Raw genomic sequence first — 71,384 nt, 5'->3', positions numbered from 1 at the left:
CAAGAAGAACCATATGAGCCCCTTGTAGAGGTAAGAAATGATTCTGGTGAATCCCCTCTGTTCAGGGCTGCTAAGCTTGGAAAGCTGAAGATGCTCAAGTATATGGCAAAACATGTGGTTGGTGACATAAGAAGTCATTTTGTAAGATTTGATAGATGTTCCATTCTTCACGCTTGCATTCTTGGTCAATTCTTTGGTAGGTCTCTCCCTAATTTCATGGTTGTCATTGAATAGTATGCTTATGTTAATAAGTATGATATATAGTATAGTAATTTGTCCATTCCATAATATCTATCACTCTATAAGTTTGGCATATTCATAACTTAATGTATCTCTATACTATAATAAAACGAAGAGTGTCACTTTATGGTGCAGATGTTGCTATTTGGTTATTGAAATTGGATGGAAATTTGGCTCAACACAAGGATATGGATGGGTTGACATGTCTTCAACTTCTTGCCAACATGCCTCTTGTTTTTCGGAGCCAAACCCCCTCAATGGGAGCAGTGAAGAACCTTATGTATTATTGTACAGTCCTATTTCCCCATTTCTACATTCAATTTTCCAACATTGGCATAATTGTTTACCTTTATTATAATTTGGTTGACGCAGTGCTTCCAGACGAAGGATATGAAATTGATGATGATTATGATGAGAAGGGAGAGGAGGAGGAAGAGAGTGTTGTGTTCAGACAGAAAACAGATCTAGAAAGTGGTCCACTGGATGAGGCAAAGCAACCCGGTACTCCCCCGGGCAGCAGCATTCTTTTGTTTTTTTGTTTACATTACTAAGCACATGGATTTTCTAATGAAATTGTTTTCCGGCCTTTTTTCATGCGAGTAAAGTTCATCAATTTGCTGCTTTTTCAAGGATCAACTATTCTATATGGAAAATTCTGGCCAAAGGTATATACCATACAAGTTAAAATATAAACAAAGCTTTCTTAGCAACAGATTATCTTTTATCTTCAGGCATCTGATTTAATGTTAGTAACTCTATGTTATCCTTAGAAAATAGTTGAATTACTAATTGAACTAACTAGATTTTGTTGTAGGATTGTTTTCTTTTTGATCAATTTTATGGTTGATCATGTGCAGAGTTCAATGGGATTGGACATATTTGGCAAAAGAAGAAACAACACAAGTTAGCAGAGTGTCTGGCCGAGTTGTTAGTGCAGAAGGACTTCTCATGGCAGATTTCTTTTCATTCAAATTTTCAACCATTGATTGTGTTGCCAATTCTTTCCTCCAAACTAGACAGAATAAAAGAAATTCAGCTGATGAAGGAGAAACGCCAGTTAGTTGAAATAGCTCATTCTAGAATCAGCAAACCTTTGCTCAAGGAATCCATTTCCGAAGCATCCCATTTTAAAAACTACACACCTCTTCTCATGGCAGCCGGTTCGGGAATCGTAGAAATTGTTGAAAAAATCATTGACATGAATCCTGAGGCTATTAGTCATGTTAGCCAGGATGAACACAATGTTCTACACATGGCTGTGAAGCACCGGCAGCTTAAAATCTTCAATCTGATAAAGAGAAATTCTGCATTCAAATCATTGATACACAGGATAACCGGGGAAGGTCGCACTCTCTTGCACCAAGTTGCTAGAATGGAGTTTTACAAAGAGCAACGGCTCCCTGGTGTGGCGTTCCAACTGCAAGACGAGTTGCGTTGGTACGAAGTAAGCAGCTCTATGACCCTTTCTTACATCTATCTATGTCTGAATTGTGATTTGCTTTTGTCCTATATTCAAATTGATTAAAATTAACTGGTTCATAACAAATCATTAATAAACTGATCATTACTTCACCGTTATTGGTACAGAGAGTGAGAAGGATTGTTCCTCCTCACTACTTAATGCATTGTGACAAAGACGGCCTAACTGCAAAAGATGTTTTGGAAATGGAGCATCAGGATATGCACAAAGAGGCAAAGTCCTGGATAAAGGAGACAGCTCAATCATGCTCCACCGTAGCAGTTCTCGTTGCCACAGTTGTCTTTGCCGCAGCCTATACAATCCCAGGTGGGAGCCAAAACGGCACGCCAGTGTTCTTCGGCTCACGAGTCTTCCTCTTCTTCACTATCACTGATGTTGTGGCCCTTGTGAGCTCACTTGCCTCAGTGGTGATGTTCCTTTCAATCCTGACATCGCCGTTCGAGCTATGGGATTTCTACAAGTCCCTCCCAAGAAAGCTCAGCCTGGGATTTGCATTGCTGTTCTTCTCATTGGTGTGCACAATGCTGGCATTCAGCGCAACCGTTTTGCTGACGATTCGGTTGGATAACAAGGAATGGACTTCTATTTTGTTCTATTGTGCTGGATTCCTTCCTGTGGCTATATTTGCATGGATGCAATTCCCACTCTATAAGACTCTTCAAAAATTAGTTAGGAGGCTTTGCAACGGTGTTAAGCAGTTGGTGCCAACTACATTGATCAATTGTTTCAAAAGACACAAAAGATATTAATTCATTCACCAATGGCTAGATAGATGGTGTTTTTTCCTGATATAAACTAACATTACTTGTAAGGTGTAAATACTGTGACAGCATATATATATACATTTGGGGGATCTTTCTGTAAGCTTCTTGATCACTGAAACACACACACTTTTCATGTATTTAAATAAGTCAAAAAGAATATTTCAAGCCTTATTAGACTTTAGGAAAGCTGAGATTTTAGAGTATATTGTTATGAACTTCACAATTACCATATCATAAGATCCTAGCTTCCTACACTTATTTTATAGTTTTTTTCATTCTTATTCTTATTACCTTTTAATGTGTCTTCTGTATTATTTTTAGAAATAAATAATTTTGTGTCCTTTTAACTTATTATTTATTTTTTTATCCTTACAAATATTTCCTAAATATAATGTTAGTTTCTATAATATTACAACTTAACATTAAATTCAAATGATAGAGACAAAAGACAGATAAAAGGTGAAAACTCAGGTGAAGGCGACTTCACGTGAAGTTGATATCTGAGAGACGTTGGATAAAAATTTAGTTAAATCAGTCAAATCATCTAACGGCTCTCAGGTATCAACTTCACGTGAAGTCGACTGCACCTGAGTTTTCACCCAGATAAAAACTCTCTTTCCCCCGAGTCATGGTAGCGTTTCAATTTTTTGGGAACCCTTTAGAATTGGGCCTACTTTTTCATATGGGCCGAACGTATAAAGCCCAATGACGAATAGCCGATATTACCCTATGTTCTACCCTCTTACACAGTTACACTCCGAATCCAATGTCTACTTCCGGGTCTGAGTAGCGCTTAGCTACTTGCCTACTTCGCTACTTAGCTTCCTAATTCTTACAAACAAAAAATGCAAGCGTTTCGAAGAATCGCAACCTCTATCTCACTATCAAAACCCAAGCAATTAAAGGCACCGTCGTTCACCGTTGCCGCCAAACCCTATCTCAAAATTTCCGACCAAGTTCCCGCGACGAGGTTCTGGTCGTCGGGGCGCAATTCCGGCAACGGCGAAGATGAATGGAACGAGGCGTGGGAGTCAGCGTGGCTTCCGGAGGATCTCACGCCCAAGTCTCGGGCGCCATGGGAGACCGACGTTAACTTTGGTTCCCCCTCCACGTCCTTGCCGGAGTCTTCCTCCACCGCCATTTCTGCCGGCGTTGCGGTGGCGGAAACCGAAGCTCATGCTGACGCGGAGACGAAGGCGTTCGTGGAGGAGATGAACGAGAATTGGGAGGTTAGGAGAAAGAAGGGATCGAAGGAGAAAGAGAAGGTGCAAAATGGTGCCGTTTATAGCGTGGAGAATATGAAGAAGGATTACCGGTTGAGGAAGCAAAGGGTGCACGCTGGGCTGTGGGTTAAGGAGATTGAGAAGCTCGAGGAGGCTAAGTTGGGGGATTCCAATGGCAGCGGCGGCGGCGGCGATGACATTCAGAGATTGCTTGATAGCTGCTCGGAGTATGCCTCTCTCTCTTGTAATTTCGGTGTTGAAAATTGGAACTGCATTTCTATTTTTACTTTTATTTTATTATTTTCAAATAAGAATAAAGGGACAATTAGGTCCCAAAGATTTTGACTTCGGACTATTTAGTCCTAAAGAAAAAAAAAAAAAAAAAAAAGAAAAGAAAAGTATCAATTTGGTTCTTCAGATACCAAATGGTGGATACATGATGTCCTTCTATCAATTTATCAACTAAAATTTAACAGTGATATTTATATGTATTGGTAATTATCTGGGTATCCATTTATGAAAGATAGGCATATAGATAACAACTTTTGGAGTAAAACTTAACTTGTTTGTTTTGATAGGATTTGTGATAAATAAAGATATAAAAAAATATATAAAAACTCAAAAGATAATAAATGTTTCATTGTTCAAAACTATGTCGTTTTCATGTTCATGTGATGTGATAGTAACGAGACATGCACTACCGTAAATATCGTTTTGTTTTGTTTCGCACTATTCATTGACAGAAGGAAATACATGTCCACCGTTTGCTATCTCGGGGAACTTAATTGGTATTTTTTTTCTTCAAGGACTAATTAGTCCAAGTTTAACATCTTCAAAGATCTAATTGTTACTTTTCTCTTCAAATAATGAAGGTTTTGTAATATTAATGCATGGTGTGGATGGTCCCTTAATTGGATTGAGTAAGTATTCAGAGTTGGTCAGTTGAAGTTGCCTCATACTGATGAGTGAGGAGAATTTTAGATGTGATTGGACCATGTTAGTGAAGTTTAGGGTTCCTAGTTTTATGAGATAAACATAAATTTTATGTTGCAGGGTAGAGTTGTCTTAGTGTAGGGCTTTGAGATCAATGAGGTACTTACTATAATTTACATTTTGAGAAATGTGAGAGGCCAACACTTTTTATCAATATTAGGTAACACTTTATTTTTATACTATTAAGATTTAGGGTGTAGGGTTTTGAATTTAGTATAAAAATACTTTTATTGGCCAAGTGTTGGTAAAATATGATAAATTTGTTGGTCATATAGTATTGCTCTTACATTTTTATAATAATCCATCAATGAGAAATCTCAAGAATTGAACTCAAGTCGGCTTTGTTAGGCACTGAGGCCTTAATGTCTTTATGTTATTGGTGACTGCACACCATCTTATGAGGCATTATAGCTATTTTAATAGAGTAGGGCATGTCAAATTTGTGTTGAATGTGGTCTCGTCAATGGGAATGTTAATGTATATGTTGCTTTGACAAGTTGCCATTCAACAAGGATTCAGGAGTGTTTGATAATATCTCATTTCATCAATTAATCCTAGTTTATTCCATTTTCTACTGTTAATGACCAGCTCTCCTGATAACTTAATCTTTTTGCTAATGCCCGTGATTCATTTCTAATTATTCTATGACACACCCCATGTTATAAATAGATAATTAGGCTTGAAGTTTGGACAAAGTATAGCTCAGTGTAGTGCTTTTCTATGTGATGAAATTCCATTTTTTATTTAGCTAAATGGTGTTGTAATCCTCCTCCTTTCCTAATTTATGTATGCTACAGCAACTTCAATAATTTCCAAATACATATACAATAGTGCTATACTATTTCTGTGTGTTGCACTTAATGCTCTAAACACTTGTAGCATCTTCGACTCCGGCAACAATGATCTGAACAACACAGAAGTTCCAACTTCTGAGTTCAAAAACATGCCTGATGGGTGGGAAACAATATCTAAATCTCAAGATGGAAACATATGGGAGATGTCCCAGAGAGAAGAGGATATACTTCTCCAGGAATTTGAGCGTCGAATTGCTTATAGCAAGTTTCAGGTTTGTCTACAAATATATTCAAATTATGCATTTCTAGTGCCAAAACAAGGCACTAACACCATTTTCACAAACAATAAAGTTTATGGATACATTCTGGTTTTCTATAATGTCAGTCAGTTATATCTTCAAATTTCTTCCTCAGTCCTTATTTGCAGCACTTATTATTCACAATCTTGTGAATCTGGAATGCAGATCGCTAGTTTTATCAAGACTCATATATTTAGTCGGAGGAGACCAATTGATGGGTGGAAATATATGATAGAGGTGGTGGGACCAAATGCTAAGAAAGGGAAGGGTAGTGTCTCTAGGGTTCCCAGTCTAGCTGATCCCTCTACTCAACCGTTCAAGGAGAAGACCCTTGTTGACAAGAGTTACATTCCCCTTGAGAGAAGGTAGCATCATGTATTCTCTTTCACTGTCTATAGGAATTATCATTTAAATATTGGCAGATAAGAGGACAGTTATAGCAACTTATCTATGCTGACAACAGATATGCTTCATGAGTACATGGTTAAATGCTCAAAACCCTTCATGAAGTTATGCATTTTCGGTGTAAGTTGCCCTACTCTGCGGATTATTTGTAATGCATCCAATCTATTGCATGTTTGTCTGGCAATGTTTGCGTCCTATCCTTGTGTTGGTAAAGTTAGCTTATTATCCGTCAGTAGATAAATGTTTAATATAATAAGTTAATAAACTTGCAAGGAAAAAGTTTGTTTGTTTTAGAAAATGCTTTGCAGATTAAGGTATTTGAATTGAATAAGATATTTATAAACTACCAAATGGGATTTTATGGAGTGATATTCATGAGAAATGGCATATTAGTATATTACTGCTGTTTTTTGAGATGGGAATTGACAAAAGAAAGGGTTTTCAAGTAAGTAGTTGGATATCCTTTGTGAGAATCATTGATACTAGTAAAAACGATAAAAAGTATATGGGCAACAGAGAAGTGAAAAAAGAAGGAAAGGAATAGAGATTAGAGAACTGCACTCACAAGCAGTTGAAATTTTTAAAGTGACACGATTTACAGACGAATTTACGTAGCAATCACCATTTAAGCAAAAGGAGTAATCATCCATATTGAAACCTTGAATGTATATAAAATAATAATTCCAATTTACTAGACATTTATCTTTTAGTGATGAACTTGACATGAGTATCTGACTGCTTTATCTACATTTTCCGTTTGAAAAATTTAATAGTAACCAGCCACGACTGATCGTGCTGCCATGATTTCTCATCAGTGTGACAGATATTAAGAATCGAGTCTTTTTTCCATTGAGTTAGATGAATCCAATGATATCATGTGGTCCAATGTCATGGATTCTTTTCCGAAAAATAAAAAACAATTTGTTCATCGCTACTCAGTACTCACGGTTGGCAAAATCATTGAATGGAATTTTGAGGCTATTTCAAATGTAAATGCATGTTCTATCATCTATGTGGCATCGACCACTCAGCAAATGAGTAAAGACCCAATCCAGGATATGTCTATTTTTACGAAAGAGAGAGAGATCGAGTTGGATATTTACTCTTCAACAAAATATGCAGACGCAGAAGCTTTCAAAAGATCTTGAATCTCACACTTGGGAGCCTATAACAGTTGAGACTTGAGAGTTGATATGCATAGTAACATATTGTTCATTGCTCAGAACGTGATGATGACTGGTGATTGTTCCGTGATCCCAAAAGCACCAACACATATAAAATAATCCAAAATGCTAATTCAACACCGGGTGAATGAGATTGATAGCCACAAGTCACAACTATGCTCAAATAGTAAGAAATATGTAGAGTATAAAATATGGGAAACGTGTCGGGTGAAGTAATGTACTTTCATGGCATTTTAGTACGCCATGGTTTGTAACCATTAAGATTTAAATTAAAATATTTTAATGGTTAAGATGATGTGGAGTTTTTATGCTGTGAACACAAGTTATGCAACGCATCGTTATCAAAACCGGACCAGACTGATCGAAAAACTGATAAACCGTTAATATTAATCAAATCAGCTATATTAACGGTTCATCAGTTAACCGTTCTCAGTTATCAACTTCACGTGAAGTCGACTGTGTCTGAATTTTCACCACCATTTTTCTTTAATATTTACTCATGACATAGGAGTTAATTAATAAATTTTGTCTTTCTAGTTAGGAAGTAGTATCATGATGTTAACGAACTATAATTCAAATGACATAGTCTTTGTTTTTTTTAAAATAGAGGTCTCGAATTTTATTCTTATTTCTAACTTACAAAAAAAAAATTTGGATTTGTTAAATTTTTGTATAGATTTTATTTTTTATTTTTTAATTTATGTTATATTTTTTATATATTATGTCTTAAAACCACTCATTTAAAATTGATAGGAGGAGGTAAGAAGTACATGTATTCCTTAGCTCCAGAAACCAATTATTAAATTCAAGAAAGCTAGAAATACACGTTAAAATAAAATGTAAAAAATGAAGACTAAAATGTAAGTCAAAGTTCATGCTTCTTGTGTGAGTGAATCATTCTCTTTCTGCAAATATTGGTTCTTTTTTCATGATAGTACTGTGTTTGAGTGTTATGCTATTGAAGTGATGGCAAGAACAGTTGCAGCTTCTGAAATAAAGACTAATAAAAACTATGAAGTTTTCTTGAGTTTCAGGGGTAAAGACACGCGTGAAACATTCACAGGGTATCTCTATGAAGCTTTGTGCCGCGAGGGAATCATCACCTTCATGGATGATGAATATCTAACAGAAGGAGAAACAATTCGACCTCAACTCTTCAAAGCCATTGAAGACTCAAAGGTTTCAATCGTTGTTTTCTCTGAAAATTACGCAACCTCAGCATGGTGTCTTGATGAGCTTGTCAAGATCCTCCAATGTCACAAGGAGAAGAACCAGCTCGTTTTTCCAATCTTCTACAAAGTAGAGCCCTCTGATGTAAGGCATCAGAATAATAGTTACAAGCAAGCCATGGATGCTCATGAAATTAGGTATTGTTATGAGTCTCACAAGGTTCAGAAGTGGAAGGAAGCTTTGGCTGAAATCTCCAACATGAAAGGGTTTCATTTGACACAAGGGTGAGTAAATTAACTAATACTACTTACTTTGATCCTGATCCTTTTGGTACTAACAAGTCATTTTGGTTTCCAAGTATGAATGATAACAAATCTACGAGGATAAAAATGGCTAACAATGCATATATTTTGTAGCTCTTAAAATGATAACAAATTCAGGGTACTAACTATATGGTATATGCAGGAATACCTTTTTCTTTGTTTATATAATTGAAATGAAAGAATTTAGAGCTGTAGAAATGTTAGTTGCTAAATGAGAATTCTAGTCTATTTGTTTTGAAGAAATAATTACCTACTTCTGAAAAAAATTGCATTAAACCATTTCATTTCTACATTTGCAGCTATGAATTTGAGTTTATTCAAGATATTGTGAACAAGATCAGTACTAAAGTATCTGCTAAGCAACTGCCCATTGAGGAGCATGTAGTTGGATTGCAATACCAAGTTGCAAGACTGAAGTCCATTCTAGATATTGAGTCTAATGACAACACATTCATGTTAGGGATTCTTGGAATCGGCGGAATTGGCAAAACAACACTTGCAAAAGCTTTGTATAACTCTCTCTGCAATCAGTTTGAAGGTGCTTGTTTTCTTTTCAATGTGAGAGAAACTTCAAGTCAAGAAAAGGGTAAAGTATGCCTACAACAAATGCTACTGTCAAAAATTCTTCAGAAGGGAAAAGTCAAGTTGGGCAGTGTTGATGAAGGAATCTCCACATTAAAAGAGAGACTTTGCACAAAAAGAGTTCTTATGGTTCTTGATGATGTTGATAAAATTGAACAGTTACAAGCACTAGCAGGAGGATGTGCTTGGTTTGGTTCTGGAAGTAGGATTATCATAACGACAAGGGATAAATATTTGCTAGCAGTTCATCAGGTCAAAAGGATTTATAATATGCCAATGCTAAATGAACATGATTCTCTCCAGCTGTTTTGTCAGAATGCATTCAAAACTAGTAGCCCGCCCACAAACTATGTAGACATGTGCAATCGAGCAATTCGATATGCCAAAGGCCTTGCATTAGCTTTAAAAGTTATAGGCTCGAATTTGATTGACAAAGATTTGAAAGAGGGGAAGTCTGCACTGGACAAATATGAAAAGAATCCTCATATAGATATTCAAAGTATTCTTAGAATAAGCTATGACAGTCTGCAGCACAATGAAAAGGAGATTTTCCTTGACATAGCATGCTTCTTTAATGGAATGAGATTGGATTATGTTAAAAGAATACTAGATGGGTGTGGATTCTACTCAGAAGATGGTATCAGAATATTAATTGATAAATCTCTCATAGCTATTGAACATGGTTACTTGAGGATGCATGACTTAATAAAGGACATGGGTAGAGACATTGTTAAGCAGGAGGCACCAAAAGAAGCCGGCGAACGAAGCAGATTATGGTTTCGAGAAGATGTTCTTGAAGTACTAACAAAAAATACAGTAAGTACACCAATAAATTGCTATCTTTAATCAAAATATTGAATCCCCTTCTTACTAGGAATTAATGCCATGTAAATAACTTTTGATGTTTTTTCCCTCGTGTTAAAGGGAAGTGCTAAAATTGAAGGTATAAAGCTTGATTTGCCAGAAGGGGTTAATTGGAGTGATACTGTCTTTAAGAAGATGAAGAAACTTAGGATTCTTATCGTTCGAAACACGAGTTTCCCATCTTGGCCTATTTATCTGCCGAATCAATTAAAGCTGCTTGATTGGAAGGGATATCCTTCAAAATCCCTTCCACCTGGCTTTTATCCCGAGCAAATTGCTGCCTTCAATTTACGCTTTAGTCTTCTTGTATTGAAAAGGCCATTTCAGGTACAATTGATTCTCTTCTTCTCATTCCTCTAATGGGAAAGTTAGATATGATGATGGTTCCTTTCTTCTCAAAATTGGCATAATGTTATTAACTAACTGATAATTGTTTTTCAGAAATTTGATCATTTGACCTACATGAATTTCTCTTGCTGTCAGTCCATCACTAAATTCCCTGATGTGTCTGGAGCAAAAAGTTTAAGAGAATTGATACTTGATCGTTGTAAGAAACTGGTTAAGGTTGATGACTCAATTGGTTTTCTTCCTAACCTTGTTTATTTGAGTGCTTCAGAATGCACTCAACTGAGGAGTTTTCTGCCTCAAATCTCTTTGCCATCTCTTGAATATCTTAGCTTTGACTTGTGTAGTAGACTTGCACATTTCCCAGATATACTGGGAAAGAATGATAAGCCATTAAAAATTTCTCTGAGACATACTGCTTTAAGAGAGCTTTCAGATTCTTTTGCTGAACTTAGTGGACTTGGCTATTTAGATATGACAGGTTGTAAGGAACTAAAATATCTACCAAGTAGCTTGTTTATGTTGCCAAATTTTGTCACCTTAAAAATTGGAGGATGTTCCCAACTTCGAGAATTATTAACAAGTTTCAAAGGAAGGCTTTCTGAAGCAGAGCACCGGCCAAAGTTAGAGACCTTGGATTTTAGCAATGCATGTTTGTCAAATGAAGATCTTCATGTAATTATGCAGAGTTTTCCAAACTTGAAAGACTTAAACGTATTGTCAAACTATTTTGTGTCATGCCCAGAAAGCATTAAAAAGTCTATTTGCTTGAGAAGTCTTGATGTGAGCTACTGCCTTAAGCTTCAAGAAATTCCAGAACTTCCCTCTAACGTTCAAAAATTAAATGCAAGACATTGCAATTCCTTGACAGCAGATACGTCAAGCATGCTATGGTCACAGGTTTAATCTTATTTCTTTCCATTTGAGCATGCATAAAAGAATTGATGAAAGAAGAATGAAAATCAGCACTAAACAAGTTTATTATGTATTATTGGATGTGACAGGTGTGTAAAGAGATAAACAAATTACAAGTCTTGATGCCACAGACAGATATTCCAGATTGGTTCGACTATCGTGATCAAGGCGGAATTCCCATCTTCTGGGCACGTTGCAAGTTCCCTGCTGTGGCTCTAGCATTCATGTTTGGCAAAATGAACTACCAAGAAGTTGAGCTTCACTTGTTTATCGACAGCGAGCATGTAAATGTCCAGCGCCAACACAAGCATACTTTAAATATTGCAGAAAATCATGTTCTTCTGTGTGACCTTCGAGCTTTCTTCAACGATGAGGAATGGGAGAGGCTTGATGCACGCATTGGACATGATAATAACTGGAAGCAAGTTCAGGTGGTGTGTGAACCAGACACAAGCCTAAGAGAATGGGGAGTGTATGTGTACAAAAAAGAAACAAACATGAATGATATCCAATTCACATGTCCATATCCTGAGTCCTCAAAGCTACAATCCTTGCTAGTTATTACAAATACTAAAACCATATCAAGAGAGGATGATATGGAAATAGAAAGTGCAAGGGCTTCTTCAAGCTCAGTTGAAGAGACATCAGCTAGTATTGTACAAGCTTTAGAAGCATCATACTCAAAACATGGTGTGCTACATGTTAATTCAAATAGTTGTGCTCAAACTTGTAGCCTCTGTTGCTCAGCATTACTTTCAAGTTACAGGAGACTGCTTTGCTGTACCTGCAGATGTAGGATTGATGATGATGAGCCTTGTGGAGAAGCACGGATGACAAAGGCGCAGCCAGCGCGACTCATGCTAGATGATAATTTAAATTGTTGTGCTCAATCCTGTAGCCTCTGCTTCTCAGCATTACTTTCAAGTTTCAGGAGACTGCTTTGTGGTATCTGTAGTAGGCTTGATAATGATGAGCCTTATGGAGAAGTAAAGATGACAAAGGCACAGCCAGGGCCAATGATTTCAAGACCACAAGAAGAATCAACTGAAAATGTTGATGAGGAGCGTGTTCCTTCTTCCTTCTCACACAGCCTACAAACTGTGGTGGAAAACTTGAAGAGGCTTACAGCTCCAAGAGAAGACAAAGGTTGGAGCCATGGAGAAGACTGTTATAACTCAGAATTGAGTGATGTTGATTTTGAGGACGATGGGGAAGGAGACTTGGACATGGAAGCATAGGACTACAGGAAGATTTTAAATTCGGACTAATTAGTCTCCGAAGAAAAAATAGTACCAACTTGGTCCTCCACAATAACAAACAGTGGATACGTAATATCCTTCTAACAATTCATCACGTAAAACTTAAAGGTGGTATTTATATGTACCGTTACCTATTCTAATGAGTTTATTTATGAAAGATCATCATGGAGATAACAACTTTTGGAACAAAACTTTATCTATTTTAATAGGATTTGTTATAAATAAAGAGCAGTTACTAAAGATTATATAAAAACTCACTCCATTTCGTTTTACACTATCCTTTGACGGAAGGATATAGATGTTCACCGTTTATTATCGTAAAAGATCTAATTGGTATTTTTTTTAATAACTAATTAGTTTGAAGTCAAAATGCTCGAAGATTTAATTGACATTTTACTCTTAATTAAGGAAAGGAGGGGAGAGGAGTAAAACTAAGTTACTTTGTCATAAGATTGTGTTGCACCGCTGTGTTGTTGAATTCCCTCTCCAATCTGTGAAGTGTATGTGTTCAAGAAAGAAACAAACATTGATGATGATCATTCTAGTTGCAAAAAGACTGGGCTAGTACTGTGGACGAAGTATCGTGCTTAGAAGACACTGAGTTAAATATGGAAAGTAGAGTCAAATATGGAAGCATAAAAGATGTCATGAAATGAACTCAAGACAGTTAACGTTAGATCATGCTATGATTAATGCGATAAAGCGTTGGTGGAGGTAAGATAAGAACTCAAGTTCAAATATTAAGGTAATGATTTAATAAAGTAAAGGTTGAAATGGAACTTAATTTGAATATATACATTGGATTCCTACAACAAAAAGAGTGACAAAATATATAGTTTTAAAAAATGTGTTGAATTTGATAAAGTTTAGGATATGGGTCACGTGTGAAGAAGAAGTCATATTCTTAATTGGATGAAAAGACCATAGAAGAGGAGGCACAAGAATAGTCTTGAATTATATCCTTAATTATACCCTTCTTTATTAATCATAATTTAATACACTTTTATTAGACACAATCATAAAAAAAAATATTTTTATTAGACACATCTACAAAGACACTTCTATTAAATATCATTATAAATAAGGGTTAGCAGAAGTTGACAGAAATACTGTTGAGTTGATAACATAGTGGGATTGTAATTTAGATAGACGGGTTACATGCATAGATTAAATGAACCAATATGAATACGAGACACTGAGAAGCATATATAGATTCTCCACTGAAAATAAGAAAGCTGGCATGCTCTGGTTACTATTATCTGCCAGCTAATTGTTATGACAAGAATAGAAGAGGTGACCAATTCTCTTTAGCCACCAGGCCACCAAATAATTTTTAGATTTGTTCAAAATTTTGTTCCTACTTTTTGAATTTTTGATTGGTTCGTTGGATTAGTTGCATTTATTGATAAAGAAAAGTTGCCTTTCTTTTATTTATTTTTCTTTCTAAGCGTTCAATACGTGTTTGTTTATACTTTATAATTGGTCCGTTTGATTAATCAATATCTCTTAACGGTGTTTAATGGTGTTTTTTCCTATATATTTTATCATCATCATCATCATCATGATCATCCTACTAACAACAGTAGTGTGCTTATCTTTGCAAATTGAAATTGCATTTACGTTCGTGGTTTAACTAAATTTACCAAAAGAAATTTCGGAACGGTTAATAATACTTCCTCAATTTGAAGTTCGATTCGAACTAGTATAGGGCAGCCAGCAAGTATATCATAGATTCATAGTTGATGTGTTTGACCAGTCTATTATATTTTTCTGATAATATAGCCAAAGCCAAGGAATAATTAGTTTTATATATAGACTTACAATATTTGTCCCAGCGGAAAATTGCATGGTGTGCTAATCATTTTTGCTTATTATTGTCTCGCCGAATATTATGAAAGGGATATATAGTCATAGTCATTACTCATTTCAACACGAGAACTAACTAACTAAATTATGTAAATTAAATTGAGATCATTTCATCACTTGTTTATATTTCATATACGAAACAATCACACATTTTAGACATGATACTATAATTGTTCAACGTCTGTATCTTTCATATTCAGTTATATCTTAATGAAAAAACAAAAAACCTTTTTACACACTTGAATACAGTCATATATGTCCAACTTATTATTAATACAAGAAATTATTCAAAATACTTTATATACAGATACTATAAATTTAAATCAATTTAAATTGGTCAAGTAGTTAATTCATTAATCCACTTAAACAAATATTGAAGATTCGAATTCCATTTTATGTATACAACAATCTAAACCTAATTGAGAAGAGACCTTGAGGCATTAGAATTCTTTAATTTGTGATTGGTTTGATCTAATTTTATAAACTTATCATGTTAACCACCAATTAAAACTATTAGATGTGTGTTGTAATATCACTTAAAAATAATAGAAAAACTAACTTGACTAATTTAAAATTTGATAATTTTTAGGAATTAATTTAATCATTTACTCTTTATAAATATGTATACTAATTAAATAATATACCCTATTAGTTTCGTTGATTAGGTTCAGTCTTTTTTGTTTTTTTTTTTTTTTTTTCTAGGTAAACAATGATTTTTATAAACAATATGAACAATAGGCTTTAAAATTGACCCAATAAACTAAAAAAACTCTCCACTCCAAAATTACCTCTTAAACTTTAATATTAGATAACTATCTACACTTCTAGTGAATTGAACATGCCGCTATTGTTAACTGTGCATGAGTAAATCGAATGAAAAAAATAACTATCCAATTAAAAATAATGAACATAATCATCTGCATATCTATTGAATTAAACATCTGACATATTTATTATTCGCATTATTTAGTATTCTCATCGTCTACTTATAGGGCTTGTTTGGGTGAGCTTTTAAGAAAATATTTTTTTTTCGAGTTATCTTTTTTTAAAAGATCTTATAGAGAAGTAAAAGTAATTTTATGTTTGGATATCTCATGTAAAAAAGTCTTTTTATCTATCAATTATGTTTGGGTATAATAATATAAAAGTACTTTTTTGTTTATTTATTACATGAAAAACATCTTTTTTTTAAGGAAAAAACATCTTTTAAAAAAAGATGTAAATTACAACTTCTCAAAAAAAATCTTTTTTTGATTTTACTAGTGTTTTTATTTTTACTATTAGAAATTTGCCAAACACATTAAAAAATAAAAAAAAATCTTTTTTTTATTAAAAAAAATATTTTTTTAACAAAATAATGGCGTCCAAACATGCACGAATTTTTTTTTTTTTTTTAATCTTATAATTTCCTATGAAAATTAAGCCAAATCAGAACGTAGGCCATGAATCCACATACGTGTTGTGGGAGCATTTTTTATTTCAAAATGCTCTTAGCTTCTGCTGCATGCGCGTTATTATAGTCAGGAATCAATTTTGAGTTTTTGACACTCGCGTGCATTATTTATGGTGAAAATTCAGGTGAAGCCAACTTCACGTGAAGTTAATATCTGAGAAATTGAATGAAAATTTAGTCAAATCAGTTAAATCATCTAACGGCTCTCAGATATCAATTTCACGTGAAATCGACTGCACCTGAGTTTCCACCATTATTTATTTATTTACAATAATATACATTATTAAAAATTAACTATTAATTAATTATCGATATAAAAATGTATATTTGATATCTTATCATTTTTATTATATTATTATAAATAAATTTATTTATTTATTATAAATTTAATTATTTAAATAACTAATTATTTAACTAGAAAAATATGTAAAACAATATGTATGTATAAATACAGACAATATATAATATATGGAATTATTTATTTATTTATTACGATAAATAAAAGAAATTTCTTTATTGATAAAGTCTTCCTCGTGATATTAATTAACGCTCCTATGAAGGCATAAAGTGGCATTTAGTTGCCATTTGGAAACAAAAGAAATTTGAAATTTCTCAACTCGCCATTAAGGAACCTTTGCTACGCGTTTTAGCGGACATTAGTGACTATGACAATTTCTCACATAACCAAAGTATGTAACTATAAATACATCACCACTTACACCCACTCCTCCATCATCTCTTCATTCTCATCACTAATAATTATTCTACATCTTGTTGCCCATTCTTCATTCTTTAATTTCTCAATTGTTTTAACTAAGCCAAATCTAAACATATTCATTATCATCTTCAATTATTTGTTCAAAAATAAAAATTATGGGCGGCAGAATTCAAAGTGTCACTACTACTTTTGCTATCATATTGGTTCTCTTAGGCACAGCATGTGATGCACAGTTATCTTCAACATTTTATGATACAACATGCCCCAATGCCCTTTCCACCATTCGAACCTCCATTCGCACGGCGGTTTCTAAGGAGCGCCGCATGGCGGCTTCTCTTGTTCGCCTTCATTTCCATGACTGCTTTGTTCAGGTATACTTAATTACATTATTCAGCTTCCTTATTGACTACCATGTTAGAGATATAATCATTAATGTCGCCTTCTCTCGTTAGCTTAAACTTTTAGGATGAATGGTTTCATAACATGGTATCAGAGTTTTATATCTAAAAAATCCATAATTCGATCTTTGGTGAATCCCGAAAGTAACAAAAAAATAGCATAAAGCAAATAAAAGAGAAAAAAATGCCTATACAAACAATAAAACAAACTTAAAAGAGACTCTTATTCAAAGGAGAGTATTAGAGATATAACTATTAATGTTATCTTCTCTCACTAGCATAATAGAATCTTAAACATTTAAATGTTTATTGATATGCAGGGTTGTGATGCATCAATTTTGCTAGATGATAGCCCCCCCATAATTGTGAGTGAGAAAGGTGCATTACCTAATAATAACTCAGTTAGAGGATTTGAAGTCATAGATCAAGCTAAAGCTGCTGTAGAGAAAGTATGCCCTGGAGTCGTTTCATGCGCTGACATTGTTGCTGTAGCTGCTCGTGATGCATCATTCGCTGTAAGTATATTATGAAATCATTTATCCTAAAAGTTTAAGTTAATTAATAAAATTATGCACATAAATAATTATATTTTTAACACGTCTCTTTTAAATTTTAGATAACAATTCATATAACTTGGCTTTTTAATATAGATGTATATAGTAAGACTCAAATTAAAGGATGCATTTTTTTATTCTTTCTCTAACAAATTCTTGATCAGGTGGGTGGTCCATCATGGGTTGTGAAGCTTGGACGCAGAGATTCTACTACCGCAAGTATAGCTTTGGCTAATAGTGACCTTCCACTTGCCTCAGATGATCTTAACACTCTCATCTCTCGTTTCAGTAACAAAGGATTTAGTGCAAAAGAAATGGTCACTTTATCTGGTAATTCAATATTCATTGCTAATAATATGTAACATACTCTTCACACTAAATTTAATATAGAGATAAAATGTTAATTATAAATTATATGGCAATCATTAATTAATAAATCTAATTTTTAATTTGTAGGTGCCCATACAATTGGCCAAGCTCGATGTGTCACATTCAGAAATAGAATATATGGTAATACAAGTGACATTGATGCTGGTTTTGCTAGCACTCGCCAACGTGGTTGTCCATCTTTGATTAACAACGACAACAATAAAAAGTTGTCGCCATTAGACTTGGTCACACCCAATTCGTTTGATAACAATTACTTCAAAAACCTGATTCAGAAAAAAGGTCTTCTTCAATCGGATCAAGTTTTGTTTAGTGGAGGATCTACAGATTCATTTGTTTCTGAGTATAGTAAAAATCCTACAACTTTTAAATCGGACTTTGCAGCTGCTATGATAAAAATGGGAGATATTTCTCCTTTGACTGGATCAGCTGGAATCATAAGAAAAATTTGCAGTGCTATCAACTAATGGCTCTTGAATCTTGGCTTCAATTTGTACTCCTATTGTTTTGTTTTATACATGTTTCATAAATTCTTGTTGTTCTTGTTGTCAATAAGGTGTTCTCTAAATTCATATTGATTCATTTAATTGTAATTTGTAACTATTTTTCTTTATTCAATGATAAAAGGAATTGTAAGTTTGGTTTTCTTTATCTAAATTTATTTGTTACTAGCAGTGTCATACTATCCAAATGACAATTTATTTGGTGATTATTTAATTATTTCACTAATATGAATCTATGATACACTTTCGTTAATCTTGAGAAAGGAATGATTTAATTGAATTGAAATTTAAGAAGTTCAATTTTATTCACAATAAATTTAAGTGACCAATAATTCATGGATTTATTTGCTACAGAAATATATGCCTTAATTTATTACTCAACAATAAATTCTTCAATAGAACTGCGATTCATGACGGATTATCTTTGAGGTGTCGGTCCAAAGAATATGATGAAAAACTAAAAATCAGATACTAAGTTAGTTACTATATATTTTTATATAAATATATATTATTTTATTATTTTAATATATATTTTATATTGGTTTAATTACTCTATAAATTCTTACCATTTTATCGAATTTTTAATTAGGCCTCGATATTTTTTTTTTTAATTGAGTTCTTATACTATTTAATTTTTTTAATTAAGTTTTTACCGTCTAAAAAAAAAGTTTAAGATAACAAATTATTGTATTAAAAAAGAATATTCTAAAATTAAAAATAAAAAACCTAATCTAGACTACCTCAATATTTTTTAAATTCCAAATATACCCTTAACATTTTTTTATATTCAGAAATTCCATGCCCTCCCTCTCTAAACCCGCTCTCTCATCCCCGCTCTCACCCCCTTCGCATCTGAATAGAATGAACTGAAAAAAGAAAATTTATGGAAAGCGTATACAAGCGGTGGACTAGCGGAGGCGGCAGCGAGTATGAAACTGGCAGTAATTCAATGGCGAAGATGGAGGAACAGCCGTCGTGAGGGTGGCTGGGTGCCTCTCTCTCTCCCCTTGCTATTGCCACACACCCCAGCCATCTTGCACACCTTCGTCTTTATCTTTCCCTTCACGATGGCACGGCCCTCAGCGCCCTTTTTGGCTCTGCATCGCGCGCCGTCGTCACGTTGGGCAATTCTTCCGATATGGATGTCGTCGTCTTCGTCAACTATTTTGGGTGATTCAGGTAGGTTGGTTCCTAAATCAGCATGAATGAGGGATCTTTGGGCGGCGGGAAGTTTCAGCGAGAATGTAATTTTGATTTGAATGTCGAGGTGTGCGAAGATGTAAGGAAACCTGCGGCAATGTTGCCAATGGGAATGATATTTATGAGGCAAATGTCATATCGGGTAAGATGGGTCAACTCCAAAGAGACATGACAAATCTTAATCAAAGATCTATGGAAGTTGATGATGTTCGTAGTGATTTGAATGAGGTTTTCAAAGATTCCACACCAAAGGATGTTCCTGTAATATCTGGTCATGAGGAGTCCAAAATTTTTCAAGCAAAGTTGCAATTACCCTCTTCTTCCCAAGATTTAAATTCAGATGATGTTTCTGTTCTTGAAGTCTTTTCTATTTATGCTTGTTTAAGGTTATTCAATACTTTATTATTTTTGAGTCCATTTAAGTTGGAGGATCTTGTAGTTGCTTTGAAGTCCAAAATCCTAAGTATATTATTTGATAGCATTCATGTTTCTATTTTGAAAACTCTGAAAAAGCATTTGGAATACCTTTCCAACGAGGATATTCAATCTGCATCTGATTGTCTGAGGTATATATAATTTGAATTTTTCTATTATCATACTTGTCAATATGCTTTAATTGTGTTATCTGCATAAGTTCTTCATTTTTTCTATTTTTAATTTTTTGTGTAGAAATCTTAATTGAGATTTTCTGGACATTGTCACATGACTTATTTTCATGGCCGAGTATCTTTTGATTCATGGTTCAGGATTTAAAACTAGCTTTAATCTTAACTACTCAAATTTCACAGCTGAGACTACTACAACCAACATGTGAATGGAAGGTTGGGATTCTTCAGTCTCTTTACTTTTGTCTATATTTTATTGTTATTTTTATTTTTTTTTTATTTTTTATGTTTTTTTTTACAGATTTGGAGTGTCGAGAGCAGAAGTCTTGTTTGTTTTTTAGAATGGGAATCCAACATTGCTATTTTCTCTGTCATTAGTGGCTCTCACTAATTAATGTGTTATCATTATTATTTACTTTTATTATTATTATTTTTCCTCCATAGTTATAAGAGAGAAGATTTTAAAAAGTGGCTATGTGGTCTCTGGTGGATTTGGTGTTCGAGAAATAACGAGATCTTTCATCCTCACGAGCATTGGACCACAGACAAGGTGATTGGTATGGCTTTGTCCTTAGAAAAGGAGCTCTGAAATATTTTTGAGTTGCAACGACTATCTATCCCCTCAACCATTAGTGGCTCTTGGATTTCCCCTCAGTGGGTACCTTTAAGATTAATTGTGATGCTAGCTATCCTGGCAGTGGTGCTCGAGTTGGTTTTGCTTGTGTTAGCAGAGATTGGAAGGGAAGGTGGCAACGAGGCTGTCTGGGAACAATTGAGAGTCGTAGCATTTTGCAAGGAGAGTTGTTTGCTATTTGGAGAGGCTTTCTTTTAGCATGGGACTCGGGACAAAGAGACATTATATGTGAGACAGACTGTGTGGAAGCTTTTACTATTGTCAATAATTTACAAGATTGCTTGATCCTTTGGTGTTAAAAATCCGAGATATCATGTCTTGGAAATGGCGTGCTGATCTTCGGTTGATCTTGAGAGATGCAAATACAGTAGCAGACATCATGGCAAAGACTGCAATGAGGACTATTTCTCCCCAAGTGGAGCTTCCATTGCCTTGGAAGGAGTTTGAGAGTAGCATTCAGCGGGACTGTCTTTCTTAAGCAGTTTCTTGTTTTTTTTTTCTTTCTTAGTTTTTGTTTATTTTCTTTTAAGTCACCAAAAAAAAAAAGGTGACGAAGATGGTGGAAGATATGGGATATATAAGTAATTTTACAATTTACCAACATTTTTTTAATGTTAATAGAGATTAAATTGAAAAAAAAAATTGACGTATAGAAACCAAATTAAAAAAAAATAGGGATCTAATTGAAAATTGGTAAAATTATAGGGACTTACAGAGTAATTAAATTTTTTATATTTTAATATATATTATTTTATAATAAATGTTTAATTTTATATTTTAATATATGGGAGACACTTAGATAAAGATGTCTAAAACGTCTTTTTTAAAGATGTTTTTTAGTAATTAAAATTTAACACATATAATCGATTAAACCGTGTTATTTTTGTTAAAATTAGGCTAAACAAATTAATTTGATCGAAAAAATGGTAAATCAAATCTTGAATTGGTCTAAATTAATATTATTTTTATAGAAGATAACTACAATACCCTTATTATAGAAAATGACTAGAATACTCGTATTATATATATTAATTTTGAGAATCTTAAATTCTAACTCTTTATTTCTCTGCCGTCATAGGGTTAGGATTTAAAGTTTATATATATATATATATATATAAAATAGGGATATTATAGTCATTTTTATAAAAAAATATTAATTTAGACCAGTTCAAAATTTAATTTATTGATTTTTCGGTTAAATTGGTTTGTTTAGTCTAATTTTAATAAAAATAACACAGTTTAGTCGATTATATATATTGAATTTTAATTATTAAAAAATATTTTTAAAAAAAATATTTTTAATATCTTTATCTAAGTGACACCTTAATATATATCATTTTTGTTACATTTAGCATGTTTGTTAAAGGAAAAAGCATAGAGTTAATACACTTTATAAAGGGGCCACAAATTTTAGATTGTAACAACAAATCTTGAAGTATCATTAAAGACGAAGAAAGCAAGAGAAGAAAAGTAGAAGTTTTGTTTTGATAATAAAATAAAATATTATTTATACATTAAAATTAATCATTAATGTTATTTAATTTATTTTAAATATATGTTTTATATTTTAATATGTATTTTATATAAAAGACTGATTTTAATAGTTAATTTTATTAGTGTATATCAAAAATAAATTTCCTTAATTTTTTAAATTGTTTAATCAAATATAATTTTTTATATTAAGTATGTAAAAAAAATATTAAATAATAAAAATTTACACTTTATCAAATAATTGAAAAAAAAAATTAAGAGAATCCTATGTATACTTAACATATTTCATCAGGACAACAACAAATTACGAGCTTTTAGTCATTCATTCAAAAAACATTAACATGTTTTTCTCTTTGAAAACTTTTACGGAAAATTCAAAAAAAAAAAAAAATCATCAGAAGTACGATTTTGCATAGAGGAATATCAAAGACGCAAAATATGGTGCCCCCAACCTCTAACAAGTGTCTAAAATAGGCCCTTTTTAATTTAAATAAAAAATAATTATTTATTCAAATAAATCAAAATAAAAAATTTTACTATTTTAAAGATTTAATTGTGTTTTCGATAGCAAAAAAAATAAAAACCTAAACTACAAAGATTGCGCAGGTGTTGATAGCAAAAAATTGTGTAGAAAAATTTCTCTAATTTCGTTTTCTATGTCAGGAAACTAATAACAAAATCGGTTCAACTAGGTATCTTTTAAAAATAGTCTTTTATTCAGTTTTTTATTATAATAGTTTAAAAATATTAAAACAAACACATCCAAATAAATTTGGTATCTTTTTAAAATTAAATACACATCCAAAATACAAACTAAATAAAATTGAAATTTAAAATTTAAATTTTAAAATTTTTATTTCGATTTTAAGATTTTTAATTACTAATTGATTATAATTTAAATACACATCCAAAAATAAAATTTTAGATTTATAATTTTGGATGTATTTCAAAAATATTTTATATATAACTTAATAATTTTATATGTGTTATAGTTGAAAAAAAACAATCATTTTAGATTTATAATTTTGGATGTGTTGCAAAAATATTTTGTATATAACTTAATATTTTTATATGTATTATAATTAAAAAAAATTAATTTTTATGAACGTACGATCTACATCTTCTTATAATAAGCACAATTATTTACCGTTGACTTACAAGTGTGTCAATTAATTATTTATTGTATAATTTTATAAATTTGGATGGATAAATAAATTATTTTGATATGAGTTTTGGATGTGTTAATAAAATAATTAGTATTCATTCTTATAATTTAGAAGTGTATTTTTAAATTTTAAATTTTACCTGTATAATTTTTGGATGTGTTCAAAAAGCACTTTGTGTGTAATTGTGTAATTTTGAATGTTTTGAATAAGAGAAAAAAAAAATTGGAGTTTAATTTATTTTGAAAACTTCATTGATATTTTAAAAATAAGTGCACAAAAAGTTGTTATAAGTTTTATAGTTTAGTTTGCGAAAAATCAATGCATTACAAGTTGTTACAAATTTTACGGTAACAAGTATAATAATAAATTAAATAAAAAAAATTATTCCTTAAAAATAGAAAATATGATTAATTAGAAAATTAAAATAATAAAATATTAAATTTAAAAACTGAATAAAAGATAATATTTAAAGGATGAGTAGCATTATTTTATTACGTTAGTAAATAATTTTTAGACTAAAAGAGAAAAAATATAATTAAAATTTTTTAGTTTGATTAAAAAATATCTTGTAAGCATATCTAACTTTTATATATATTAAATATAATAATATTTAATAGTATAGTATATTTTTTAACAATGACTCAAAATATTAACTCAAGTGAGCAAGATCAATCTAGGTCCATTGTCCGCATTTCAAATCTGAATTAGGTTCATTATCTTATGACTCAATGAAGATGAAGTCCATGTGTCCCATCTTAAATCGGTTCAAATTGAATTTCTGTTGTTAGTTAGAGATGGTAATGGATGCTCATGTGGATGCGGCATACTTTTATTCCCGTCCCTTGCTCCTATTTTTAAAAAAAATACCCTTCGTCCCCTCTCCATTTTCGTCGGAAGTTCCTCTTTAATTATTCCCTTAAGAAATGCAGACACCCATAGTTATCTATAGATATTTTTTAATTTTCTTTTAAATAAAAAAAGTCATAATATATTCATTATAATAAATAACATTTCAAAAAAATATAAAAACATCTTTCAACAAATAAGATAATTTTTTGGAACGAAACTGAGCGATGTAGTGACAAATTTAAGAGGCAGAGAAAGTGAGTTAGGGAGATGCAAAATCAAGACTAAGGATGTGTCTAGAAAAAAAGTGTTCGAATTGGAGACAAGAATTAAGGTTACTAAATTCAAAAATATATATATTAGAAAAAATCAGTAATTTTATATTCGCGTTTTTTAATAGATTTTATGGAGAAGGTAACTATGTCCCCGTCCATTTCATGTGAATAAGTTCTACAATACCACCCATGAAAATTTGACATATTTCTATTAAGTCCCAAATCGCGATTAATCCCTACGAATATTTATTTGGCTGTTTTTTTTTTTTTTTTATCATTTCAATTGTTAGCATTCGTCAGTTCATGACGTGGAATTATATCAACCACTTAGTCAATTCTTAGATAACCAAAGTCCAGATTATATTATTCTCATAAAATTACATGTATCTTATTATAATAATATTAATAAAAAATAAAATGTTTAAATACTAAATGAGTCACATTTTTCATATATATAACAATGACTAATATCACATTTTATAACTTATGAAATTATATTATAAACTATTGATAAGTTTGGATTATAAATATAAATTGAAAAAATTTAACTATAAATTTAAATGGCCTTATTTTTAAACTGTATAATTTAATAATATATATTAATTCTTCTAACTTTTTTAGTCTATGTTCCCCAATATATTGTTCCTTTAGAAATATTCAATTACATAAATATTATCTATTTCATTATACAATAGTCCAGAATCTTAATTATTTGGCTTCTAATACGAGGACCTCTATATTTTCAAGAATGTGATGAAATTTCTTTATCTATATCACCATGTTATAACAAAATACACCAACCTCTAAATGGAGATCGAAATCAATAACCAGGCCAAATGAAAAAAAAAAGCCAAATACATGAATGTCTAACTACTATGATACATAGATAAATGTGAAAGTACAATTACACAAGAATTTTTTTAAGCCATAATTTAAAATTCACCTATCTATTCTATCAATTAAACAACGCATTCGAACGTCTGTAGGCTGCTACGTAGACTTTTGAACACCTAAAAAATTCTCATTTTCTTTAGTGTAAGTCATGCAAATCTCCCAATTTATAGACTTCACCATGCTCTCAAGCTCATTAATTACCTCAGCAGTGTCTCGAATAATAAACATACTTTTGGGTCTCATAATTTGATCAATCTCAACTACAACAACTTGAAAATTGCACCTAAGAGACTAATAAATATATTAAAAAAATGACACAGATAATTATTGTTTGTTGATATGATCTGACAAACTATTGATTTTGATGAATAAGAAATAAAATAATTATACACATTTTCTTGAGTCTTGAAAACAGATGATCTGCATAGAGAAAGTCGTAGGATCTAGGATAAGTGCTAAACGATTTACACCAATCATGATACATGCCAAAAAGACCGCGTTTATATATAATATAGGAAGTGTATCTAGAGTATCTACTAAAACCACATTCATGACCTAAATATTCAAATCTTTTATAGTTGCAGCAAACCTGAAGACAAAAAAAAAATTATAAAAAAAGGTAGTGACAACGATAGATTTATATAATTCGGATTAACATTTCAAAAGTGATTTTTCTTACCCTCTGTAGATTTATCTTATATCCATAACATTTTGAATATTTGACCATTGAATTTCTATTCCAACATATTTTCAGTGCTCGTAGTCCATGTTAAAATTGTCAGGGATAGGCTTTTCAAAAATTTCAATTTGAGAACTTGTCAACCACATGGTCCATAAATACTGCATGGTTAATATATTATATATAGCTTTGAGTGGGAGTTGGAGGTCCAGTGGCTTGTATCCACGATAAGTCGATAGTTGCCTTCTTGCCACGACGTTTCATAGGGAAAAAAAAATTGTTGTAAAAACTATTAAACAAAAGAGTAATTGATAAAAAAATGAGATCATTTTCTAATATTTATGACCTTTTATAATGATAAAATAAAAGTTGAAGGAATAAAATTTTGTATTTTTATATTAAAAGTAGAATTTAATATTTATCTTAATAAAATTAAATAATGGATTAGTTATAATTAATATATTTAAATAAATAAAACAAATCAAATAAAAATATTTTTAAGAGTTAATCAAATCAATTAGTTAATACAAATAATTAGTATAATTGATTTGATTTGATTTAATTTATTGAATTAAAAAAAAAATCAAGAAATAGTTGATTAAATTTAAGTGAATTAAAAGGCAAATAGAGAAACACTCTTTTAGGAGACAATGATTTTCTTAACTAAATTAATTTGTGTTCATTATATTTAATTAGAATAAATAACAAATTATCTATTTTAATATGTACCTTATAAATTAATAAATTAAAATAATCGATATAATTAATTAATTGATATAAATTATAATAAATTGTGTGATATTTAAATATCTAATTAAATTAATTAGTTGATATAATTAATTTACTATAATGAATTATATTTAATAAGTTAAAAGAAATAAATTGAAAAATATTTTTAATAATTAATTGTTTGATATAATTTATAATAAATTGTGTGATCTTTAATATATAATCAAATCAATTAGTTGTTATAATTAATTCATCATAGTAACTTGTATTTAATAAGTTAAAAGAAATAAATAAAAAAATATTCTTAGAAATATATTACGTCAAGTCTATTATTAAATTATTAAATGTAGAAATTTAATTTTTATATAATAGAATAGAGTTTAAGAGAAAAAAGTTGAAGAATAAGAAATAGAAATAAGAAGAATGATAGTTAGAGATGTCATATTGTGCTAGGCTATTGTGGTATTTATAAAAAAGTTTTTGAACATTAATGTTTCTATTTTCGCAGGCATCAAGTCATAAAATATGGATTTGGATCTTCTAAAGTTTGAATTTCACTTTAGAGAGTAAAGTGTGATTTTCTACCATTAAATAGTTTCTCTTTCATATTTATTATTGGTCCCACCTATGAAATCAATGGTGAGAGATCACACTTTATTCTTTAAAGTGAAATTCAAACTTTAGAGGATCCAAATCCATAAAATATATATTCCATTTTTGCTATCACATGGTCTACGAAAGTAGGAGAAAATTTCTTCTCAATTTCGTTGGCTACATAGTCGAAAATGCTCTTCCATTTTTACTGTCAAGGAAAGCGAAAATGCTTCCCTGTCTTGGTAACAACAACAGTAAAATTGTGAAATCTTTTTTGCATAGTTTTTACTGTTAACACCTGCAGAATCTTTGTACTTTAGGTTTTTCCTTTTTATACTAGTGAAAATAAAACTAAATATTTAAATTAGTAAAATTGTGTATTTTAATTTATTTAAGTAAATAATTAGTTTATTTTAGAGTAAAATATACTGTTTTATTCTTAATATTTTTAAAAATTTTAAAAAATATTCTTAATATTTAATTTAATTCAATTTTATTCCTAACATTTAAAATAAATATTAATTTTATCATTTTCTTAAATTTTTTAATAATCAAAGTTGGTCAAAATAATTCTTTCCCTAATTATCCCTGTTATTACTCCCTTTCATCATCTATCATTCTCTCTCAACCCTCCTTCATCCTCTCCCACTGTGTCGGTGCACCACCGTCTTCGTCAATATTAACTATTTAACTTTAGAATCTCCATCTCAACATCACCTTACCTCTCCTTCGCCCCACCATTGTCACATCCATCATCTGTGAACATATTTCATTAATTTTGTAGACATGAAATACACATGTATCATTTTTAATTTATATAGATCTAAAAATATAATTATATATTGACAAAGTGTACCAAGTGTAGCATTTATTGTCACTAACTGTAATTTTTGTCATGGAATCTTTCAAAATATTTTTACATACAAACCATGATCAAGCTAAAAGTTGTCAAACAAATCAATAATTAATTCAATAATAATTCATATAATAACTTTATCCAAATTTAATACTAATTTTACATTCAAAATGTATACACAAAATAATATTTACATTGTAATTTAATTTTTCAAATGACAAACTTAATTAATTTCAACACAAAATATTATATCTCAATTAGAATTTTTTTTTGTAAAATATTTAACATAAACATCATGTTGACAAATAAGTTAGTAAATAATTAAATAATTAATTTTAAAATTATTTTCAATAATTGTAAAATTGATACAATACTAAAATTTAACTATAAATACAAAATTTATCTACAAACTAAAATTTAAGAGAAAAATTTTTATTCCACATATTCCAACTAACAAAGAGAATGGTGAATTTAATATCACAAACGTAACAATAATAATTTTAATAAGTTAATCTTAACATTAATTGATATAATAAAATTTATATATCTAAAAATCTCAAATTCTATCTTATTTTAATTCTAAATTTTTAGATTTATTAATACTCATAACTATAACTATGACAAAAATTAAAGATATAAGTAATTATCAAACTAAAAAATTATTTTGATGTCTTAATAATTGTTAATATTTAAATTAAAAGTAATTTTTCTCTTCTTTAAATTTAGGCTATTTTAACAAAGTTTTGGAATAAGAACCTACCTAAGCGAACACAATTGATAGAGTATAATAGAATTAAAGTAGGAAAGTAGTAGTGAAAATAATCAAAGAAAAGTGTATGAAAATTTATTTTTTTAAAGAAAGAATAGCACGAAGAGGAGGAGGAGGAGACATCCCTCGGTGAGAAAAAATTGAGTGATATAAAATGTGTGTGCGCGCGCGCTGTTGGAGTGAAAAACATGGATAAAAGAGTTATGGACTTGGCCCACATACTCTCCTTTTTCTTTTGTTCTGAGGCCCTATAATAAATTTGAGAGTAAAGTATCGTTTTTGTCCCCAATGTTTGGGGTAAGTCCTATTTATGTCCCTAACGTTTAAATCGTCCTATTTGTATCCTTAACGTTTATAAAAGTGATTTAATGTTATCCTACTATCAATTATACTAACAAATCAAATTATATTTTTCAATTATTATCACTTGGATGTATTCATTCTCAATTAGGTCTCACTTGGATGTGTTCGATTTAATATTATACCCACTATTTGTGTTTAGATTTAATTATGTCCCTAGAAAAATGAATTATGTAAATGTTGTAGGAATTAGTTTCAACATTTGATGAGCTATTTTTTAAAGTAGATCATCGATTTTATCCCAGACATTTGTATTCTAACTTCAAGAAGAGATTTTTAAAACTCAAACTAAAGTGCTCATGATGTGTAATTGACGACGGGATAACATTGAATCACTTTTACAAACGTTAGAGATACAAATAGGATAATTTAAACGTTAGGGACACAAATAAGATTTACCCCAAACATTAGGAACAAAAATGATACTTTACTCTAAATTTGATAAGTAAAAGCATAAACGTCTTTCGCATTTCACTAATGAAAGTGAATTCTTGTTATCATCATTTCCATCCATAATGTTTGTAAGATTATATAATTATAAAAGTTCTGCTACTGTTGAAAGTCAAGTCAACTAGTCAAGTGCTCTCATTGATTCATCAACCTTTTTCCCGTCACATGAAATTCTTACTTTTTACCCATGGATAAGATTTTCCTGACAATGTTCAAGATTTCCTGACAATATTAAGGATAAGAGACGTATATGTAATTTATTTTACGAGTATTGCTAGGGAGTCAATGGTCTAAGTATATAATATATACAATGGACTAAATCTTTGGTCCATAAATAAAATGAACATCACCCATACTATCAAGAATAACCATCCGATAGTAGGGATAATAAACATCTTATATCATAAAACCACTCATCCCAAAAACTTAAGCTGATTTTGAATTCACCAATGATTGAACTCTTAATCTTTCGGATCTAAAATTCTAATACCATGTCATGAACCCATTCATCCCAAAAACATAACCTGACAGAATAATGTAACACTAATGGTCATATCTCTAATACTAGCTAAACCTCCATTGTACATATTGTACACTTAAGCCATTGACTCCCTATACTTTATCTTATTTTATATATATATATATTCTTATTTTTAAAAATATATTCTAGTAGATTAACCGTAAATTTTAAGGCTAATTTTTTTTAATGAAGTTGATATGTGAGTTATGTTGAGTTATGAAGTATTAGGGAGATATACACGGTTGTGACGGCGTTCAATTTTTTATTTTAGTGGGAAAAAATCGAATCGTCCGATTTCATTGAAGAGAGAGAGGGACACAAATCGGACCTAGGATTTTCTGAAATCGGACCCAAAATTTTCATTGCAGAATTTTATGGATACTGAAATTGGACCTAGGGTTTTCCGTCTCGGACCCAGGATTTTTTACCAATACACAAATCGGCCGATTTGATTTGTCTTACGCAGTCCTCATACCATGATAAAACACCGTATACCTTCATAACTCTGCTATACACCAACCTTCTCTCCATATTAAAATTACTAGAAAATCGATATTTTGAATATATTTACAAATTTCCCTATAAAAGCCAGGTTGCCATTGTGATTTGTGAATCATTCTATCATTACATTGTTCTGCATTTACAGGGATGGCAAATCGAGCTTCAACTTCTGAGACCATGGCTACTAATTACGATGTCTTTCTGAGTTTTAGGGGTGAAGACACACGTCATGGATTCACAGGTCATCTCTACGATGCTCTCTGCCGCAACGGAATCAACACCTTCATCGATGATGAGAATCTCAGAACAGGAGAAACAATTCGACCTCAACTCCTTCAATCCATTGAAGCCTCAAAGATCTCCATTATTGTTTTCTCAACAAACTATGCATCTTCAACATGGTGCCTTGATGAACTCGTCCAGATCCTGCGGTGTCACAGGGAAAGGAACCAGCTTGTGTTTCCAGTCTTCTACAAAATAGAGCCTTCACATGTACGGTATCAGAAGGAAACTTACAAGAAAGCCATGGATGCTCATGAAATCAAGTTTGGTTGTCACTCTCAGAAGGTGAAAGAATGGAAGGAAGCTTTGAACAAAACATCCAACAGGAAAGGATTTCATTTGAAACAAGGGTAAGTAATAAATACCTTCTCCCCGATTGTTTTAGTGTCTAAACTCTAAATCACATTTTTAATTCTCTTATAATTGTGAGGATGTGTGGTAATGGTATGCTTGACTATTAATATAACTATATACCATGCTTAACTATCAAAGGATTGGAGGGATTAGTATGACGATATTACAATACTCGTCGACAGTTTAAAAAAATAAATTCCCGTCTTCTAAGGATGTGAGTGATAAACTAACAATCTATTTTTTTCAGTGTAACGGTGAATTTATGTATTTTTTTTTAAAATATGGATTTAATTTTTTTTAATTTTAAATAACAAATCAGACTTTCAGATCTGAAAAATAATAAAATTTGTAGAAAAATTTAATTGTCAAATTTCATAGCGCACAAATCAGATTGGAGGGTCTGGTTTGTGTCGAAATAATTTTTTCAGGTCGGATTTGCACATGTAAACAATTTTTTAATACTAAAATACAAATATGACAATCTGAATATTAGATTGGTATGTTTAAAAAAATTTAAAACAAAAAAAAAAAAACAAATTTAATCCTCAGATTTACATGTTTAAAAGAAATTTGAAAGTCACAAATCTAAAGGTCCCTCAGAGCTCAGATCTGTGGTTTTCACATAATAAAAAAGGGAAATTTTCTGGTGGCCAAGATTACAATGACTAAGAATGGCCAAGATTTGACTATCCTATAAACAGATGACATATGGGAAGGAGCATGCAGGTTTTGGTGGGATTGATTATTATAAATGCTAGTAATTATTGTAGGACAAAAAAAATGTCATGACCAAAATTATATGTACATTATATGGGCTTTTGTGTAAAAAAAAGGCTATTAATCATTTTTTAGTGAATAATACCCAAAACTAAAAATCCATTATAATAATGGGTCAACAAAACCTCCTGAATTATTAATAAATAACGGTAATATGAGGAAAAAAGAAAATAAAAATAAATCATGGGACATTTATATAAATTCTTGATATTAATGTATTTGTAGCATGGATTATATAAGAGAATAAATTTATAAAGTGTTTAAATTTTATAACAAAATATTATTTTAATAAAAATTATTATTATTATTATTATTATTATTATTAAAAGAGAAATTATTGGGATTAACAACTTTTAGTATTTTTGGTTATTTTTTAACAACATAAATATTAAATTATATTTAACAGATAAATTTTATTAATTTATGTGTATAAATTTTAAAAAATTTGAGTGAAAATAATAAATATAGGTGTAAATTAGATGTTTATTGTGTGTAAAATCTATGTAATATATAAGTACAAATTATTGCTGGTTAAGTACGGGCCAAAAATGATAATACTTATTGGCCATGTAGCATTACTTTTATTAAAAAATTTTATAATAGATTCTATTAATAATATTTATCTTCTCACTTTTTAAATTCACTAAAGCTAGTATCTGTAAATCTTAAATTCATAATGTCATACCTAGAATAATTTATTTAAATAAACTAGTTAAAAATCAATAATATCATATTGTATTAAAAATGGAAGCATCATAATTTTGTCCTCTCAATATTTATATTTTTTTATCCTTAAATAATGTTAATTGTTTTACTATAGATAATTATTGAATTTTTTTTCTAATTTTATTCTTATTCAAATTTAAATTTTGAGACTTCCATGTTTTTAAAAGCGGCTGTATTAGCAAATCCCAAATATAAAAAATAAAGTGAATGATACATATAAAATAAAATATATATTATAACTTTTTGCTTTGAATATACCAAAATTTTCTAATATTTAATTTAATTATATTTTATTTTTAACTCTAAAATAAATTTTAATTTGATCTTGCAATAATATCTATTTTTACAGTACATAATTATTTGATTAATTTTTTAATTACATCTAAATAAATTACACTTAATCTTGTTACTCTAATTCTAAATATATATTTTTTAAAATTTTATTCTTAATCACATTACTTTCTTTTTAAGTAAATTTAAATTCGAATAAGAATAAAATTAGAAAAAAAATCAATAATAATCTATTGTAAAACAATTAACATTATTTAAGGATAAAAATATAAATATTGAGAGGACAAAATTATGATGCTTCCATTTTTAATACAATCTAGTATTATTGATTTTCAACTAGTTCATTTAAATAAATTATCCTAGATATGACATTATGAATTTAAGATTTACAGATACTAACTTTAGTGAATTCAAAAAGTGAAAAGATAAATATTATTAATAGAATCTATTATAAAGATTTTTAATAAAAGTAATGCTACATGATCAATAAGTATTATTATTTTTGGCCCGTACTTAATCAGTAATAATTTGTACTCATATATTACATAGATTTTACACACAATAAACATCTAATTTATATCTATATTTATTATTTTCACTCAAATTTTTCAAAATTTATACACATGAATTAATAAAATTTATCTATTAAATATAATTTAATATTTATGTTGCTCAAAAAATGACCAAAAATTCTAAAAGTTATTAATCCCAATAATTTCTCTTTTAATAATAATAATAATAATAATAATAATAATAATAATAATAATAGTTATTTTTATTAAAATAATATTTCATTATAAAATTTAAATACTTTATAAATTTATTCTCTCATATAATCCATACTACAAATATATTAATAGCAAGAATTTATATAAATGTCCCATGATTTTGTTCTTTTTCTTTTTCCCTTATATTACCGTTATTTATTAATAATTCAGGAGGTTTTGTTTACCATCATTATAATGGATTTTTAGTTTTGGGTATTATTCATTCAAAAATGATTAATAAGGCTTTTTTTTTTTTTTTTTTCACAAAAGATCCATATAATGTACACATAATTTTGGTCATGACATTTCCTTTTTTATCCTGCAATAATTACTAGCATTTATAACAATCAATCTTACCAAAATCTGTATGCTTCTTTTCATATGTCATTTGTTTATAGAATAGTCAAATCTTGGCCATTCTTAGTCATGGTAACCTTAGCCACTGGAGAACTTCCCAATAAAAAAACACACCAAGATTCAACATTGTTGAAAAACACTGTTGGAAAGGCAACACCAAAATTAAAAAACGTCTATTTTATCTATATAAAAGTTGATACCCATATTTTCTTGCAACTAGAGAATGACATTTCTTCTGCTTATTCTATTGTCACATAAATTCTTTTGCTAAATTATAACTTTTATAGAATTTTAAATTTGTTTTTCTTATTAATCTTCCTCATCTAATGACATTAACTAGAATTATTTCTTAATTAATAATAAATTTAATACCATTATTTGTTTATTCTCTAAGAAAAAAAACTATCATATTATTTATTTGTCATTAATTAATTCTATTTGTTAAAATAGTATTCTATTCTTATATATGTTATATTATAGATCAAATAATCTATATATTATATTTTTTTTATAGATTTTTGAATTTCTAAGGTGAAATTATAAGTTGTGAAATTAATTGATATTCAACGATATTAAAATAAATTATTGCAAAAATACTTGAATTTATCAAAACCAAATAAAAAAAGATTATTTTTTTCTTATACGTACTTTATAAAAATTCTAGTTAAACAAATACTTTAATATATATATATATATATATATTAACCCGTGCCATGCACGTGATAAGATTAAAATTATAATTTTAAATTATTTTGTTAAGATTAATTTAAATTATAATAATTTGATTAATAAAAATATAACATGTTATGTATTATTTGTTTTTTCTTAAGCTAATGTTAAATATATTAACTCTAAAATAGTTATTAATTGATTTTAGTAATTTACTTTTTTCAATAAATTAAACATATATATTCAATGTAACCATAAATAACTTAATAATACTTAGACCCACCAACAAATTTTTATATGTTGTTTTACTGTCAAGTAAAAACATATCAAAATTAGCTCAAAATAAATAATAAACTCTTAGAGAATTCTAATGTACAAAATTCTCTAATAAACAATAAATAATTTAAATCTACTAAAAAATAACTCAACACTTTTCTTTGATGCCTGCAAAACATATACTTGAAATAATATTATATCAATGTTAGTATACAGTTTTACAATCATCGAGCGTATTTACTATACATGATTCCTTCTTAAAAGTTATTATATACATGTGTGCAGTCAGAAGATAAATTACTGGACTTTATTTTATTTTTCTAAATTATTATAATTATGCATTATTCATTAAATGCTAATTGTAATATTGTAATATAATTATAATAAAGATATTTTTCTAAAATAAATTTAGAAGAGAGAATAATACTTTCATTTTGGAGGGAAAATGAATTCATTAGGAATTAACACATCACTTTTATTAGTTGATAATGTATTAAATATTGATTTTATATAATTATAATAAAAATATTTCTCTAAATTAGTATAATCATGCATTATTCGTTAAATGTTAATTGTAATATAATTATAATAAATATATTTTTCTAAAATAAATTTAGAAAAGAAAATAGTGATTCCATTTTAGAGAAAAAATGAATTCATGAGGAATTAACACTTCACTTTTATTAGTTGGAGAAAAAATCCAATTTTAATATATTTTGTCATTATTATACATTTTTCTCTAATCATACATCTACTGTTTTCTTTTCTTTGTTTCAGCATTTTGAACCTGAGTTTAACTTCTCGTAGTTCTAACTTCTCAGTCATTCTATTAAATATAGTTGATAATTATTGAAATTCTTTGATTAATATAGAAGAAAAATATATTATTATATGATAGAATTAATATGAGTATATTTTATTATTAAATAAATAAAGTTAATATAAAATAAAATTATACATAAAAAAAGTAAAGAAAATAAAATTAAAATAGCAAAAGTGAAAAAGAGACCTTTTTTATAATTTTGTTTTGTCATTTTTATGTATAGAAGATTAGAAAATAGTAAATTTTTAACTAAATTAATTTATATTTGTTGTATTCAATTTAAATAAGTAATAAATTATCTTATTTTAATTTATTCCTTAAATTTATATATCATAAAAATTAAATCAAATAATTAATATACATAATTTTAAATTGTGTGATACTTGAATATCTATTCAAATCAATTAGTTGATATAATTAATTCATCATAATGAATTGACTTTAATGAGTTAAACAAAATAAAGCAGAAGCGTGCTACGTTGATTCTATCATTAAAGGTAAAAATTCGATTTTTATATAATAGAATAGATAGAATAGATAATATAATAGACAACGAGAAAGAGAAAGATAAACATTTTAGATCCTAAGTTGTTTCATTTGGATGTTATAATGTGGGTATCACATTATTTTACTTATTCTACCATATAGACCCTTTTGTAACTTTATTTCCGTATCGATGGAATTTCACTACCTTTGAGTACTAAATTAAAATTCAAAATAAAACTGAAAAAAAAAAGTAAAGAGTATAAAATTATTGATTGAAAAATACTCTAAATAATAAAAAGTCAAATTAATTTTAATATTAAATTCATTAATACGATTTTAGTTTTATATAATAGTTAGAAAATAGATTAGTAAAAGCAAATGGAAGAATGACTTTAATTAGTATTTGGTAAAATATTCATTTAGAATAATTAAAAAATATAAAATTATGATATTATTAAAAATAATACATTTTTATGTTAAAAAATTATATTTAAATAAAATATTTATAAAATATAAAATTTAGAGTAACATAGCTTCATGAACATTAATCATTAATCAATTATGAACTAACATAAAATTATAATATAATTTATTTATGAAAAAATAATCAATAATTAATATTAATAAATATAAAAATCATCCAAACACTTTGATTAAAAGTATGAGTGGTTAATTATTATTCATTATTAATAATATTTTGTTCATAACAAAAACTGAAAATATAATTATTCAAATTTAGATTTTAGAAAAATAAACGTATAAGTAACAAATGATCTATTTTATCATGTTTATTATAAATTAATAAATTAATAAATTAAACTAATTGATATAATGAATTATAATTAATTAATTGATATAAATTATAATAAATTATATGATATTTAAAAAGAAAATAAAATAAATAAAAAAATAAAAAGAAATAGAAGAATAGAAGACTACTATAAAATAAATTGAATGTAAGTTTTTTTTCTTTTTACAAATTTTATATCACATCCGCTTCAATAATAATAAATAAAAATACATCAACAATAAATAAAAATACATCAACTTAATATCTAAGAGAAATGATGAGATAAAATCGTAACACAATTCTAAAATAAAAGCTTAAATTAAACCATAATATCATTGCACAACACAAATTAAAAGTAATTTCACATTACAATATACCACACAAATAGGCAAATGACTTAAGCTTAATTACGGATTTTTATTTTTTATGCAAACATGATAATACCATAGTCTATAAATGCTTAATGGATAACATATCATATATTGCTCTGAATGATGAGCACGGGAGTTGAAGAGTGTGTGCTTATTTGTGTCCATGATAGTTGTCTTTTTGTGAGGACGCCTCATATGAAGAAAAAGAATTGTTGTAAAAGCTACCCAATGAAAGAGTAATTGGTAAATGAATGATATTTTCTTCTAGCATATATGGTCTTTTATAGTAGTAAAATAAAAATGGAATAAAATTTTATATTTTTATTTTAGAAATAGAATTTGATATTTATCCTAATAAAATTAAATAAATAATTGGTTATATTTAAATAAATAAAATAAATTAAATAAAAATATTTTTAAGAATTAATCAAATCAATTAGTCAATACAAATAATTAGTATAATTAATTTTATTTGATTTATTGAATTCAAAAAATAAATTAAAAAATAATTGATTGAATTAATTAGTTGATATAATTAATTTATTATAATTGATTGGATTTAATGAATTAAAAAAAATAGGAAAACATAGGAGACAATAATTTTTTTAACTAAATTAATATGTATTTATTGTATTTAATCAGTATAAGTAACAAATCATCTATGTTATTATGTACCTTATAAATTAATGAATTAAAATAATTGATATAATAAATTACAATTATTTGATTGATATAAATTATAATAAATCGTGTGATATTTAAATATCTAATCAAATCAATTAGTTGATATAATTAATTTACTGTAATAAATTATATTCAATGAGTTATAAAAAATAAATTAAAAAACACACTAAGAAGTATGTCACGCCCATCATGAAGTGCAGAAATTCAATTTTTATATAATAAAAATATACATTCTTATATATGTTATAGAAATATGATTTGATTCTATGAACTTGTTTATTTTTTTTAAACTTGCCACCTATATTCACCATGGAATTTTAATTTTTCTAAAATAAATTTAGAAGAGAGAATAGTACTTTCATTTTGGAGAAAAAATAAATTCATGAAAAATTGACACCTCGCTTTCATTAGTTGATAATGTATTAAATATTAATTTTATATAATTATAATAAATATATTTTTCTAAATTAGTATAATCATACATTATTCATTAAATGTTAATTGTAATATAAATATAATAAAGATATTTTTCTAAAATAAATTTAGAAGAGAGAATAGTGCTTTCATTTTAGAAGAAAAATGAATTTATGAAAAATTGACACCTCACTTCAATTAATTAGGAAAAAATACAATTTTAGTATATTAAGTAGAAGTATATTATTATTATTATTATTATTATTATTATTATTATTATTATTATTATTAAAAATATTTTCGATTGATAATTGATAAGTAGTTTAATAATGTATTAAATATGAATTTTATATAACTATAATAAAGATATTTTCCTAAATTAGTATAATTATGCATTATTCATTAAATGCATTCATTTTGGAGGAAAAATGAATTCATGAGGAATTCACACCTCACTCTCATTAGTTAAGAAAAAAATCTAATTTTAATATATTAAGTAGATTATATAAATAGAAATACTTGTTAAGTATATATAAAAGAGGAGATATATAATTATATATAATATAATTACTATATATGTAACAGATATAAATTGTTATAATTATAGAGATTTACTATAATTATATTAAATTTAATTATGAATGTAAATAAATAAAAGTGATAATAATTAATATTATTTTTTTTTTACATTTAATATTTACCGTAAATATAAAAAATATTGAGAAAAAAAGTAGATACTGACTTTATTTTATTTTATTTTACATCATGAATTTTTTTACTAAAATTAATGGAGGGAAAAAAATCTTTATGATTATATATCAATTTCAATCACAATAAATAAGATGAATCTGTTGAGCAACTAACCAATTTAACGGGTAAATGTTATTTTCCTTTAAGCCAAAAAATCCATCTTTTATTTTCATTAAATACTTATATTGATTCAATTAAATGAGTATTTTAATAAAAGGAATAATAACATAATTATCGTTATTAATATTAAATTGGTTATTAATATATATATATATATATTTTGAATTATCATTAATATTAAATTAGTTATTTATATATATATATATATTTATTGTTGCTTCTACAACCGTACAATAATATTTCCTTTCATTTGTTAACTAATTAAACTTCGTTATTTATATTAAATATATTTAATGATTACTAAAAATTAATCATATAATTATCATTATTAATAACCAATTATTTAATAATCAATTTATATTTCTCTAAAATATAATTTTCTATCTTTTTATTATTATTATTATTATTATTATTATTATTATTATTATTATTATTATTATTATATAATAGGTCATCATTAAGATAATAACTTGTCATTAATAAAATTTTAGGATGATGAATAAAAAATATAATTATATCAATATAATTAAAATAGTTAAAAATATTTTTTATTGATAATTAGATTAATAATGTATTAATTATTGATTTTATATAATTATAATAGAGATATTTTTTTAAATTAGTATAATTATGAATTATTCATTAAATGCTAAGTATAATATTGTTATATAATTATAATTAAGATAATTTTCTGAAATAAATTTAAAAGAGATTAGTATAATTATAATAAAGAGATTATCTTAAATTAGTATAATTATGTATCATTCATTACATACTAATTATAATATAATTATATCAATTAAAGATAATTTTTAAAAATAAATTTAAAAGAGAGTAATAGTGCAATCATTTTGGAAGGAAAATGGGTTCACGAGAAAGTGACACCTCACTTTCATTAGTTGGTGGAAAACCCAATTTTAGTATATTAAATAGAAGTAGATTGGTATAAATTATAATAAATTATATAACATTTAAAAAGAAAATAAAATGAATAAGAAGAAAATAAAAATAAATAGAATAGATAGAAGACTATAATAAAATAAATTGAATGTAAGAATTTTTTTTTTGGGTACATTTCATATCACATCCGTTTCAATAATAATAATAACAAATAAAAATATGTCAACTTGATATCTAAGAAAAAATGATGAGATAAAATCGTAATACAGTTCTAAAGTAAAAGTTTAAATTAGAACATAATATCATTACACAACACATATTAAAAGTAATTTTATACTACAATATATCACAAACAGGTAAATAACTTAAATTTAAATACGAAATATTTTTTATTTATGCATACATGATAACATATCTTATAGAGCTCCGAATGATGAGTACGAAAGTTGGAGTGTGCAGTAATTTGTATCCACGATAGTTGTCTTCTTGCAACGACCCTCATAGGAAGAAAAAGAATTGTTGTAAAAGCTATCAAATGAAAGAGTAATTGGTAAACGAATGATATTTTTTTCTAGCATACATGATCTTTTATAGTAGTAAAATAAAAATGGAAAGAATTAAATTTTATATTTTTATATTTTTATATTAGGAATAGAATTTGATATTTATCCTAATAAAATTAGGATTATTATCAATATAAATGGGTTAACAACTTGTCACTAATAAAATCATTGGATAATGAATAAGAATTAGAATGATATGAATATAATTAAAATATTTAAAAATATTTTCGATTGATAATTAGTTTAATGATGCATTAAATATTGACTTTATATAATTATAATAAAGATATTTTCTTAAATTAGTATAATTATGTATTATTCATTAAAATAATTAAAAATATTCTACTAATAATTGATAAGTAGTTTAATAATGTATTAAATATTAATTTTATATAATTAAAATAAAGATATTTTCTTAAATTAGTATAATTATGCATTATTCATTAAATGCATTCATTTTGGAGGGAAAATTGGTTCACGAGAAAGTGACACCTCACTTTCATTAGTTGGGGGAAAACCCAGTTTTAGTATATTAAGTAGATATCGAACTAGATTTTATTATACTACAGAATCTATTATAATATAATTCTTCGTTTTAAGAGTTAAAAATACTACTTAAACAAATATTTCAATATATATATATATATATATATATATATTGATCGAATTAATATTATTTTCAGTGTAATATACTATAAAATTTATTATATTTGTTTTAACAGCTATATAGATTGTTTTATAACTAATTAACAAAGTCAAAATTCCTCTATTATCCTTTTAGTTATCCAAAAAGATTTGTAACAAAAGTTTATGGCCTGAGTATTTTTCAAATTGTACAAGTCTAAATCTAGTGATCTCTAAAATTGATATCCTTAATTTTCATTATTCAGTACTTCTATATTAATTTGAATCAATATCTTGTGTGATAATATGTACATGGTCATATAAGTGAAGATTTATTCATCAATTATTTTAGTTTCAACTAAATAACACCTTTATTAGAATCGAGTGTTTAACGCCTCAAAAAGTTCTTTAATAAAATTATCCTTAAAATATTGCATGATCATTCAATGCCCAATCTCAATATTTGAAAGCTGCTTGCACATCTACAGGTATGAATTCGAGTTTATTCAAAAAATTGTAAGCAAGGCATTGACTCATATACCTCCAAGACAATTACTTACTGAGGATCGTATGATTGGATTGCAAACTCGAGTTGTAGAAGTGAAGTCACATCTATATTCTTGGTACAGGGTATTATCCAATGGCGAATCACCCAAAAGAAAGCACTACAACAACAATACCATGTTGGGGATTGTTGGAATTGGTGGGAGTGGAAAGACGACGCTTGCCAAAGCCTTGTACAACTCCATCTGCTACCGGTTTGAATGTGTTTGTTTTCTTCTCAATGTTAGAAAAATTTCAGATCAAGAAGAGGGCCTAGTACGTCTACAGCAAACGCTCCTCTCAAAGTTGCTTGGGGAGTGGGAAATCAAGGTCCACAGTGTCGAGGAAGGAATCAGTATGATCAAAGAGAAACTTAGCAAAAAAAGAGCTCTTATTGTTCTTGATGATGTTGATAAGATAGAACAATTAAAAGCATTGGCAGGAGAATGTGACTGGTTTAGTGATACGACTCGAATTGTTATGACAACAAGGGATAAATATCTTCTAACAGCTCATAAAGTAGAAAAGATTTACAAGATGAAATTGCTAAGTGACCCTGAATCTCTAGAGCTCTTGTGTTGGAACGCCTTCAAAATGACAAGGCCCAAAGAAAACTATGAAGATCTATCCAATCAAGCAATACATTATGCCCAGGGCCTCCCATTAGCCTTAAAGGTTATAGGGTCTAATTTGATTAATAAAAATTTAGAAGAGTGGAAGTCTGCTTTGGACAAATATGAGAAGAATCCTCCTAAAGACATTCAAAGTGTTCTTAGAGTAAGCTATGATAGTCTTGAAGGCAATGAAAAGGATATTTTTCTTGACATAGCATGCTTCTTCAATGGGAAGAAATGGGAATATGTAAAAAATGTATTAGATGGATGTGGTATGTTTACAGAAGATGGTATTAGAATACTAGTTGATAAATCTCTCTTAACTATCAGCGATGGTTACTTGAGGATGCATGATCTAATACAGAATATGGGTAGAGAGATTGTGAAGCAGGAGGCACCAAGAGAAGTTAGTGACCGCAGCAGATTATGGTTTCATGAAGATGTTCTTGAACTACTACCCGATGATAAAGTGAGAACTACACAAACTTTCTTTCTTATTTAACTTTTACCTGTCAGATGCAGGGTATTCTAGTTATTTGTCTTCCTCCCATCAATAGGCATTGCAAAAGTTTTGAAAAGTTTTGTTTTATTTTGTTCCCCCTTCAAGCCTTCCTCGAAAATAATAACATTTAATGTGACATATTCTTATTTCATAGGAAAATAAAAAAATTGAAGGAATAAAGCTTGTTCAATGTGAAGAACATGATTGGACTGACACTGCCTTTGAAAAGGTGAAGAAACTTAGAATTCTTATTCTTCGGAACACAAACCTTTCATGTCGGACTATTCCTCTACCTGAGCAATTAAGGCTGCTTGATTGGAAGGGGTACCCTTCAAATTCTATTCCGTCGAACTTAAAAAAAATTGTTGCCTTCAGTTTACGTCATAGTCCTCTCATGTTGGAAGAGCCGTTTCAGGTACAACTAGTTGTCTGATTCCCTTCTTATAAAAGATTCACTTTTATTGTGCATACTACTTTCTTCTAAAACTTGAAATTTATACACAAGGATCCATTTAGACTATGCGTAATTCTTGTTAATTTACACCATTAGACAACTTTTTATATATTTATATTACCTTTGTGATTAGTTTATCAAATTTTAGAAAATTCAAAAGGGCACCAATAATAGACAAATAATCTAAAGACGATAATTGACTTATATGAAAAATTGTTTTGTCAAAATAAAGTAGTGTTTAACATATTAAATCACTTCCATATTTTATAAAAATTTTACATGATTAATCTATATGGTGAAATGTCTCAATTCAATGGTTGGATTGGTGGAATTCATATAATATATTGTTACCTTTTTTTAATTTATTGATTTTTGTTTGCAGAACTTTAAGCATTTGACTTACATGAATTTCTCCCATTGTGAATCCATCACTCATTTTCCTAGCGTATCTGAAGCCCGAAGTTTAAGAAAATTGATACTCAATGGATGCAAAAACTTGGTTAGCTTTGATGAATCGGTTGGAGATCTCCCAAACCTTACATATTTGAGAGCTTCAAAGTGCACTAAGTTAAGAAAGTTTCCTTCAAGAATTTGTCTGCCTTCACTAGAGCACCTTTCCTTTAACTGGTGTAGAAGACTTGGACTCTTCCCGGACATAGTAGGAAAGATGGATAAGCCATTAAAGATTTGTTTGAAAGCTACTGTTATTCAAGAGCTTCCGGATTCCTTGGTTGATCTTGTAGGACTTCGCTATTTAGATTTGACAAGTTGCGAGAAACTTGGTTATCTTCCAAGCAGCTTATTTATGCTGCCAAATTTTGTCACATTGAAAGTTGGAGGATGCCCTCAACTTGGTGGATCATTTGCAAGATTCAGAGAAAGCCTTTCAACTACTGCAGAGTGCCGTCCAAGTTTAGAAACTCTGCATTTCAGCCATGCAAGTTTATGTGACGAAGATCTTCAAGTAATTATGCAGAGTTTTCCAAACTTGGAAGTCTTAAATGTTTCATCAAACAACTTTGTGTCTATTCCAGCATGCATTCAAGAATCGTCCTACTTGACAAGTTTGGATTTGAGTTGTTGCCTAAAGCTTCAAGAAATTCCAGAACTTCCCTCTAGTGTTAGGAAAGTGGATGTGAGACACTGCAATTCCTTAAGTGCAAACACAACAAGTATGCTATGGTCACAGGTTTGTTACTTTTTATCATTTCATATATTTTTAACGAAAATAATGATTAAAAAGAAGAGAGAGAAAAATACTGAAGCAATATCTTTTGATTTGTAGGTGTCCAGAGAGATAAATAAATTACAAGTTGTGATGCCAACTTCCAATACAAAGATTCCAGAATGGTGGGACCATCGTACAAGTTGGAAGCGCGGTCGTCCACAGGACCTGAATTTCAAGGCACGTGGCAAGTTCCCAGTTGTGGCTTTGGCGTTTGTGTTTGGAGAAATGAACTATCAATCTGTTGGGCTGCACTTGTCCATTGAGTCTGGGGATGTAAACTCTGCATACCAACCATCGCATAATTTCACAGTTGCGGAAAATCATGTGTTGTTGTGCGACCTACGACTATGGTTCAGTGATGAGGAGTGGAAGAGACTTGATGCACATGTTGAGCATGGTAACACATGGAAGACAGTGGAGGTGAGGTGTGTACCAGACATCATCCCAGTTCATTGGGGAGTGTATGTTTACAAGAAAGAAACAAGCATGAAAGATATCCAATTTCAGGAGTCGGAATTCGTTGATGGTCTATATAGTGAACAGATATCCAATTGGAAGAAGAGTGCTGAGGAACTTGCCATTGCTAGCTTCTCAGAAAGCCTCAAAACTGTGGTAAAAAATTTGAAGCGGCTTATGGCTCCAAGAGAAGAAGAGCAAAGCATTTGCTTAATGCAACAGGATGAGGATGAGGATGAGGAAGGAGAGTCAGACATGGAAGCATAGAGGCAGCTAAGGTTCCCCCATAGGAAACATGTAATGAGTTGACATTTGACAAGGTTATAGGTGACCAATTCTCACTGTACTTGGTCAGTTTAGTTTTGTGCAAATAATTTGTCGTCATAAGATTTATATAACTTTTACTAAAAATAATTCACCTCAGTTATCATTTTTATTTTTTCACATTATTTATTTTTATTTTTCAGTGTTACATAATTTTTTTCCTCCATTTTCCCCTTTTTTCTTAATTTATCTAACCAATTGAATTCTAATCAAGTACCCGATTATCCAAATCAATTCAATTCGGTTTTGATTGATTCGGACCAATTCAGTTCTAATTACATTTAAAAAAAAAAAAAACTAGATGATGATGTTAACATCAATTAAGAGATATCTCACATAAATAGTCTATCTCTTAGTCAACTTAATCTTGATGATGCTAACATCAACTCAAGCGAGAAGAGATATCTAACACATTTTCTTCACAAAGAATTGTGAGACTATCCGTTGGATACCCAAATTCTTTCTCAGCTTGATTTAGTGAGTCTTGAAATGAAAGTTGGTTCAAGGATGATATGGGGATCAAAAACAGCTTCATTTTCTCTCTAACATAAACCGCAAGATATCCCTTTGGCACTTTCATAGCTTTTAAAGATAAAGTAAATGACTCCTTTCTTGCGAATTACGATATTGGATAAACCAAAACCTGTGTAAGTCGATGAAATACTAGCCTAAGAAATGAAAATAAGAAGTAAGTTTTTGAGTTTCTTGTGCTTTAGGATGTGAATGAATTGTGTTGCTGCTAAATGCTTGCAACCATCAACATATATATATAGATAAAATGATATGCTATAAATATAATGCCACTTGAATGATTGATGAGGATTCAATCAAGGGCTTTTAACCAATCAAGACTTAATTTTCAACAATTTTAGTTAGATGGCTGGAAGAAATTGCTGCAGAGAATGATATAATTGGGATTGGATTTCATCAATGACACTACTTTCTAGTATTCGGTTATAAGAATTTTTTCGGAGCATGTAAAACTGTCATTAAAAGTAAATTTTCGGTTAAAAAAATCTCTAATGAGAAATAAATCAATAATAAACTAATATTTATTATTTATTAGTTAAATTTAATTTAAGAAGATTAATTATTCTTATAAAGTTAATTTTAATCTCACTAATAGTTTTTTTCTATTTAATTTTTAATTTTTTATTATTGGATTAGTCTCATTATTTCTTATTGAACCGTGATTCAAAATTTTGCAAAATAAATTTTAAAATAGCCAAAAAAAATTTATTTATCGAAAATCGGATTCTTATATAACATTTTTTATGAAGTAGGAATCCTAGTTTATTGTAGTGAGTCGTAATCTTGGAAAGTGTGATGGTAGAAAACAAATAGACAATAATATGGTATTTTGAGAATATTTTGCATTTTTTTTTGGTGACTTGAATATTTTGCATTTGTTATTATGCAAAGTTTATTGAAATTTCTTGATACACAGCTTTTTAAAAAAATAATATAAGAAGTTGTTGACTTTGATCCATATTTCTATTTTTATGTGTGTATGTCTCAAAAAAATAAAAAAAATGAAAAATAAAAAATTTCAGTTGATATGAATCCATTATAAATAAAAGATAAGAATATATAAGTAAATTTATAATTTACTAATATATTTTAAATATTTAACTTTAACAGAAATTAAATTAAAAAAAATTATATAATATAAAACTTAATTAAAAAATATTAAAAATTTAATAAAATTATAAAGATCTATAAAATAATTAAATTTAATTTAAAATTATCGAATAAATTAACATATTTAAATAAATTATTATTTAATAATTTTTAACTAGATCATCATCTCTAAAATATATACAATTTATACTTTCTGATTGTGGTTGTATTCTAAAAAAAGAAGAGAAATGTTTTTCCTTGAAGGCTTAGTTTAAGTAAGAAAAGTCGATTAAAAAAAAGAAAACGAAAAGAAAAATAAAAATGCATTATTTTGTGATTTTTGATTTTTCCCTAAAAAATAAGCAGGGCCCTTCCTCACAGCCACCCTCCGCATTTACACGATCCTACCAATTCCGTCGAGTAATTCCAGAGAAATGGTGACGCGGCGGCGATGGATGCGATGCCCACGCACCCGCCGCTATACTTGGAGAGGTTTGAGGTGCTGCATGGCGACGTGAAGATCATCATGATGATAAGTTCGCTGACGAGTGACGAAGGAGCTTGATCTCTGCGCCTCCTCGCTCGCCGTCATCAGTTTCTTCAACGACAGAAAACACGAACAGAGACTACTCTGGCCTCCACCACGACGGCATTAGTTTAGTCGTTCCCGGCGCCGCCGTTAACGTCGAGCTCTATATGTTCTGCGCACCATTGAAGATTTGATAGGTCCGTTTCTATGCTGCATGTTACTAACGTCTTCTTTTGATCAAGTCAAACAGTCAATTCACTTTGACTCCCAAAACCTATTCTAATTTCAACTTAGTTGATATCCAATTTTTTTTCAAAGAAATTTTTATTTGATACTTAATTTCCATTATTTTTTCTTTTACCAAAATCTTCATTACTCCCACAAAGCTTAATGTCGTAGGGTTTAGAGTTAAATGAGTTATGTTAAAATTATCTTTTTACTGATAAAAATGTTTTTAATTTTGTTATTAATAAAAATATCTCAAATAATTTAAAAACTTATAAAAAATATCTTGCTGTGTCTAGAGAATACTCGGTTAACAAAAAATTCTAAGGTGGCTCACTTGTCAAAATTTTATTTGTCACAGAGAAAATTTTGTTTTGTCGTATTACTCTTTTCTATTAACGAAGAATATCTAAGTTTATAAATGTGTATTTTTGTCACATCTATTCTTAATATATAAAAGTAGATACATAAGCATGCACCACATTACTTTTGAGACATTTCTTTCCTCCTACTAATATCATGTCAGCAATATTACTTACTTGGCACAACTAGAATCAACCACTCAATTCTTGCCAAATCAACTATTATTTTCAAATCAGCAAAAAAATAAAATATACAAATAAAAAACTAAAAAATAAAATCCAATAAATTTGTAACTTCCAAATATATTAAATTCTGTTCGTTACCTGGGGTTCTCGGGTAATCGGGTTGTCGATGAATGGTGATAAGGAGAGAGAGAGATCCCGGGCGAGTGCGGAGCGGGTACCGGCAACGTTGGGGAGCGAGCGGAGTGAGGGGGTGGCCACCTGCAAGGACACTCCGACGATCAAGTCAGAGTCCGTACTGAGGGTGGCAGAGTTAGGTAAGGATGTGACGTACCTTCGGGGGAGAGCTGTCCTTTCCCCTTATATAGCGTGTTGGGTGGGCCTAGTGGTGGCTTGGCCCATTGGTGGAGAGTTTGAGCTGTCACTTTCCACGCATGCGGGTCGTCCATACTAGAGGGTCGGTACCTCGGGTACCGACCCTGGGGGTTCCGACCCGGCTAGTGGCGCGGTTGTGAGGTGGTTGGTCTCTGGGTCGGTTATGGCTAACCGACCCGAAGGGATCCGTTAGGGCTCCTTGGGTTTGGGTGGGGTGGTGCCCCGACCCGGCGGTTTCTTGGGCTGGACCGTCAGTCCGTAACAGTGCCCCCAACGCGTTAGCCTCGAGGTCCGAGACTCGTGGCTGGGCGCGTTCGTCGTGAGCTCTTCTTTTTCTCGGCAGTTCGTGGGTGACGCTTTGTTTTTCTTCGCGTTTGGTCGCTTCGATTTTCGTGCCGCCTTTTGGTTTTGGCGCTGAGCATTTAATGCCCGTCGCTTCGTTGTTTTGAAATTTTAGGTGAAATGGCAGTTATGCCCCTACCCTTTAGGGGCTCCTCCTCGGCGGTTACGCTTTTCTTGTCTTACTTTAATTTCGTAACCCCCACTCCTCTCTTTTACTATTCTTCCTCTCTTCTCCGCAAGTTCTTCAGTGTTGCTGCCTCTTTTGTTCATACTGCTGTTGTTGCTTGAAGCATCTTGCTCTTTGTTTTCTTTGCAATCTCCTGTTTCTTCTTGTGAGTTTTCTGTTCGTTCTTCCCTTGTTTCAATTGTTGCTTTATTTCTGGCGCTTTTGCTTTGTTGCATGCTTGGATCTTTTGCGTTTCTTGTTTGTTTTTCCTTTTTAGAGGGGGTGCCACTGGATTTTTCTTTAGTTTCGCTCGCATTTCTGGATTTTTCCTGGGTTTTTTGCTTGTATTTCTGGGTTTTTCCTGGGTTTTTTGCTTGCATTTTTGGGTTTAGGGGGAGATTTGTAGCTTCCTTTTTCTCTTTCTTGTTTTGAGGGTTTCCGACTTCCCATGTTGACTTTAGTGGTGCCCCCAATGTAGGTATGGACGATCGTCTTGCTTCTTCGAGCCAGGCCCAGCGCCCCCTGGCCGACTTCGTCGACCACTATGCTTGGGTTTCCTCAGACGTGAAGGATACCCCTTCCAAGGTGACTAGGGAAAGTCTCCAGAAGTTACGACAAGCTGGACTCTTATTTGGGGGGGGGGGTCCCGAGGAGGCGCTCTACCAGGTCTTTGTCCCTGCTGCTCGTGAGCGCGTGTGCCATAAGAATTTGGCTTCCCCGACAGTTGTTGATTGGTTGTGGGTTTACGAGCCTATGTTCACGACTTTAGGGCTTCGTCTACCTTTTTCCCCTTTTATTATGGGCTTGCTGAATCGCTGTGATGTTGTGCCATCGCAACTTCATCCGAATAGCTGGGCCTCCATTCGGTGTTTTGAAATGGTCTGCGAGTTCCTCGAGCTTCCGATCTCAGTGAACGTCTTTCTTTACCTTTTTCTGCTCACGAACCCTTCTAGCCAGGGGAAGGTTAAGAAGGGTTATATGTCTTTTAGGGCCCAACAGGGGCGTAGGATTTTTGGTCTCTTTGAGGACTCCTTTCACGGGTTTAAGTCTACCTTTTTTAAAGTTAGACCGGTAGAAAGGCATCATCCTTTTTGGCTCTCGGCTGAGGGAGCTCGTCTGATCCCGACCTATTAGAGTTTTGGTGCGGGATCTGATTATCTTATCAAAGTATCTTATGACTGGTTGAATAAGGAGGATCATAGCATTGCTGACATTCTGTTGTCTATTTTTGGTGAAAAGAATCTTAATCCTCGCTTGCTAATGGGAGACCGGGAAGCCGATCGGTCGTATGTTGGTGGGATATCTCTTCCTTGCACTTTTGTATTTTCCTTTTCTTATCTATTGACGTCTTTCCTTTCTCCTTTGTTCACAGTTTCCATGGCTGGCGGGAAGAAAACTTTAGCTGAATTGATGAGTCTCATCAAGGGAAATGAGGAGGGTGAAGGTGACTCTCCATCGAACCCTCCAGCGGGCCAAGGGTAGGAGGAGGTTGGTGAGACCGGGGAAACCGGAGATCGGGCGGCCGAGACCGGCCCGGTTCACCAGGGAGATGCTGTCCCTTCCGAGAAGGTTGAGGAGGTTTCTGATGTGGGGGTGGAGATTTTTGAGGACGACTTTGGTGATGAAGAACTGAGACTCGTGGGAAATGTTAAAAAGAGAAAACGGGACACCGGCAAGGCCCTCTCTGTTATGGAGAAGAACTTCGATGCCGGGGGCTTCATCGAGTCTCAATTACTCCCCAGTACCGAGGAGTATTTCCATGAGGCCAACCTCTCCGGGCAGGCTAGGTGGATCTATCGTAGTCTCCTCCGTGCTGCTGCTATCACCAAGAAGGTTGAACCTGTCTTGGGTAGCTATCACGCCATGGAGGTGAAGCTTAGGAACTCCCAAAAGGATTTGACGGATTCACGATCCCGGGAGGAGTCTCTAAAAACCAAGCTTTCTGACTGTGAAAAGAAAATTGAGGAGGATGCTAAGGAGATTAATAGGCTAGTGGATCGGGACATGGCTTTAATGAAGGACCTGAATGCCTCCCGTGGTAAGACTGCAGCCGTGAAGAAAAAGGTTGAGGAGCTGGAAGAGAAGTTGAAGTTGTTTGAGAGTTCGGCGGAGGCGGCTGCTCGGGAGGTAGCGGCCCTAAAGAAGAGAAACAAAGATCTTGCCAGGGGAGCTCGTGATGCCGTTAAGCTGACCGAGGAGGGGATAAAGCTACAGGTGGCGGTGCTGGCTCCCGACCTTGATCTCTCTCAGGTTGGCGCGGTGAAGACTGTGGAAGGTGGGAAGATTGTTGACATCCTTTGATTTGTTAGGATCTAACTTTGTTTATTTTGTAATGTTCATCATTTTGGGCCCGTTGGTGGACGCCTTTTAGTTATATTTGAACACTTCTTTGTGCTTTTTGTTGGATTTTATTCGGGCTGTCGTGGTCGTTGCTTTTTATTCCGTATGTTCGGGCCGTCGTGGCTTTTTTGCTTCTGTTCGTTTATTATCGTTTTGATTTTCTTTGGGCCGTTTTTTGGTCCCTTATGGTTCCCGGGGTGATCAGTCCCGGGTCACCGTTAGGTCGACCGTTTCACGCTGCATTTTATTTGAGGCTTGGGATAGCATGAACTTGCAAAAGATAAACTTATCATACTGTTAGACAAAGGGATTTGTAATGCATAAACAAATTTAAACAAAGGTAGGTATTCACATAAAGCATAAAAGAAATCGTAAAAGCGGAACATGGGAATGGGGGTTGGGGTCACGTTGGCCGCCCCTTCTTACGAGTAGAACCTTCTGAGGTTCGCCATGTTCCATGTTCTCGGTACTTCGTTCCCATTCAACCTTTCTAGCTTGTAGCTCCCTTTGCCGAGGACTTCTTTTACTCTGTAAGGTCCTTCCTAGTTTGCGGCTAGCTTGTCTTCTCTTGGTGTCGGTGGGCCTATGTCGTTTCGTCGTAGGACTAGGTCGCCTTCTCTCAGGTTTTTTTTCAGTACTTTGCCATTGTATCTGAGGGCTACTCTCTGCTTGATAGCTGCTTCCGCCAGGTGTGCCATTTGCCTCGTCTCGTCGGCTAGGTCTTTTTCAACGGCCTCGCTACCCCCACCGAGGAGCAGCCTTGGACTCGGTTCCCCGATCTCGACTGGGATGACGGCGTCGACCCCGTACATGAGTCGGAAAGGGGTTTCCCCGGTGGATGACTGGGGGGTGGTCCTGTACGACCATAGTACTGGGGCTAGTTCTTCTGCCCATGAGCCCTTTTTCCCCTCGAGTCGTTTTTTCAACCCCTTTAGGATAACTTTGTTGGCCGCTTCAACTTGGCCGTTGGTTTGAAGGTGTTCGACTGAGGAGAACTTTTGCTTGATCCCTAGTCCTTCCAAGAATCCTTTGAACTTCTTGTCGGTGAACTAGGTCCCGTTGTCTGATATGACGGCTTCCGGTATCCCGAATCTTGTGACCACTTGTTTCCACATGAACTTTTGGCAGTTCGCTGCGGATATGCTGGCTAGTGGTTCTGCTTCTACCCACTTGGTGAAATAATCTATTGCTACTATTAAGTACTTCACCTGCCCGGGTCTTGGGGGAAATGGGCCCAGGAGGTCGACTCCCCACTGGGCGAAAGGTCGGGGGGCCAACATTAGATTGAGATCCTCGGGAGGCGCTTTGTGGAAGTTGGCATTTTCCTGGCATTTTTTACACTTCTTTACGAATTCCTGAGCATCTGACATCATGGTGGGCCAGTAGTATCCTGCCCTGATGATTTTCCTTGCTAGAGATCTTCCCCCGATATGGTGACCACAACACCCCTCGTGTACCTCCCTCAGGACGTAGTCTGTCTGGTCGGGGCGCAGGCATTTTAATAGTGGTTGGTGGAGCCCTCGCTTGTACAGCTGTCCCTGTATGATCGTGTACTTGGGGGCCTCCCTTTTGATAAATTCCGCCTCCTTTTGGTTGGGAGGTGTTTCTGCGTGCTCTAGATATCGGGAGATCGGGTCTAACCACGAGGGCGGGTTTGGAGCTTGGGTTGCGCACATGACGATCGCAGGTTCTGTTGCCAGCCCTTGGATCAGAGATCTGTTTCCCGTGCCGGGTTTAGTGCTTGCGAGCTTGGAGAGGAGGTCGGCTCGGGCATTCCTTTCTCTAGGAACATGTTGGATTGTTACTTCCTTGAAGCCTTTGCATAGTTCTTTTACTTTTTCCAAGTATTTCTGTAGCAGCATGTCCCTGGCCTGATAGCTGCCGTTTACTTGGGAACTAACGACTTGGGAGTCGCTGTTGACTTCCAATCTTGATGCTCCGACTTCTTTGGCTAGCATCAGTCCCCCTATCAAGGCTTCATACTCGGCTTGGTTGTTGGAGACTGAAAATTCGAACTTGATGGATTGCTCGAAGGCTATGCCAGCCGAGTTCTCGAGGATGATTCCAGCTCCTCCGAACGTTTGATTGGATGCTCCGTCAACATGGAGCTTCCACCGTGTATTCGGTACGTCGGGTGCTTCCCCTGTGACCTCAACGAGGAAGTCGGCCATGGCTTGGGCTTGGATTGCTTGCCTTGGTTCATACTGTAAGTCGTATTGGGATAGCTCTACTGCCCATGCCATCATCCTTCCCGCCAGGTCGGGTTTCTGGAGGACTTGTCGGATGGCTTGGTCGGTCCTTAGGATGATTGTGTGTCCTTGGAAATATTGTTTCAGTCTTCTTGATGAGATTAGTAGGGCATAGGCTAGCTTCTCCAGCTTTGTGTATCTTGTCTCTGCCCCTTGAAGTGTTTTGCTGATGAGGTATACTGGTCGTTGGGTCTTATCTTCCTCTCTGACTAGTACTGCGGCCATTGCTTACGTGGTCACGGCCAAGTAGAGGTCTAGGGGCTCATCTTTCCCGGGTTTGCTGAGTACGGGAGGTTCCGAGAGTATCCTTTTAAAGTGCTCGAATGCCTCTTCGCACTCCTGGGTCCATTCAAAGGTGATTCCTCTCTTCATTAGGTTAAAGAACAGGGCGGCTCTTTCCGCAGATGCTCCGAGGAACCGAGATAGGGCTGTGAGCCTCCCGGTCAGCCGTTGTATGTCTTTGATGCACCCAGGACTTGTCATTTTGAGAACGGCTTCGCACTTATCCGGGTTGGCTTCCACACCTCTCTAGGTTATCATATATCCTAGGAATTTTTCTGCTTCCATGGCGAATGCGCATTTGAGCGGATTGAGTCGCATTTTGTATTTCCTTGGTGCCTCAAAGACGGCCTGGAGGTCTTTTATCAGTTGGCCCGGTTCTGCCGTTTTTACGAGTATATCGTCGACATATACCTCCACCGTCTTGCCGATGAGGTCGTGGAAGACTCTGCTCATCAATCTCTGGTAGGTGGCCCCTGCGTTCTTTAGTCCAAAGGGCATTACTTTGTAGCAGTAGGTGCCCCCTGGGGTTATAAACGCAGTTTTGTCCTCATCAGGTCGGTGCATCGGGATTTGGTTGTATCCGTAATAGGCATCCATGAAGCTGAGAAATCGATATCCTGCTGCCGAGTCTACCAGAGTGTCGATGTTGGGGAGGGGAAAAGAGTCCTTAGGACATGCTTTGTTCAGGTCGGAGTAGTCTACGCACATCCTCCATTTCCCACTGGCTTTCCTGACCAAGACAACGTTTGATAGCCATGTCGAGTACTCGAGTTCCTTGATGAACCCTGCTTCTAGCAGCCCTGTTGTTTGCTTAGCGACTTCCTCAGCTCTTTCCCGCGACATCTTCCTTCTTCGCTGGGCTACCGGTTTGGCTCCGGGTTTTATGGCCAGTCGGTGAGACATGACTTCGGGGTCCAACCCCGGCATGTCGGATGGGGTCCACGCGAAGAGGTCGCTATTTGCCCTTACGACTTCCATGAGGGGGCCTTTTAGTTCATGGGGAAGATTCCTGTTAATGAAGGTGAATTGCTTTACCGACTTCCCTATCTGAAATTTCTCCATGTCTCCCTCTGGTTCAGGTCTTGGTTTGTCCTCTATTCGGGCGTTCAGGTCTGCTAGGAACACACTAGCTGCTTTTTTGGACTCTCTCCTTAAGGAGAGACTGGCGTTGTCGCAAGCGACTGCCGTTTCTAGGTCTCCCCTTATGGAACCAACCGTTCCCTTGTCCGTTATGAACTTCATTGTTAGAAACTTGGTGCATATTACAGCTGAGAACTCATTGATGGTCTTCCTCCCTAGGATGATGTTATAGGCGGTGGAGTCTCTTATGACTACGAAATCTGCCATAACCGATCTCCTGGCATCGCCAGTTCCTAGGCTGATTGGGAGGGAGATCGTCCTGTCGGGTTTGATAAAATTGTCGCCGAGTCCCATGACTCCATGTTGGTGATTTTGGAGGTCGGATTCCTTGAGTCCCATGGCGTCGAAGACGTTTTTGAATAGGATATTTGAGTCGGCTCCCGTGTCGACGAGGATGCGCTTGACCAGTCCCGTTCCAATCATTGCTGTGACTACCATGGGGGGGGTCCTCGGGAAGGTCATTGAACCATTTGTCTTCTGGGCCAAATGATATGGTGGGGGGCTTCCTGCTGGCAGTGGGGCTCTCTGTTGAGATGGAGAGCACCCGAGAATCTTTCCTTGTTGCTGATTTGGACTTAGGGGGACTATCTCGTCCAACTACGATGTTAACCACAAAGGCTGGGTTGTTGGCGTCCCCTGGAGGTTCTTGCCTAGGCTTGACGGCCCGATTTCGGTCTTCCTCGGAGCATTCTCTTTCCCGTCTCCTCGACTCCCTAATGAGCCGGGAGAACTCGTTTAGTTTCCCCTCCCTGATGGCTTGTTCCAAGGCATCTTTGAGGTCAAAGCAGTCCTGGGTCTTATGACCAAACCCTTTGTGGTAATCGCAGTAAAGGCTTTTGTTGCCTCCCGTTCTCTCCTTCAGGGGTCTTGGTCTGGATAGGATTCCTTTGTCTGCAATCTGCTGGTAGACTTCTACTATAGGCGCCGTGAGTGGCGTGTAGTTCGTGAACCTCCCTACCCGTGGTTGCTTGGGTAGTTTGTTTGGGGTGCTGTCTCTAGGAGTTTCCTTGTACCTTTCAGTCTGGTGCGCATGCCGAGGTGGCGGGTTGGGTGGCTGCCGTTTATTGGCCGCCGCAACCTGGCTGACCTCTTCGTCATTGATGTACTCTTTGGCTATGCTCTGGATTTCTTGCATGGTCCATACAGGCCTGGTTGTTAGGTGTTTCCTAAAGTCCTCATTCAATAGGCCGTTCGTTAGGCATAGGCTAGCGACCGAGTCCATGAGGCCGTCAATTTCCAGGCACTCGTCGTTAAACCGGTCCAGGAACTTCCTGGTTGGTTCGCCGGGTTTCTAGGTGACCCCTAACAGGTTGATCGGGTGTTTCGCCTTTGCTATGCGCGTCGTGAACCGTGCTAGAAACTTCTGGGAGATGTCTGCGAAAGTCATGATAGATCCTTGTGGGAGAGTGTTGAACCACCGAATTGCCGAGCCGGCCAGTGTTACAGGAAACGCCCGGCATCTGACTTCGTCGCCTACTCCTTCCAGATTCATTCTTGCTTCGAAAGCCGTGACATGTTCCTGGGGATCCTTGGTCCCATCATACCTCATGTCCGTTGGCTTATCGAAGTTCCTCGGGAGCCGGACCTTAAGGATTGAGGGATGAAAAGGAGTTGCCCCTACGATGATGGGGTTTTCTCTCTTACGGTCCTCCTCTTTCTGGGACCCCAACGACCTTCCAACTTGCTTCGGGTGGGTCTGGAGGTCGCTTGTGTGTGTCTATTCGCGCCTTGTTAGGCTTCTTGCTTGGCTGTTGTGTACATGTGAGGGGGAGTGGGTGCGGGCGTGGGACTGGCTAGCGCCGCTGTGTGAGTGGCCGGCGTTTCCCTGGGATTGGTCCCTTGCCGCCAACTCCCGCTCCAAGTTCTGAACCCTGTGCCTGAGTTCTTGCATGATCCTGGCGCTGTCGGCTCCTGTCCCACCGAAAGGATGGCACCTCTTAGGGGTCTGGGTATACATTTGGTTGGGCTGAACGGACGGCCTCGGGTGCTCGGCGTTCCGGGCTGTCGAGCTCGCTCTACTCAAGCGGGCTCCGCCACCTTCACGGAGCTCCTTTGAGGTGATGTGCCGCTCCATGTCTGCGTCGGGATCCCCACAGACGGCGCCAATGTTCGTTACCTGGGGTTCTCGGGTAATCGGGTTGTCGATGAATGGTGATAAGGAGAGAGAGAGATCCCGGGCGAGTGCGGAGCGGGTACCGGCAACGTTGGGGAGCGAGCGGAGTGAGGGGGTGGCCACCTGCAAGGACACTCCGACGATCAAGTCAGAGTCCGTACTAAGGGTGGCAAAGTTAGGTAAGGATGTGACGTACCTTCGGGGGAGAGCTGTCCTTTCCCGTTATATAGCGTGTTGGGTGGGCCTAGTGGTGGCTTGGCCCATTGGTGGAGAGTTTGAGCTGTCACTTTCCACGCATGCGGGTCGTCCGTACTGGGGGGTCGGTACCTCGGGTACCGACCCTGGGGGTTCCGACCCGGCTAGTGGCGCGGTTGTGAGGTGGTTGGTCTCTGGGTCGGTTATGGCTAACCGACCCGAAGGGATCCGTTAGGGCTCCTTGGGTTTGGGTGGGGCGGTGCCCCGACCCGGCGGTTTCTTGGGCTGGACCGTCAGTCCGTAACAAATTCATATTCCTATATTTATTATATCTTACTGTTATAAACAATACAATAAATTTATAACCGCAACAATTAATTTATAAATTAAAAGTTTAAAAAATGAAAAATATATTTTATTATTATAATTATGTTTATTATAATCATTTTAATTTTGACCAATGAGTTATACCTCAAATGGCATAGTCTCCCATATTGATCGCGAGTTCGAGTCTCTGTATCTTTGGTAAAAAAAAATAATCATTTTAATTTTTAGAAGTAACACTAGGTACAAAGAACTATTATTGTAGTTTTTACTTATTATTAAAAACAAATTCTATTTTATTTTACCAATATAAATTTTGAAAAGGATATTTGAAAACTAAAAAAAAAAAAACAAATTTATTAAAAGAATATCAAAACGAAACCAAAAAATATATGATATTAGACATACATTTTCATATTAAATATATTCGTAGTATATAAGATGCATCATGCATGCATGTTTACCTCAAAATACTAATTAACTATTTTCTTTTTTTACTAAAAATGTTTAACTTTTAGCTTTTGTTGCGTCTATTTGTACATATAAGATGCATCACGCATGGATACAAATCTAAATATATAATTATTACAATAATTATGTTGACCGCAACTCCATAAGTTTAGGCCATTGACTACATCAATTGCATTGCCAACTTTAGAATAATTATTATTTGGTTAAAATCAACCACTCAATTATTGCCAAATCAACTATTATTTTTAAATCAGCAAAAAAAAATATATACAAATAAAAAACTAAAAAATAGAATCTAATAAATTTGTAACCTTCAAATACATTGAATTCATATTCCTATATTTATTATATCTTACCGTTATAAACAATACAATAAATTTATAACTGCAACAATTAATTTATTAATTTTTATAAATAACTCACTAAAGGTAATAAACATCCATATTACAAATGTCATAATAATATTATTAATCATAATAAATTTTACGTTATAAGTATTTAAATTCTATATCATTTAAACTACATATATTAGTCTCTTATCACTATTCCTTCACATAACATCAAATTTAGCACAAAAAATTTATTTCTGAACTGTACATCTCAAACTTACTCAATAGAGCATCATTCTTTCAGAGCAGAATGATTAGAAATCGAATAACTATCCAAGATCTAATGGTCATGCAATGAGAATCTGATGATCAGGTATGACAAAAAAAAAATCACAACATGTATCATACATTCATACTTTACTCAAATACCATATACCTAATGGTAACATAAATTGAATATTGGAATAGGAAAAGATCTTCATAATTTTAGCAACTATAAACGAAATTGATGACAAATTAGGATGGAACTATATTAAATGTAAAAAGTGTGAAGAAAGCATATAAAAAAAAAAGAAACAACTACATTTTACGTTAGAAGTATTTAAATTCCATACCATTTAAACTACATATATAAGTCTCTTATCACTATTCCTTCACATAACATCAAATTTAGCACAAAAAATTTATTTCCAAACTGCACATCTCAAACTTACTCAATAGAGCATTATTCTTTCAGAGCAGCACGATTAGAAATCGAATAACTATCAAAGATCTATTGGCCATGCAATGAAAATCTGATGATCAGGTATGACAAAAAAAATCAAAACATGCATCATACATTTATACTTACTCAAATACCATATACTGATATACCTAATGATGACATAAATTGAATATTGGAATAGGAAAAGATCTTCACAATTTTAGCAACTATAAATAAAATTGATGACAAATTAGGATGGAACTATGTTAAATGTAAAAAATATCAGAAGAAAACATATAAAAGAAAAGAAACAACTACATTTGTGGCACATGTAATCAAACACCACAATATCCAACAATAAGGTAACTCTATATACTTTTCATAATCTCATCTATCAAATTATTAGTTGCTAGCCCAATACTTATTTTAGGTTCAGAATTCAATTAAAGGTTTTAGATTAAAGTGTTACAATAACTTTTGTACTATTTGATGGCGACGCAAAAAACTTATTAGGCACAACTGCTTCAAATCTAATGACATTTCAAAAAAATAATGACATTGAAGCATCACCCCATCAAGAGATTAAGGAGAAAGAAAACCATACAAATTCAAGACACATCTTCGAAAGAAGAACATACATACAAAAATAGAACCAAATAACACAATAGAAAGTGCATCAAACTCAACAATTCATAAAGAACATATCTTCGCAAGAATCTACGACAAAAAGAAGAAAGCACCAACTCTAACAACCAACAAAAAAAAGAAGGATGAGCGCCACATAAGATGATTAAGTCCATCAACTAAAACAAATGCAAAAATCAAACCACCAAATAAAAATATCACTTTGTACAACTCCAACATCCGAATCTTTTGTACTACAAATTATTTAAAATAAAACACCTTTTAAATTTAACTTCAATTTATACATATTTAATTTATTTCTATAAAATATAACAATTTTTAATATTTATTATATACTATCATTAATTTACCATCTCGCGCATTGCGCGGGTCTTATTCTAGTTTTTATATAATTTAAAAATATTTTGGTCGAAAACAAAATTTAAAGACATTTTTATCAACGATTACCTTTTTTTTTTTTTGTTATTTACTCTATTTTATACCGTGGTTAATATGTTGCGGCTGCTATCACATATCACATGTTACAACAAAAACAGATTGATACCTCTTTGAAAATACTAAAAAATTAGTGGGAACGGGGAAGAAAAAAAGCAGCAGCTTTCGAAGGAGAATACTTTATCTATAATTTTTGGGATTTAATTTTTATATAATAAATTTAATTATGCTTTTATTTGTTTCATACACATTTTCATGACTTTTATAAAATTGTCTCGACATATTGGCTCAATTAGATGTAGTTCATCACATAGACTGATAGACAATAATTTTTTTTTTCCATATTAAAAATTGTAAATGATTATATATCTAGTAAATATAAAATGTGAGAGGATAATATAAGTATATATCTTGAGTATTTCACTAATGAAAGTGAATTCTTGTCATCCGCATTTACATCCATAATGTTTGTAAGATTATATAATTGTAAAAGTTTTGCTACCGTTGAAAGTGAAGTCAACAAGTCAAGTACTCGCATTGATTCATCAACCTTTTTTCCAAGGAAGTTTCATTGCTTAATATATAAGCCAGGTTGCCATTGTGATTTGTGAATCATGCTATCATTACATTGTTCCGCTTGTAAATGCATGTACATGGATGGCAAATCGAGCTTCAACTTCTGGGACCATGGCTACTAACTACGATGTCTTTCTGAGTTTCAGGGGTGAAGACACGCGTCATGGATTCACAGGTCATCTCTATGATGCTCTCTGCCGCAAAGGACTCAACACCTTCATCGATGATGAGAATCTCAGAACAGGAGAAACAATTCGACCTCAACTCCTTCATTCCATTGAAGCCTCAAAGATCTCCATTATTGTTTTCTCAACAAACTATGCAGCTTCAACATGGTGCCTTGATGAACTCGTCCAGATCCTGCGGTGTCACAGGGAAAGGAACCAGCTTGTGTTTCCGGTCTTCTACAAAGTAGAACCCTCAGATGTACGGCATCAGAGGAACACTTACAAGGAAGCCATGGATGCTCATGGAATCAGGTTTGGTTGTCACTCTCAGAAGGTGAAAGAATGGAAGGAAGCTTTGGACGAAACATCCAACATGAAAGGATTTCATTTGAAACAAGGGTAAGTAATAAATACCTTCTCCCCCTATTGTTTGTGTCTAAATCACATTTTTAATTCTCTTATAATTGTGAGGATGTGTGGTATGCTTCACTATTTATATAACTATATACCATGCTTGACTATCAAAGGATTGGAGGGATAGTATGATGATATTACAATACTCGTCGACAGTTAAAAAAAAATCTCGTCTAGTCGTCTTGATGTCTTCTAAGAATGTGAGTGATAAACTAACAATAATCTCTAAAATTGATATCCTTAATTTTCATTATTTACTTCTATATTAATTTAAATCCATATCTTGTGTGGTAATATGTACGTGGCCATATAAGTGAAGATTGATTCATTAATTATTTTAATTTCAACTAAATAAAACTTTTATTAGAATAGAGTGTTTAACGGCTCAAAGAGTTCTTCAATACTTATAAAGATTATCCTTAAAATGTTGCATGATCATTCAATGCCCAATCTCAATATTTGAAAGCTGTTTGCACATCTACAGGTATGAATTCAAGTTTATTCAAGAAATTGTGAAAAAGGCATTGACTCGTATACCTCCAAGAAAATTACTTATTGGGGATTATATGGTTGGAATGCAAACTCGAGTTGAAGAAGTGGAGTCAGATCTATATTCTTGGGACAGGGTATTATCCAATGGCGAATCACCCAAAAGAAAGCACTACAACAACAATACCATGTTGGGGATTGTTGGAATTGGTGGGAGTGGAAAGACGACGCTTGCCAAAGCCTTGTATAACTCCATCTGCGACCAGTTTGAATGTGCTTGTTTTCTTTTCAATGTTAGAAAAATTTTAGATCAAGAAGAGGGCCTAGTACGTCTACAGCAAACGCTCCTCTCAAAGTTGCTTGGGGAGTGGGAAATCAAGGTCCGCAGTGTTGAGGAAGGAATCAGTAAGATCAAAGAGAAACTTAGCAAAAAAAGAGCTCTTATTGTTCTTGATGATGTCGATAAGATAGAACAATTAAAAGCATTGGCAGGAGAATGTGATTGGTTTAGTTACGGGACTCGAATTGTTATAACAACAAGGGATAAATATCTTTTAGCAGCTCATGAAGTTGAAAAGATTTACGAGACGAAATTGTTAAGTGACCCTGAATCTCTAGAGCTCTTCTGTTGGAACGCCTTCAAAATGACAAGGCCCAAAGAAAACTATGAAGATCTATCCAATCAAGCAATACATTATGCCCAGGGCCTCCCATTAGCCTTAAAGGTTATAGGCTCTAATTTGATTAATAAAAATTTAGAAGAGTGGAAGTCTGCTTTGGACAAATATGAGAAGAATCCTCCTAAAGACATTCAAAGTGTTCTTAGAGTAAGCTATGATAGTCTTGAAGGCAATGAAAAGGATATTTTTCTTGACATAGCATGCTTCTTCAATGGGAAGAAATGGGAATATGTAAAAAATGTATTACATGGATGTGGTATGTTTACAGAAGATGGTATTAGAATACTAGTTGATAAATCTCTCTTAACTATCAATGATGGTTACTTGAGGATGCATGATCTAATACAGAATATGGGTAGAGAGATTGTGAAGCAGGAGGCACCAAAAGAAGTTAGAGACCGCAGCAGATTATGGTTTCATGAAGATGTTCTTGAGCTACTACCCGATGATAAAGTGAGACTACACAAACTTTCTTTCTTATTTCGCTTTTTCTGTCAGATACAGGGTATTCTAATTATTTGTCTTCCTCCCATCAATAGGCATTGCAAAAGTTTTGAAAAGTTTAGTTTTATTTTATTCCCCCTTCAAGCCTTCCTAAAAAATAATAACATTTAATTTGACATATTCTTATTTCATAGGAAAATAAAAAAATTGAAGGAATAAAGCTTGTTCAATGTGAAGAACATGATTGGACTGACAATGCCTTTGAAAAGATGAAGAAACTTAGAATTCTCATTCTTCGGAACACAAACCTTTCATGTCGGACTATTCCTCTACCTGAGCAATTAAGGCTGCTTGATTGGAAGGGGTACCCTTCAAATTCTATTCCATCGAACTTAAAAAAAATTGTTGCCTTCAGTTTACGTCATAGTCCTCTCACGTTGGAAAAGCCGTTTCAGGTACAACTAGTTGTCTGATTCCCTTCTTGTAAAAGGTTCACTTTTATTGTGCATACTACTGTCTTCTAAAACTTGAAATTTATACACAAGGATCCATTTAGACCATGCGTAATTATTGTTAATTTACACCATTAGACAACTTTTTATATATTTATATTACCTTTGTGATTAATTTAGCAAATTTTAGAAAATTCAAAAGGGCACCAATAATAGACCAAAAATCCAAAGATGAGAATTGACTTATATTACAAAATTGTGTTATGTCAAAATAAAGTAGTGTTTAACATATTAAATCACTTCCAAATTTTATAAAATGTTACATGATTAATCTATATGGTTAAGTGTCTCAATTCAATGGTTGGATTGGTACAATTCATATAATTTATTGAATATTTGTTTGCAGAAGTTTAAGCATTTGACTTACATGAATTTCTCCCATTGTGAATCCATCACTCAGTTTCCTAATGTATCTGAAGCCCAAAGTTTAAGAAAATTGATACTCAATGGATGCATAAACTTGGTTAGCTTTGATGAATCAGTTGGAGTTCTCCCAAACCTTACATATTTGAGAGCTTCAAGGTGCACTAAATTAAGAAAGTTTCTTTCAAGAATTTGTCTGCCTTCACTAGAGCACCTTTCCTTTAACTGGTGTGCAAGACTTGGTCTCTTCCCACTCATAGTGGAAATGATGAATAAGCCATTAAAGATTTGTTTGAAAGCTACTGCTATTGAAGAGCTTCCAGATTCTTTTGTTGATCTTGTAGGACTTCGCTATTTAGATTTGACAAGTTGCGAGAAACTTGGTTATCTTCCAAGCAGCTTATTTATGCTGCCAAATTTTGTCACATTGAAAGTTGGAGGATGCCCTCAACTTGGTCGATCATTTGCAGGATTCAGAGAAAGCCTTTCAACTACTGCAGAGAGCCGTCCAATTTTAAAAACTCTGCATTTCAGCCATGCAAGTTTATGTGACAAAGATCTTCAATTAATTATGCAGAGTTTTCCAAACTTGGAAGTCTTAAATGTTTCATCAAACAACTTCGTGTCTATTCCAGCATGCGTTCAAGAATTGTCCTACTTGACAAGTTTGGATTTGAGTTACTGCCTAAATCTTCAAAAAATTCCAGAACTTCCCTCTAGTGTTAGGGAAGTGGATCTGAGACACTGCAATTCCTTAAGTGCAAAGACAAGAAGTATGCTATGGTCACAGGTTTGTTACTTTAAAATCATTTCATATCTTTTTAACCAAAATAATGATTAAAAAGAAGAGAGAAAAATACTGAAGCAATATCTTTGATGTGTAGGTGTGCAAAGAGAGATATAAATTACAAGTTGTGATGCCAACTCCCAATACAAAGATTCCAAAATGGTGGGACTATCATGGAAGTTGGAGGAGGGACCTGAATTTCAAGGCACGTGGCAAGTTCCCTGTTGTGGCTTTGGCAATTGCGTTTGGAGAAATGAAGTATCAACCTGTTAGGCTGCACTTGTCCATTGACTCTAGAGATGTAAGCTCTGCATACCAACCATCGCATAATTTCAGAGTTGCAGAAAATCATGTGTTGTTTTGCAACCTACGAGTATTGTTCAGTGATGAGGAGTGGAAGAGACTTGATGCACATGTTGAGCATGATAACGAATGGAAGACAGTGAAGGTGAAGTGTGTACCAGACATCATCCCACTTCAATGGGGACTGTATGTTTACAAGGAACAAACAAGCATGGAAGGTATCCGCTTTGGTGGAAGGCAACAAACAGTACATAGATTGAATTTCAGGAGATTACTTTCTGCTGAGGAACTTGCTAGCTTCTCAAAAAGCCTCAAAACTGTGGTAAAAAATTTGAAGCGGCTTATGGCTCCAAGAGAAGAAGAGCAATGCTTTTGCTTAATGCAACATGACAGAGATAAGGACAAAGACGAGGATGAGGAAGAGGAAGGAGAGTCAGACATGGAAGCATAGAGGCAGCTAAGGTAAACCAATATATTATTATTATATGTTGAAGAGGAAGTGCCAAATGGATTGTGTCGTCATATTCGAACCTATTCAATTACCTAATATATTATTATATTAGAAAAATATAAAATATAATATTTATATAACTTTTACTAATTCCAAATCACCTCAATTATGATTACTATTTTTTCTCATATTATTTATTTTTATTTTTCAGCATTATATGAATTTTTTTCTTTTTTTCCCCTCTTTTTTCTCCTTTTTTTTCAACTAATTTAACCAATTTAATTCTAATCGAGTATTCATTTATCCAAATTAATTTAATTTGGTTGAGTGGTTCGGATCAATTCGGGTCTAATTACAAAAAAAAAAAAAATTGCTACTAACTAGATGATGATACTAACATCAACTAAGAAATATCTCACATAAATAGTCTATCTCTAAGTCAGCCTAAAACATCAACTCAAGCGAGAAGAGATATTCAACACATTTTCTTCACAAGGAATTCTGAGGCCACCCGTTGGATGATCAAGTATGATATGGGGATCAAAAACAGCTTCATTTTCTCTCCAACATAAACTGCAAGATAGCCCTTTGGCACTTCCATAGCTTTTGAAGATCAAGTAAATGAAGCCTTTCTTATGAATTACGATACCGGATAAACCAAAACCCATTGCTGTGTAAGTTGATGAAATACTAGTCTAAGAAATGAAAATAAGAAGTAAGTTTTTGAGATTCTTGTGCTTTAGGATGTGAACAGGAACGGACCTACACTCAATGAAGAGGGGCATTTGCCCCCACAATTTTTTTTCTAAAAAAAAAGTAATACTTTAATATATATATATATATATATATATAACTTGTTATATTATATTTATCCCAAAATAAAATATAAATAATTCTTTCGTATTATATGTTAAAAAAATATTTTGTTAAACTTAACATATAATAATAATTATATTATTAAATTTGATTTAGTATAAAAATAAATAAATAAACTCAAAAAATAGTGATAATTAACTTCATTATATTAGTTAATTAATTGATAATTAAATTGAAACTTAATTTTCTAATTAAATACAACTTAAATTATTAGTGATTTTTCAAAAAAAAATATTATCTATATGATGGTTTCAGTGGCTAAGAGAAGGGGGGTTGAATCTTAGCCCCTTTTTCGCTTGCTAACACTTGCTGGATTCAGAGGAGACTTTTCTGTTTTTAGCTCGTCCCTAGCCACGAGACATTTTTATTTTGTCTCGTCACTTGGCACGAGACATTTTTGGTTTTTGCTCCTATGCAGTAGAAAACAGAAATGGAGTAGGAGAGGAAGAAAAATACACCTAGATATATCCTGGTTCGGCTGCTAAGTGCAGTGCAGCCTACATCCAGTCTCCATCACAACAATGATGGAATTTCACTATAATCAAACAGATTACAACTTGTAAAGTGCTAACCCAACTTACAAGGGGATTCCCACAGAATCATGAAACACAACATAGATGAACAAAGGAACTCTAAGACATCTATGGCTTTTTCTTTTAATTTTGCACTCTCTGCCTTTTTCCGCTCTATGGCTTTTTCATTACAAACCTCACTGTTTGCCTTTTACCATGAGACTCAAGACATGACAAAATTAAACAGAAAAATACAAAACAGAATACATTGAAGGAGAAGAGAAAACTGTTAGCTCAGGTAGCTCTGAAAACTCTGTGCCTTGCACTCTCAAATTTTCTCCTTGCTTCAAACAGTGGCTGTCCACCCTTAATATAGAAGAGGGGAGCCTCCACTTATTGAAGCCAAAACTGAACCAACTTATTCTTCCTTCAACAAAACCGGTTCGGCCACATAGAGAGAGAAGAGATAACCATGCATTAACCAACATGCAATTACCTCTAGTCCTTTCTTGATCATCACCCTTCATCAATCCGAGCCCTTCATCCTTGGCTTGCTCTCCAAGATGAAATTCTGGCCCTTGATGCTTCATGATGATGATGACTTCATCTGCTTCAATCTCTGCCTTCAACCATCACTTCGCCACTCTAGCTACTTCCTGTGGTGGTTGAGCAGAATCGAAGACAAGCCATGCTTCAAGAATCTCCTCCAGCTGGCCGAAATCTTCTTCTTCCTTTTTGAGCATGCAAAGCTCAAGATAACCTCACCAAATCTGACCATATTTGGTAAGTATCTTAGCCACAGCTCATTTTTATTTTAGTATGTTTTCTTGCCATCATTGTGATGGTCTTTAGGCTTGCTTTCTCTCCATTTCGGTAGCTCACTTTTTCTTCCATGGCTGCCAATGTTTTCTGAGTAATGACCGAAGAGAGAAAGAGTTGTGAGAGAGAAGAGAGAGAAATTGAACATTAACTAATGTAAGATTGATAAAGCAAAATAAATGTTCACTTCCCTTTATTGAGTAACGTGTAGCTCAATGATGTCCATCAAATCAAAGTCACTCATATTCTCTCTCATAGTTCCCATGCAACACATTGTAATTAAATGAATTTTGGAATCCATCTAACGTTTGAATCCTTGGATCCGTTGAAAGCAATTTTGCTTTCTTCCTTTTTTGGTTTCGGATCATGCATGAGGAACTCTTATAAAATATGGGCTTGATTGCAACAATATTTGATCTTGGCCCATTAATAACATTTGCTTTCCTGATAAAACTTGGAGCATGCATAAAACAAATGGAAAGCATGTAACCCACTTGGGCTTAGAGTAATCAAAATCATTTGGGCCCAAGTAACATTAAAACAGCCATTTTCATTATTTATTATCAAAACCAAGGCTGAATGTAAATTGGGCTAGCACCATTTCTTTTTATTTCGGCCCAATAAGACCTGCAGCAAAATTATTTAATCAATATATGTTGAATGAAAAATTCAGATTAATAATTTTGCAATTAATTAATTTTAATAATGTTTAGTCATCACAAATATTAATTTAGAGTTTTCCAAACTCATCAATCTCCCCCTTGATGACAAACAATATTAAAATTGAAATGGAAAGAAATTTAAAGATAGAGTAAAGAATACTCCCTTTGAAGATTGAATTTCTCCCCCTTTCAAATTGTCACATGGCTCCCCCTTAATATGTGCCATTTTTATCAAGGGAAGCACTTAACCTGTAACAATTTAATCAAGCTTCAAGTAACAATGTTATTCAACATATTTTATTTTGAAATGTTGAATGCTTGATTTATGAGCAGAGTGTGATGATAATCAAAACTCATTTGTTATCAATAAATTGATTATCTGCTCAACCATACACATATCAACAGAACACAAACCAGTGTTGTTCAGAAAGTTTCCAAATATTTTCCAGTCCAGATATCAGAGCAATGTTATTCAAAATAAGGAAAATATTTTTGAAACACATATTAGCACATCAAAGCATGGCAGATGTTAGATAACACAGTTTAAAGGAACTGCCAAAAATAAATTTTCAAACCAACAAGTTTGTCAAATATGAACCATCAGCCAGGCATCACAATAAAACATCATGCATCACAGTAAAACATCATTATAGACCGAATGCCAAATGCAGTTCATACAGCAGGAAGTATAATAGAAACATGCATTCTTTGAATAAGGGTAATCATGAATTTTCAATTTGAAAATTTCAACCCTTATCCCCTGTTTTTCCAGCCCCTGTTTCATTCCAATTTCAATTTTGGAATCTAAATTTCCTCCCCCTTTTTGGCATCAAGGGGCATAAAAGACCTGCAACAAGAGACATGAGCAATACATAATATTTATAACAAAGCAGTAATTGTTCAGAGTATCATACGGCAGGGAGTATCAAGTCATGCCTTTACAAAAAACAAAAGAAGGATTGAGCCTAGTGGAGCCAATATCAAACAAAAGTAGAGAAATAGTCACTAATCATCAGAAACATTGAACTCAGAACCAGAATCATCTTCATAATCTCTTGTTCCCATTTCATCATCAAAAGTTTGAATCATGAAACCGACCCTTTCATAGCATTTCTTCCAGGCTTTCTCATTTGCATATGCCAGTTTCCGGGCAGCCTTGCTTGACTTAAGCATCAATTTGGACATATTGCGGAATTCACTGAGAGCCTCCCTGATGGATGCCGTGACCTTTGAGGGTTCAGGGTGGCTTTCCAAATCGCTTAGAGAGGGTTCGGAGGCAACAGACTGCTTGCTTTTCTTGTTCGAAACTCCTCCTCCTTTAATCTGTGACACTTTGTTCTCAACAGATTCATTAGACAAATCAACCTTAAAATATTCAAATATACATGTAAGAAACATGCCATAAGGAAGATTAGCCTTTTTTGTGCTTCTTACTGCTTCCCACATATGACGTGTCATAATGTAAGCAAATGAAATTGGAGTGGAAGTAATAAGAGCAAAGAGGATGATAGAATCAGAAACTGTTACTCTATGATGAGAACCACTTTGAGGAGTGATGATATGAGTGATGATACGGTGTAACAGAGAGTTCTCTGGGCCGAGGGATTTGTGAGTTGGGATTAATCCATCAAGCCCGGAGAGGTTGGCACAGATGTGTTGCATGACAGTTTGTTGAGTAACTCCCACTTGATCATCCCATTTATCAACCATATAAACCTTTGGTCCCTCATCTTCATACCCAAGAGCAGCACCAATGGTTTGAGGGGTGAGGGTTATGTAAACACGCTTGACGTAAGAGTGGATTGACCCACCAATCAAACGCATGTTTGCATAAAATTCTCGGACCAGCCCCGGGTATACCAATTTCT

At 32.6% G+C, this 71,384-nt stretch overlaps 7 protein-coding genes and 1 pseudogene across 13 annotated transcripts in view; 7 read left to right on the top strand and 1 right to left on the bottom strand.

The window, feature by feature from the left end:
- The window catches only part of LOC107632221 (uncharacterized), a 3,900-nt gene extending 1,257 nt beyond the window's left edge, over nt 1-2,643 (top strand). For both annotated transcript variants that reach the window (XM_021118081.2, XM_021118080.2), the window contains 6 exons: nt 1-196; nt 376-528; nt 613-741; nt 846-905; nt 1,098-1,684; nt 1,828-2,643. The exon at nt 1-196 is cut by the window's left edge. In XM_021118081.2, coding sequence (XP_020973740.1) covers nt 1-196; nt 376-528; nt 613-741; nt 846-905; nt 1,098-1,684; nt 1,828-2,469 — 1,767 coding nt within the window. In that variant the 3' untranslated portion in view covers nt 2,470-2,643. The remainder of the gene's footprint in view (nt 197-375; nt 529-612; nt 742-845; nt 906-1,097; nt 1,685-1,827) is intronic.
- A 590-nt stretch (nt 2,644-3,233) lies between these two features.
- LOC107628711 (protein GAMETE CELL DEFECTIVE 1, mitochondrial) lies at nt 3,234-6,393 on the top strand. 2 transcript variants are annotated; one of them, XM_088510174.1, is made up of 4 exons: nt 3,234-3,934; nt 5,580-5,766; nt 5,959-6,158; nt 6,257-6,393. In XM_088510174.1, the coding sequence occupies exons 1-4, from the start codon at nt 3,330-3,332 to the stop codon at nt 6,267-6,269; spliced, it is 1,005 nt and encodes a 334-aa protein (XP_088366300.1). In that variant the 5' UTR covers nt 3,234-3,329; the 3' UTR covers nt 6,270-6,393. The 2 variants fall into 2 exon arrangements, with proteins under 2 accessions (XP_088366300.1, XP_016186771.1); XM_016331285.3 differs by having other exon boundaries at nt 3,235-3,934; nt 5,959-6,393.
- On the top strand, nt 6,087-13,093 carry LOC107628710 (TMV resistance protein N). 3 transcript variants are annotated; one of them, XM_016331284.3, is made up of 7 exons: nt 6,087-6,158; nt 6,257-6,318; nt 8,401-8,836; nt 9,175-10,273; nt 10,382-10,648; nt 10,763-11,566; nt 11,671-13,093. In XM_016331284.3, the coding sequence occupies exons 2-7, from the start codon at nt 6,282-6,284 to the stop codon at nt 12,817-12,819; spliced, it is 3,792 nt and encodes a 1,263-aa protein (XP_016186770.1). In that variant the 5' UTR covers nt 6,087-6,158; nt 6,257-6,281; the 3' UTR covers nt 12,820-13,093. The 3 variants fall into 3 exon arrangements, with proteins under 3 accessions (XP_016186770.1, XP_020973733.1, XP_088366299.1); XM_021118074.2 differs by lacking the exon at nt 6,087-6,158 and having other exon boundaries at nt 6,301-6,318; nt 8,417-8,836; XM_088510173.1 differs by lacking the exons at nt 6,087-6,158; nt 6,257-6,318 and having other exon boundaries at nt 6,972-8,836.
- Nucleotides 13,094-16,890: 3,797 nt separating this feature from the next.
- On the top strand, nt 16,891-18,852 carry LOC107634056 (lignin-forming anionic peroxidase-like). Its single transcript, XM_016337641.3, has 4 exons — nt 16,891-17,248; nt 17,596-17,790; nt 17,994-18,159; nt 18,286-18,852. Exons 1-4 carry the CDS (start codon nt 17,033-17,035, stop codon nt 18,681-18,683), a joined length of 975 nt encoding a protein of 324 aa, XP_016193127.1. The 5' UTR covers nt 16,891-17,032; the 3' UTR covers nt 18,684-18,852.
- A 12,475-nt stretch (nt 18,853-31,327) lies between these two features.
- LOC107632222 (TMV resistance protein N) lies at nt 31,328-46,553 on the top strand. Of its 2 annotated transcripts, none has more exons than XM_016335924.3 (5): nt 31,328-31,920; nt 42,801-43,938; nt 44,126-44,386; nt 44,808-45,614; nt 45,711-46,553. In XM_016335924.3, exons 1-5 carry the CDS (start codon nt 31,436-31,438, stop codon nt 46,374-46,376), a joined length of 3,357 nt encoding a protein of 1,118 aa, XP_016191410.2. In that variant the 5' UTR covers nt 31,328-31,435; the 3' UTR covers nt 46,377-46,553. The 2 variants fall into 2 exon arrangements, with proteins under 2 accessions (XP_016191410.2, XP_088366291.1); XM_088510165.1 differs by having other exon boundaries at nt 31,386-31,920; nt 42,942-43,938.
- Nucleotides 46,554-49,521: 2,968 nt separating this feature from the next.
- On the top strand, nt 49,522-52,536 carry LOC148569801 (uncharacterized; annotated as a pseudogene).
- A 1,088-nt stretch (nt 52,537-53,624) lies between these two features.
- LOC148569800 (uncharacterized) lies at nt 53,625-55,049 on the bottom strand. The gene has a single exon (XM_088506644.1). It carries the CDS (start codon nt 55,047-55,049, stop codon nt 53,625-53,627), a length of 1,425 nt encoding a protein of 474 aa, XP_088362770.1.
- Nucleotides 55,050-61,565: 6,516 nt separating this feature from the next.
- Nucleotides 61,566-66,787, top strand: LOC148569799 (disease resistance protein Roq1-like). 2 transcript variants are annotated; one of them, XM_088510167.1, is made up of 5 exons: nt 61,566-62,603; nt 63,103-64,240; nt 64,426-64,686; nt 65,093-65,896; nt 65,991-66,787. In XM_088510167.1, exons 1-5 carry the CDS (start codon nt 62,119-62,121, stop codon nt 66,645-66,647), a joined length of 3,345 nt encoding a protein of 1,114 aa, XP_088366293.1. In that variant the 5' UTR covers nt 61,566-62,118; the 3' UTR covers nt 66,648-66,787. The 2 variants fall into 2 exon arrangements, with proteins under 2 accessions (XP_088366293.1, XP_088366292.1); XM_088510166.1 differs by having other exon boundaries at nt 65,090-65,896.
- The last annotated feature ends 4,597 nt before the right edge of the window (nt 66,788-71,384 follow it).

Source organism: Arachis ipaensis, chromosome B3, assembly GCF_059453495.1.
Source record: "Arachis ipaensis isolate K30076 ecotype BB chromosome B3, ASM5945349v1, whole genome shotgun sequence".
NCBI lineage: Eukaryota > Viridiplantae > Streptophyta > Magnoliopsida > Fabales > Fabaceae > Arachis > Arachis ipaensis.
Note: the sequence above shows the minus strand (reverse complement) of the source record. Positions and strands in the feature narration are given on the sequence as shown.

Coding starts and splice junctions, on each gene's coding strand:
- LOC107628711 (XM_088510174.1), top strand. CDS start 3,330: ATGCAAGCGTTTCGAAGAATCGCAACCTCTATCTCACTATCAAAACCC. Junction 3,935..5,579: donor TTGCTTGATAGCTGCTCGGA/GTATGCCTCTCT, acceptor AAACACTTGTAG/CATCTTCGACTCCGGCAACA. Junction 5,767..5,958: donor TTGCTTATAGCAAGTTTCAG/GTTTGTCTACAA, acceptor TCTGGAATGCAG/ATCGCTAGTTTTATCAAGAC.
- LOC107628710 (XM_088510173.1), top strand. CDS start 8,349: ATGGCAAGAACAGTTGCAGCTTCTGAAATAAAGACTAATAAAAACTAT. Junction 8,837..9,174: donor GGGTTTCATTTGACACAAGG/GTGAGTAAATTA, acceptor CTACATTTGCAG/CTATGAATTTGAGTTTATTC. Junction 10,274..10,381: donor AAGTACTAACAAAAAATACA/GTAAGTACACCA, acceptor CTCGTGTTAAAG/GGAAGTGCTAAAATTGAAGG.
- LOC107634056 (XM_016337641.3), top strand. CDS start 17,033: ATGGGCGGCAGAATTCAAAGTGTCACTACTACTTTTGCTATCATATTG. Junction 17,249..17,595: donor TCCATGACTGCTTTGTTCAG/GTATACTTAATT, acceptor ATTGATATGCAG/GGTTGTGATGCATCAATTTT. Junction 17,791..17,993: donor CTCGTGATGCATCATTCGCT/GTAAGTATATTA, acceptor ATTCTTGATCAG/GTGGGTGGTCCATCATGGGT.
- LOC107632222 (XM_016335924.3), top strand. CDS start 31,436: ATGGCAAATCGAGCTTCAACTTCTGAGACCATGGCTACTAATTACGAT. Junction 31,921..42,800: donor GGATTTCATTTGAAACAAGG/GTAAGTAATAAA, acceptor GCACATCTACAG/GTATGAATTCGAGTTTATTC. Junction 43,939..44,125: donor AACTACTACCCGATGATAAA/GTGAGAACTACA, acceptor CTTATTTCATAG/GAAAATAAAAAAATTGAAGG.
- LOC148569800 (XM_088506644.1), bottom strand. CDS start 55,049: ATGGCCGCAGTACTAGTCAGAGAGGAAGATAAGACCCAACGACCAGTA.
- LOC148569799 (XM_088510166.1), top strand. CDS start 62,119: ATGGCAAATCGAGCTTCAACTTCTGGGACCATGGCTACTAACTACGAT. Junction 64,241..64,425: donor AGCTACTACCCGATGATAAA/GTGAGACTACAC, acceptor CTTATTTCATAG/GAAAATAAAAAAATTGAAGG. Junction 65,897..65,990: donor GAAGTATGCTATGGTCACAG/GTTTGTTACTTT, acceptor TTTGATGTGTAG/GTGTGCAAAGAGAGATATAA.